Source organism: Aristolochia californica, unplaced genomic scaffold (assembly GCF_029961685.1).
Source record: "Aristolochia californica isolate CCGP_79_NKW_82.1479 unplaced genomic scaffold, dmAriCali1.0.hap1 SCAF_1, whole genome shotgun sequence".
Lineage (NCBI taxonomy): Eukaryota > Viridiplantae > Streptophyta > Magnoliopsida > Piperales > Aristolochiaceae > Aristolochia > Aristolochia californica.
In genome coordinates this window covers 40952403-41022688 of record NW_027181770.1, presented here as the reverse complement: position 1 = coordinate 41022688, position 70286 = coordinate 40952403, and the positions used below count along the sequence as shown (strand labels likewise).

The window sequence follows — 70286 nt, the reverse complement described above, 5'->3', positions numbered from 1 at the left end:
TTTACACTTCCTGGTGGAAAATGAAGGGGAAGCCTTTCATTCACGGTCCTTTGATCTACTTTAGTGATGAAGTTCGAATTGGGGGGGTGTGCAGGGAAAGTGATTCACCTCGTCACTCGAACGATAGAAAGTGAAATATGGTCTTTATTCCATTGTTTACCATGCGATTCCACTTTCCATCGCGCTACATAGCTCACCCATCGTTCGACTCTACTCCCTTGCCCTCTCACTCTCCCTCGACGCCTATCGCTCTACTTCTTGATCAACTTCTAACTAGTCACTCTGAAGCCCTCTCCCTCTCGTTCGTCTCTCAATATCTTCTGCAAAGCTCGATTTTTCTCTCATCTCTCAAGGTATTTCTTATCCCTTCAAAATATGGAATAATCGTTGATAGATATACATAATGGTTGACATATCAGTGGTTGTCAATCTCTCGTTTCCTTTATGTTTCCCTCCAAGTACGTAGGGTTGCCTTGAGGTGTCAGTGCATGCGTTTCTTCTTGAAACTTTAGAGACTATGGTGTTGTCATTATTATGTAGCTCTAGCTTTTCACAAAAAACGAAAAAGGATGCCTTTTCTAAAGGATTTATTCAGCTTCATATATTCTCATTTAATCTGTTAAGCCGGTTATGTTTGCCAAAAAATCAATATTTGTATCTTCTTTAAATTGTGTCTGTTGTTCATGAGGGATTTTGTGTATGTTTGTATGTTTTTGTTCTTTTTGTTCAAGCTAGTTACAAAATTTTGATTTCTGCTGTAGAAAGTTTCAATCTTATAATCAGCGAGGTTGTTGTAGAATAAACTAAGAGACACACCCCAAGTAAACAAAATAGTACAATTAATAAAGGAAAATCAACAGAACATACCACAAATAATAACTACTAAAAAAAAAAAAAGAAGTTTGCAATCTTACTTGATAATAATGAATCAACAATGGAGTAGCTCAGAAGACGCTTATGACATGATCAGATGTAGACCTCCCCAACTTGTTTGTTGCAGTGAGTGGAAGACAAGCAAGGGAGTCGTATCATCCGAAAGAAACGATGGAGATAGGTTTACAAGCAGCTTGGAGATCAACGGTAATGGTGAATACTATCATGCGTGAAGACACGAAGCCATGGGAGTTCACAACGTCTTGCATACGCTATGGTCTGGTCGACTAGTAGGGTCAAACTAGATATGGGAAAATGATTTCCGATTAAATTGACAAATCAGAAAATAAAATTTTCAAATTCCGATAGGATTGACTAAAAAAATGACAAATCTAAATACGATGAATTTTTACAAATCGGTACACCAAATAAAATAAAATGACATCCAAAAATGGTGATCAAAGGTCACTTGAATTTTCTCATTCTCTGTTTAGCCACCATACCTTCCAAGAGAACTTGGGCCTGCCACCATGGCCACGTTCAAGCGACTGGCCTACAATATCGTGACATGAAGAGTTCTGTGTGGCAGAATATGTGCGATACTAACCTCTACGAAGAGAGATCTCTCACAAGCATCCAAATTAGGAAAACACTAAAAAATTCAAAGTATATTAAAGTAAACAACTTCAAACAATTTGACTTGAAGAGAAGTAAAAACCAAAGATCCAAGGAATCAGACCTCAAAATTGAAGACTGATTGAAAAAATTATTCCATAGAAGAGAAACTCGATAAAATTAACTTTAATAGTAAGAGAACAAAATCAATTTCGAGGAGGGTCAAGAACTAAAGAAAGCATCTAAACCGAACTGTCATGAGGATCGATAAGGTATCTTGAGAGGATATTTGACAATCCAAGTGAAGGAATGTGTAGGATTTAAGATCCCATGAGAAGGACTTTAGATCAATTAAGAAGAAGAAGAAGATGAAGAGAAAAAGAGAGGAGAAGAAGAAGGGCACAGATGGAGAGAGTTTGGATTAAGGGGAGAAGAGATGGCGCCGATCAAGGATGAGGGAGGTTGGAAGAATTTCTGGAAAAAGAGGGGAGAGCTTCAATGCTCTACCTCTTAGCCAATGAATATATTTATAGCTTTACAATGCCCTTAGGGCTACAACTTGATAGAAAAAAATACATAAAAGGAACACATATTTACATCTTTATGTAAAACATCATATTTTACCCATATGCCACCACTTTGACGTGTGGGCTTCTAACCTTGAGCTTGCTTGAGCCCATCTTCCAACACTCCCCTTAAGTTGGAGGAGAAAAGACATCATAGATACCCAACTTGCCACATATAAAGGATAGGATTTTAGATGTAATTGGTTTAGTAAGAATATCAACTACTTACTCTTGAGATGAAACATATTTGAGGGAGGTTATTCCTGCTTGAAACTTCTCCTGTATAAAGTGACAATCCACCTCAATGTGTTTAATCCTTTCATGGAAGACTAGATTTGAAGTAATATGAATGTCTGTTTAGTTATCACAATATAGACCCATGGGACTTCCTTTATAAAATCCTAATTTGGTAAGAAGAGTCCTGATCCATAAGAGTTCACTAATCGTGTGGGCCATAGCTTTGTATTCTTCTTCGGCGCTAGATCTTGCAACCACATTTTGCTTCTTACTTTTCCATGTTACCAAGTTTCCTCCAACAAGAGTGCAATATCCAGATGTAGATTTCCTATCATCAGGTGATCCAGCCCAATCTACATCTCAGATAACTTCTATGTTGAAGTCCCCATGTTTTTTATAAAGCAATCCTCTTCCCGGAGCTCCTTTTAGATATCGTCTAAGGCCTGCCAATGGATAATTTGTGGTTTTCACACAAGTCTTTGATATTTGCCAATATCAATATATTCTCCAGTTGTTGCACACAATTTTACATTTGTATCCATAGGTGTCAACTGGTCGACACCCCTTCATTCTTGTTTCTTCAAGGAGGTCCAAGATATATTTTCACTGAGACAATATTATCCCATGTTTGGATTGAAGAACTTCTATGCCCAAAAAATATTTAAGCAGAACCAGATCTTTAGTCTTGAATTCCTGATATATCATATTCTTCACTTCCTATATGCTATGAGCATCATCACCGGTTAAGATAATATCATCAACATATAAAGCCAAAAATATTTTTCCTTTGACATTATCTTTAAAATATACTGAATGATCGACCGAGCACCGATGAAAACCAAACTATAGAAGTGCTTGGCTAAATTGATCAAACCAAGCCCAAGGGGAACATTTAAGCCTATATAAAGATTTTTTTTTTTAACTAGCATACTGACTCCCCCTCAACCACATAGCCTGGTGGTTGAACCATATAAATTTCCTCTCGTATATCACCATTTAAGAAGGCATTCTTTACATCGAGTTTATATACAGGCCAGGATGAGTTAGCAGCAAGAGATAAAATGATACAAATAGAATTCAATTTTGCTACAGGAGATAAGGTTTCCTCATAATTTATCCCATAGCACTGAGTGTAACCTTTAGCGATGAGTCAGGCTTTAAGATGAGCAATGGACCCATTCAGGTTATGTTTTACCTAAAAACCCCATTTACAATCGACCGATCTTTTTTCTTTTGGGAGCGATGCTAAGGAACAAGTTTGATTCTCGTATGAGGCATGCATTTCTTCATCCATAGCTGCCCTCCATCCTGGCCTTCCATCCTGGATGCTTCAGGGCCTCATGATAGGACCGTGGAATGGAAGAAGAGGAAAGTGATGCAAGGAACTGAGAGCACTTGGAAGACAAGTAATGGTAAGACATAAAATTTGAGATAGGGTGAGAAGTAGTACAAGAACGACATTCATTTCTTAAAGCAATAGGCCGAGTATCAAATTTAGGCCCAAACATAGGTGGAGAAGGACTTACCTCTAGTGGATCCGACAACTCCACAGGTGAGGGGACGACTGATGCTTCAAGGAGTTGAGTAATATCAACATTGAAAGGCACAAGTGGACAAGGAGTGGTAGGAGGAAATGTCAATCCTAGAGGAGCATCTTGTGAGGAATAAAAGGAAGTGTCCTCAAAGAAAGTCACATCCCAAGATACAAGCATCCTCCGAAGGGTAGGATTGTAATAGACCTATCTTTTTTGGGTGCGAGAGTACCCCAAAAAAATACACCTTATAGAACGAGGATCAAGTTTACTCTTTTGTGGTGAAGTGACATGAAAAAAACATGTACATCCAAAAACTTTAAGAGGAAGAGAAAAAGGATCTTCACCATGAAATAAAAAAGAGTAAGGAGTTTTACTACTAAGAACAAATGAAGGTAACCTATTGATAAGAAAATAGGACGTAAGTATAGCATGAGGCCAATAAAAGCAAGGTACCTTCATGGAGTAGAGGAGGCCTTGAGTAACTTCAAGAATGTGACAATTCTTTCTTTCATGAACACAATTTTATTGAGGGGTATAAGCACACGATGTTTGATGGATAAACCCATTGCCCTCAAAAAATGATTTACACTCATTAGATAAATATTCCATAACATTATCAGAACTAAGGTTTTGAATTGTCTTTCCAAATTGAGTCAACACTATAGCATGAAAGGCTTTAAAGATAGGAAGGATTTTTTATTGTTCTTTAAATAAATATAACCAAGTCACTCGGGTAAAGTCTTCAACAAAATTAACAAAGTATTTAACTTGAGAAATATTAGAGACACATAAATGTCCCCATACATCAGAGTGTATTAAAGCACCATGAGCAGCACTTGTAGTTGTAAGGCGAGGAGAATATGTACTCCTAATATGTTTACTCAATTGACAAACCTCACAATTGAAAGTAGAAAGTGATTTTAAAGAAGGAAGTAAATAACAAAATGAAGAGGTTGATGGATGGCCAAGCCGGTTGTGCCAAAGTTGGGCTTGGATGTCGTGGATGAGAGCGCACCTAATGGTGTAAGAGTGAAGTAGTACAAACTCCCCTTTTCATTGTTGCCACCAATCACATGCTTAGTAGTTAGATCCTGAAACGTACAAGAAGAAGGTGAGAAGGTGACAGAGCATTTCAATTTTTTTGTTATTGGATTAACCGAAAGAAAATTTAAAGGAAATTGAGGGACAACTAATACATATTGAAGAGGAATAGAAGATGTAAGAGAGGGGGAACCCTTGTGAAGTACCATGGTTTGGGTACCATTAGTAATAGTAACAATTTCTGAGGAAGACATGAAGATAATGAATGAAGCTTGTGTTTGTTACCTGACAGATATTCAAAGGCCCCAGAGTCGATGATCCAAGAGGAAGAGGATGAAGAGGAAGAAAGCATACCTAATGCAATGTTGGTAGTAGTAGTAGGTAATGGAGGGATGGAAGACTCCATGAAAGACTGCATCTTCTAAAATGCGGCATAGTCTTCAGCTATGAGAGTCACATTCCCAGAGTGGGAGTCGGCCTTTTCTTCCCGTTTCTCAACATTAACGAAAATTGGGTTACTCGTGGGTCAATCAGGTTTGCCATGAAGTTTCCAGCATGTTTCCACAAGGTGGTTCTGACCACCACAATAAGTGCAAAGACGAGGCTCAGTGCGAGAAAGAGTTGGACCAGTTCGACCACTTCTATTGTGACCCCCCTCATATTTTTGCTGCATCCTCGGTTTGAGGACGATGTACCCCTATTACCGGAGTACATATCAGATGGAATATCAATGGGGGAAGTAGGAGATGGATCAGGGATCCATAGCAACGTGGCACTGATGTCATCGAAGGATGGTAGAGAGGAGGAGCTAAGAAGTTGGGTCTTAGCAACCTCAAGGTAAGGCTTGATATTTGTCAAGCAAATAGTTGCTGCCAAGGCCTCTAGTTGCCTTTCTTGTACTGCAATGTCTATGAAGTATGGCTAAGTTATTTTTCATTCTTGGAGAAGGCCCCGAAACTGGGCCAAAAACTCATGAATGTGATCTCCTTGTTTATTATTCAACATACTTTGTAAGACATCGAATTATTTTTGTAAGGAGGTAATACTGGAGTATAGCTTATCACATGTGTCCCAAATGTCCTTGGCTGTTTCCAAGTGGACCACATTATTAGCTATGTGCTCCTCCATGCTATTGATGAGCCAACTAATAACCTTTTTATCATTTTTAACTGACTTGTGGTAGGCTGCATCTTCTTCATCAATCGGAGGAGGGAATTTTATAACGTGACTGGGAAGGTCACGAGTAATGAGAACCTACTGTACCGATTGTGACCAACTAAGGTAATTGGAGAGACCTCTTAGTGGAATTGTAGTAATGAGGAGCATGTCACTCTTATTACTTGTATGTCCCCTCTCCATGATGAAGCAAATCAAATGTTGAGGTCAATGCAAGGGCCTTCTTCTAATAACAATTACTTAATGTAATTTGAAGAAACCGTGGACCAAATCAGTCACCAACAATTGAGGGAATATAAATTTTTCATGAGAGAAAGCACCAAATCATTAAGGAATTTGTGCTTTTGTCAAGTGAGAACAAGATCCAACCATCACTCATTTCCTCTTATATTCTTATAGGAAAAGAAAGAGGAAAACAAGTAGGAGAGTATAGATGCAAACTCTTATATCTTAATCCAAACTCCAATACAAAATGAGAGCAAACTATTTAGAGAAAACTTAGAGGTAAATCAGGACTCTCAGAAACAAATTTTTCTTCAGCTCATTGGAACAATCCAACGTAAAAAAAAATGGCAATTGTTTAAGTTCAAGAGCAGCAAAGTAATAGAGATAAGTAAGTGCTGAAATTTTAACTGTATAACAGTCATCCAACAACACAACAAAATCCCATGAGTAACGTCGAGTTAGAGAATTTACAGCAACATGTGCTGGAATTCCATCTCAAAGAAAATTGATCCAAGTTACATAAAAGTAACTGAATATCAAATCATCAATTTATCAATCTTGATATGACACTAGCAGCAACTAATCTTGATTAAGCTTGTAATTTAGCTACAAGAAGATCAAGACTATAACATCATCTTAGTCATAAGAGACAAATCTTCACAACCTCTCATATGAAGATTATCTTGACTTGATGTGATTCGGAAATCAAGAGTTCAAAAATTAAAGAAAAAGTATATAAATAAAGGCCATAATTGACTTATCTCTTCATGGCTGAACTCCTTCTTTCATGGAAAAATTCTTGGACAAATTTCATAAATACTTTATCAAGAGGGATCCTAAACTCCTTGTTCTAATACCATGTAGAATTTAGGATCCCATGAGAAGGACTTTAGATCAACGAAGAAGAAGAAGAAGAAGAAGAGAAAAAAGAGGAGAAGAAGAAGGACGTAGATGGAGAGAGTTTGGATTAAGGGGAGAAGAGATGGCGCCGACCAAGGATGAGGGAGGCTGGAAGAATTTCTGAAAATAGAGTGGAGAACTTCAGTGCTCTACCTCTTAGCCAATGCCTTTATTTATAGCTTTACAATGCGCTTAGGGCTACAACTTAAAAGGAACAAATATTTACATCTTTATGCCATTTTTATGGAAAACATCATATTTTACCCATATGCCACAACTTTGACGTGTGGGATTGAGCCCATCTTCCAACAAAATGAAAAGTAGACAGAGTTACAGAAGATCCGAGACATGGGAAGTGAAAATTGTGCTTCTCATTCAACTTTCTTTGTTTAATCTATCAGACCAAGCTCTATGCAAAGAGAGAAATTGAAAAAAGAGGAATCAGAAAGAAGAGAACTCATTGTGGTTAGAGATAAAATTGGTAAGGTTGATACCATTCAGTTCCGTGACTTCTGTCGACAACTCCGAAGTTGTCAGCAATGCCCAAATCTGCTAAAGCGGGGAAGAAATTGCAGATGCCGAAAGAAAGTGCAGACGCCTAAGTTCCAAAACTTTCACAATTCACTTTTGGGTAGAGAATAATGTTGAAGGAAATCAAAATTACATGTGACTTCTGTTGGCAATGGCCAAATATACTAAAGCAACAAAAAAATTGTGGACGCTAGAAGACATATGGCAGGAGGAATCAATTTTCTATAGCCAGAGAGAAGTTGTGGCCTGGCTGCCCTTCCTTCCATCGAAATTTGAAATACCTCATTTGCTCTTGATATGTCAAAATGTAAGACGCCGAACTCCCCGAATGAATCACCATTCCTACTCCCACTTGTTTATGTAAACTAGCTGGCTCAAGAGCTTGCGAATCTAACCATTGCTCATTTGAGTTTTGGTCGTTTACTTAAACAAACCCAAAACCCGATTTCAAATTCGATTCAAGATTGGGTTTATTTGAACCGAACCGAGCCAGCACCGAGCCAAGCTCGAGCTATACATGAACTGGCCCGGTTAGATGCCACCCCTATCTACATATAAGGTCCAATAGCTGATTAGATTACAACAAGGAGGCACTTGTGCTACCACTAGGCTAAAAGAGGAAAGAAGCAAAGGTAAGAAGGTAGGAATAGTTTGTTAATTCAAGAAACCAAACCAAACTCTATTTTCAAGCTTCAAGAAGTTCAATCTTTTTGACTAATAAGTTAGGTGTGGCCTGTTTTATTATAATGAGTTAGACTGTAAGCTTGAACAAGAAGGCCACTTAGCTCAGAGATCTTCCACTCTCCCGGTACACATGCTCTTGCTTCCGTTCCCAAATTCTACTGTCTTCTCCCCCGGATGGTTACGTAACTCACTTTGTTGACCCGTACTTTGCCTCAGTCATCTCAGTTTATAGGGTTATAATCATATCGGAGACGGAATCAAACGGGTTGGATAGGGTACCCAATTAAGGGTCTGAATATTTAATAAGACTGGGCTATGGGGGATTTAGATATCCAGAAAATACCTCTCTGGAAGAGGTTAGCAAGAGAGGAAAATGGGGTGCGGGGACCTGTTCTACACATTGTTCATCACACTTTCAGCTGCTATAATCACTTACAACGTTATTATCTCTACATATGCTCCTCTCACCCAACATTTCATGCTCCTAAGGACTCTGCTTCTACTAAGTTTTCATCCATCGATGCTTTCATCAGAAACATCTATTGTTAAGTCGAGAACATCTAATACAAAAAAGCAGTGTAGGATCATGTATTATTGCTTCAAAGAGTTATGAAGGATCATAATTCTGAGATGGCCTTTTCAAGAATCAGCCTCGTCGCCAATGTGCTTGAGTGTTTAGTTTATCCTTAGCTACAGACAGTGATTTGGGGATTCTTTAATTGGCCGTTCTCAGGGCTGGCTATCTAATTTCATTCTGGATTCTTCGTTTGCCTGTATTAGGATTTTAACTTTTTAATCTTGTTTGAGCTTGAATTTCATTCTATACTTTGAATCTAGCTCCACTATCCACTCGTCTTTTGTTATCTCATGAATATTTTTCATATAACATAGTGAAAATTACAGATATAAGAATGTCTACCTTTTCATCTCCATTCTTTCCTTTATTCATTTTCCTATCCAACTCCAAATCAAAGTACATCTGGCAAGGTTGACCTTCGAATACATAAACGATTCTTTTGCTGAAAAAAATAATTTGTCCAAAGCTACTCAAGATTACAAATATGACCAATGAAAGGAAAGTTGAGGGTTGGATATCCATTCTGTTTTAACCCTTCTTAGTCCAAATTCTGTTTTCAACTTAGTAGGATAGCCATGTTTTTTTTTTTTTTTATCTTACACAAATAGGTTCACACAGTGAGGGCAGGCAATGCTGAATACACTTTCATCCTTTTTTTTCAATGTGAATTTCATTCACAACTCTTTATAAACTAATGAAGCCAAATATCTATTCTAGCACTCAAAAATATCGACACTATTCAATTTTTGTATAATATAAAGTTTCAAAAAATTTAAAAAGTTTTGCAATCTAATCTAAAGCTTAACACATGACACCTCCTAGAATAAAAATAATAATAAATTGGTGCAAGAACAACTTTTTCTTGGTAATTTGATCCTTTTGTGCCATTTTTGGTGATTGTTCCTTTCATGCCTTACATTATACAAACTGATGAGAAGAATGCTTTACTTACAAACAGAATTCCTAACATATTAGAAACAACAATCATTACAAGAGCCAAAGCTGAGTTCCCTCTGACAAGTTGCAATCATGAACTCTCTATCCGATTAAATAGTGATTTCCTATCTATGAAGAAAAAGAACATTGCTTGCAGAACCATTGTCAGCATTGCTTGCATAGAGTAACATTAACATTCTGTGGACCAGTGCAAACCAAGAACCACACTATGCTAGGGATGGAGATAATCCTACGATATTAGTAGGGATGGGTTAATGTTCTCACCATTTTGTGTCATGGATGAATCTCATGCAAAGAAATGCTTTGAGCCCTTGTATACCCAGTTGTATGTTTGATCTTTGTAGATTAATGTTGACCCTTAAGTTGTTGTGGTGCTTTTCTTTCTGGTTACATGTTCATTAACGTAAAATATGAGGGACTATTATAACATGCAGGATTTAGCTCATGGAAAAAACGATAGATGACATATTGGGAGAAAACGGGAGGAAAAAAAAGGTTATAGATTCGTGTTCTAACCTTCCCTTGAAGCTCAATTTATATATTAATAATCATATAATATTATAATTATGCCCCTGAAACTTAAATTAATTACATCAGTGTTATCTTTATGAGATAAATTTTTATTTACCATTATGCCATCACTTGTAGGCATGTGGGCCTCTCCTTGGTTTGTGGGCCTTGAGCCCATCTTCCAATACACTTGGATGTGTGGATTTTCCTTTGTCGTGTGGGCTTGGGCCCATCCTCCATCCCTTCCTCTCCTGATTGGTTGAGAGAACATCATGAATACCCACCTTGCTGCAAATGGTGTATAAGATCTTCCTGTATAAAGCAGTCCACCAAAGCTCCCAACACTCTCCCTCTAGCAGGTGGTCTCTTTGTTGTTTTCATAGATACCCAACTGGCATAATATAAGAAAGAGTAAAATCACTCATAACGAGAAGACATTATTCTATACTTCAGTTAAATGGTCATAGTCAAAAATACTTTTTGCTCAATTTCATCGGCAAAAAAGTAGCTCTATTGTGGGCTAAAAAACTCCTTTTGGGTGAATAATAAATCTGACTCATGCTAGTTGTTGGGCAGAATCCTATCCTTTGTGGGTAGTGGGCTTATTGGTATTGCTCCGAAGTGTAGTAATAAACTCCTCCATCACGGTGTCCCTCCACAGAGCACCGATTCTCAAATAGTAAGAGTAAAAAAACCAAATAAGGGGTATAGGATAATCGATAAGATAATATTGTGGGGCTACCATGTGCTTTCTTCATCATCGAAATAATCATTGCTAACAACAATCAGCAACTGCTTAAATGGGCCTGGGCCCAAATAACACATACCAAATAAAGAAGTTGCACCAAATAGTATGTTGGAACCGAGTAAACTGCTATCAATACTTCAAGAAAATAATCCAACAAAATACTAGGACTGAACCGAGCCGAGTCAGGTATGAGACCAATATAGCTGAGTCACGAAAGAAATAAGTATAGAACTCGGGACCTGGACTCGTATAACAGAGGCAATAAGCAAGTGGGCCGAGTCAGATTGACCCGAATAGAGTTGACTCGGACCGAGGTAACTGGTCCGAGTCTCGGTAGAACAATAGGAATTAGTTTGCTAAGGTAACTCACTGAATTAAAATCAACCAGCCTCCGAACTTAGGCAAGATTTTAATTTCGAAATAGTGTCTTCTTCCTTGACTAGAGTGGGAGAGCAGTCAACCTCTAGAAATGGAAACAATTGTAGCGCAACACTAGTTTACAATGAAGCAACGCTGTTTGTATTGGGGACAGATAACTTAGTGTTACCATATTTCGGAATTAATATAAGTTAGAAGTTATATTAATGTTAGTTGTTTAGATATTTACAGGTGTATAGGTTAATAAGCAAGCATTAATGGGCTGGGTTGGATTATAATTAAGCCCATGGGTTGTCTTGTACTTAACCTAACCCTATGTTAAATAGAAGATAAAGGAAGGGGAGAGGGCTCCCGATTTTTCAATTTCTCTTGTGTGTTGGTGTGGTCATCACTCTTAGAGCTTGGATCTCTCGGTTGTAGCTATTCCAGGAGCCTATTGGGTAGATTTTCTTGGTCGTTGTTGCTTCTTCTAGCAACTAGGTTTTTCTCGGTAGATTTAGAGCTTGGACCTCTTTATTTTGGCTGCTCACGACAGCTCCTCTTGGTGGAAATCCTTGGTCGTTGCTGCTCTCTTCAGCAACTCGGTTTGGCTGTTACAGCAGCCACTCTTGGGCTAGAAAACATTGACATGGTATCAAAGTTATTATTATTATTATTATTATTTCCATGGTGCTGCAATTATTTTTCTTGGCGTCCTTGTGCTATTGGGTGACACTGAGTTTGGACTCTGAGTTGGAGTTCTGAGTTTGGACTATGGGTTGGCATTTTCAGTGAAGGGGTTTCAACATTTGTTCCCGAAAAAACAATTTCAGCAAAGGGGGTTTCAGTTTCTTTTCAGAAAGTTTGGTGACTTATGGGGATTTAAGCCAATTTCAGCAATTTTCAGCAATTTTCGGAAAGTGGGTTTCAACATTTTTTGGTGACTCAAGGCTTGCATTTCAGCAAGGTTTGCCCTCAAATTGCTATGTCTCTGCATGTCTTATTGTATTTCATCATCTCATCTAACAAGTTAGATTTTTTACCTATTCGTTTCACGGGTAAGAACTACACTACATGGGCGTTTCAATTCTGTTTATTTGTTATGGGAAAAGAGTTATGGGGTCATATAGATGGAAGTGATCCAGCACCTCGAGAGGACGCAACTTTGTCAAAGTGGACAACCATGGATGCTAGGGTAATGACCTGGATACTTGGCTCTGTTGAGCCACACTTTGTTCTTAATCTGCGGCCCTATAGAAATGCAACTGGTACGTGGAATTACCTCCACAAGATTTACAACCAAAATAGCACGACTCGAATGTTTCAATTGGAGTATGAGATGGCTAATTTTACACAGGGAAGCCTCTCCATTGAAAAATGCTATTATGGGTTTCAAAACCTTTGGGCCAACTATGCCGAGATTGTTTATGAGAATGTTCCATTTCCTACTCTCTTTGTTGTTTAAACCGTGCATGAGACAAGCAAGAGAGATCAATTCTTGATGAAACTCCATTCCGAGTTTGAAATTGCATGTTCCAATCTGATGAATCGTCATCCTGTACTGTCTCTAGATATTTGTTTGAGTGGGCTTCTGAGGGAGGAACGGTGTATTGCCACTCAGGCCGACATGGAACATTGGGCTAATACTGATGCCCCTGTTATTGTGGTCTATGTAGCATAGGGGAGAAATCAGGGTAGGGACATGAAGTCTGTCCAATGCTTTAATTGTAAAGAATTTTGTCATTTTGCTTGGGATTGCTCTAAGAATTTTTGTAGGTACTACGAGCAAATGGGTCATCTCCTTGCCGCTCATCCTATTCACCCGGAAAGGAAGAAGGGTACTGCTTATCATGCCTCCACAGGTGCTTCTAGTTCTACTACATTGCCTCCTGTTGTGCTGGTTACTCTGACTACTGTTCCTATAACACTAAAAAATCCGAGTACACTCACTCCTGAAATGGTACAACAGATGATCGTTTCTGCTCTTTCTACTTTTGGGCTCTCAGTAAGAATAAAGTCTCTACTCGGCCATGGTATGTTGACTTTGGAGCTTCTAACCATATGACCAACATTGCTATTTCTCTTTCCAATGTTAGAAAGTATGTTGGAAATTTGAAAATTAACACTGCTGATGACAGCTCTCTGCCTATCAGTGTTGTTGGTGATCTTTCTCCTACCTTAGCTGATATTTTTGTGTCCCCTGATCTCTCCACAAATCTAATTTCTATTGGTCAGTTGGTTGATAATAATTGTAATATTTTGTTCTCGCGACCTGGTTGTGTTGTGCAGGATCAAGCGTCAGGGAAGATGATTGTGAAGGGGCCTAAAGTGGGATGACTCTTTCCCATTCAAGTTTTTCTCTCTACTAGTATTCCTCGTGCTCCTTTACTTTCCTTTGCATGTAATATTGTTAGTTATGGTGGCATAAACGTCTCGGGCACTCAAACTTTGTTGTAATTTATACCATGTTTAATTCTGGTTTATTAAAAAGTACTACATGTTCTTCTCTTGATCTTTCATTTGATTGTACATCATGAAAACTTGGCAAAAGTAAAGTTCTACCTTTTTCTCATCATGCATCTCATGACTCACACTGTTTTGATATTATTCATAATGATTTTTGGGGAATTTCTCCTATTGTTTCTCATGCGCATTATAAGTACTTTGTTACTTTTATCGATGACTTTAGTCATTTTACTTGGGTTTACTTCCTATAGGCTAAGTTTGAAGTTTTTTCGTAGTTAAACGCTTTCTTGTGCTTCTTGAGAATCAATTTTTTGCCAACATCAAGGAATTGCACTCTGATTCTGGTGGCAAATACATGTCTAATGAGTTTCAGGATTTTCTTCAAAACAAATATATTATCTCTCAGCGTTCATGTCCTTCAACACTGCAACAAAATGGAGTTGCTGAGAGGAAAAATTGTCATCTTCTTGATGTGGGACGAACTCTTTTACTTGATTTATCTGTTCCTTCTTGTTTTCTGTGTGAAGCACTGTCTACTTCGGTTCACTTAATCAGCCGCTTGCCTTGTCCTATATTGCATCATGTTTCTCTATTTTTAAGTTATTTATGTCTTCTCCTCAGCATCTTCATCTTGTTGCAGTCCGACGCATTATCCGCTATCTTCGAGGTTCTCCTACTCATGGGTTATTCTTTCCTACCGGCTCATCTCTTCAACTTGTTACATACAGTGATGTTGATTGGGCTGGGTGCCCCAATACCTGTCGCTCTACAACAGGTTGGTGTATGTTTTTAGGGGATGCCTTAATTTTCTGGTTGGCAAATTGTTGCTGGTTGACTTACCAACATATATTTGAGGAGGGATGTTACCATATTTTGGAATTCATATAAGTAAGAAGTTATATTAATGTTAGTTGTTTAGATATTTACATGTATATAGGTTAATAAGCAAGGATTAATAGGGTGGGTTGGATTGTAATTAAGCCCATGGGCTGTCTTTTACTTAACCTAACCCTATGTTTAAATAGAAGAAAAAGGAAAGGAAGAGGGCTCCCGATTTTTTCATCTTCTATTGTGTGTTGGTGTGGTCGTCAGCCTTAGAGCTTGGAACTCTCGGTTGTGGCTGTTCCAGGACCATATTGGGTAGATTTTTTTGGTCGTTGCTGCTTCCTCCAACAACTAGGTTTCTCTTGGTAGATTCAGAGCTTGGAGCTCTTTATTTTGGCTGCTCACGACAACTCCTCTTGGCGAACATCGTTGGCAATTGTTGCTCTCTTCAGCAACTCAGTTTGGCTGTTCTAGCAGCCACTCTTGGGCTAGAAAATATTGACACTCAAAAATCGATAGAGTTGTTGCCCTCCAAAAGTAGCTTCAACAAATTGTTCTCTCAGAATCAATCAAAGCAAAAAGAGGAACAAAGCTTCCAAAGATGGAAAAATCTTTTGAACATGTAGCTTAGTGGGTAGATTTTCCATGATTCAAGCTAATCAAGTTACGTGATTATCAACTTCGACGATAACTAACACCTAGAAAGATTATCAAGAAATCAACATAATTACTTATATATTAATTTAAAATGACAAAACACTAATTGTTATATCTTTTGGAGATTAATCAGCATGTATCAAGCGTTACACAAGATGGATTTACAGAGACTTTTTTTGGATTACAAAACATGGAAGGGGCAGAGAAGATTTTGGCCTGCGGTAGATTTTGGCATTCATGGGCTTTGGTCGAATTACAACAATGGGTCATGGTTGTCCAATCGCTACTCAGACAACCCTTTCGATGCCTCTACCAAGATGAAAAGAAATTGGCCAACACTGGCTTGCTGATCTCTGATGGGTTCCAATTCTATGATGACAAATGGGAGAAGCACAATACCTGTTTTGAGTCTATTCTGAGCCTGCTTTGCTCTTTCCGAAGTTGCGCCATTTCTGAGCTCGCATGCCGGTTGGCTGGGTGGACTTTGCACTCTCGTTCGAAGAATGGGATATCCCATTAGTGAAAGGAGACATCAGTTGAAGGAGACAAACATAAACATCGGAAGGTGGTCCGAGTTGGCCTGACTTGCTAGGTTAACTCAATGGCTCCGAGTTTTATGTAGGAGAGCTTTTTGGTTCGATTGCCAATTATCTGATTTTTAAGCTCTTGCAATGCTTTCAGGGTGATGCCACTATCAATGGTGGTGATCCTCTCGATAAACTCCTTCATGCGGTTGCCTCCGGGCACACTGGCATGGTGACAGTTGCTAGCAACAAGGAATGCAAAAACAAAGGCACGATAAAGAGAAAAAATAAAAAAAAGTTTGGAATTTTAAAATATCATAGCTACTAGTCTAGAAAAATCAAAGCTCTTATATCATGTTGATTTTTTAGGACTCCATGGATTTATCTCATGGAGAAAAGGTGAGACAACTTATTGGGAGAAAATAGAAGGAAGAAAAATGTTATGGATTTGTGTCCTAACCCTTCTCCTCTAGCTCAATTTATAGATTAATAATCCTATAATATTACAACATGCCCCTAATTTCAACTTAACAGGATCACTATTTTTTTTTATCTTACATGAATAGGTTCACCCAGTGAGGGCAGGCAATGTTTGTTACACTTTCATGCTTTCACAACCCATCATCTTTGAACAAAATTTGAATATTTTTACCCTCATGACCCCTAATTGAAATTGTTATCATCTTTTATTGTGTAACCTCTTAATTAAAAAAAAATAAGCAAAGGGTTGTTCCTTCTAGTTGTGAAATTGAGGGCAAAATCCCTTCAAACAACCCCAGCTCACCACTTGGCTTATACCTAAACATAATGGAGATTGAACCACTAGAGAAGTCTGATAAAGATAGATGCTCTGTAGCTGGTACAAGCGCCTAATTCTGCAAGGATCTGGCCAAAAAGAAAAAGAGTTGTATAGATCGCTTCTTCAATGGGTCTAGACCACTCGGTGGAAACCCAGACATGCTGGTCTGTTCAAAGCCTAATAACGACATGACATAATTACTACAATTCCGAATCTCCATTAGAAAGGCACCCACAACTTTCTTGTTTCCAACAGCTCTGAGCATCTCCTTACTCAAGTTCCTCCATGGCGAGAGGAAGAGGCAGTTCTTCCATCCTCATTTCTTTTGCAGAGGAGGGAGGGGGTGGCTTTTTGGCTCCGCCATGCAAAAGTGGAGGAGGGACAGCCCCTCCCTTGTTCGGTTGTGTAAAAGTAGAGGGGAAAGAAGACCCTCCCTCTCTTTTTTTCTCTTGCACACCAAGGAGCGGAGAGTTTTTTTTAAGGTGAAATATTAAAAATAAACAGATTTTTTTTAAAAAAAGAGAGAATTAAATAATCTTATTGTTACAATGTAGGGCCCACCATGGTGTTCGAGCTGGTGGGGCCCACCATGAGGACGTAGGTCATCAAGAAGAATCCTAGAGGACTTGGGACACCAAGAAGAGTCCTCTCCCAAAGCAAGCTCGAGTAAAGGAGTCAAGAAGCGCAAGCTGATTTGATTTAGAAGACTTGAAGAGCAAGTGGGGCCCACAAGATCTCATGAGCTGGCACAATTATCAAGGTGCACTAGAGAATCATGAGGGGCCCACTAGGATAAGGCCACATGCTGGCTTATCCCTTATATTCACGTGGATAATAAAGAACTCCTAGTTCTACTCCAATTAGTCTTCTAGGAGTTCTAGTTTGAATAGACTTACTTATATTGAAGAGTTAGAGGTAGAATGTAATTAGGATTGAATGACAACTTGTATGAGGACTCTACCACGCAACTCATTCTTTCCCCTTTAATTTTTTCTGCTCTACCCAAGAGCTCTTCTCCCATATTCTCTCTTTTTATTTCTTCTTTCTTTTGCTCGTGATTATGGAAAAGGATCCTGAATTCAACGTGGTATCAGAGCAACATATTTAGATCCCTCGACAAAAGATTGCTTTAGAAAAGTGAGATCAACACCACTCAAATAAGGCTCTTGTGAAGGAAGACTCACAGAGTTTTTCATATTGAAAAATATATATTGGCGGAAACATATTTGAGTCTACTTTCCAAAGAAGATTTATTTGTTCCAATCGGAGTTATCTACAGAGAGATATCGATATTTGAATGAGGGAAGGTCAGATTGCCAAAAGGTTCGACACAGCAACAACAATCTTCAGATTCCGAGGTATTTTTTGCTATCAAGAACTAGACTTTATATGAAGAAATATATATCAAAAGAAAGATCTGTAAGTCTATTTTCTGACCTAATCAACCAATTCTTGGTATTATTTTTTTATAAGGAGATATTGATCTTGGGAGAGTCTAAGGTCGTTCTGGAAAAAACAGGTGAAACAGAACTTAGTTCGGCCAGATGACAGAGACCGAAACCTATTAGATTATTTATGTTCTGATAATTATATTTTATGAAGATATTTTATAATTTGATGAAATTTATTTAAGTCTACTTTCATAAGGAAAAAAATTCATGTAAATCTGATCTATATTGAAAGATATATTCGAATTGGAAGAATCAAAGGTCATGCTGGTATTCTATTGTATTGAAAAATCCGAATTTATGCCAATTATTTTCCATCACCAATTTTTTTTTTTTGTGGGATAAATTTCCCTGATATTAAAGATTGATATTGAGCCTCTTATGAGTGGTTTTATGAAAATATATATATATAGTTAGCATTGATGCTATAATTACATATACCAAGTTGATTGAAGAAATGCTACTTGGTGAAAGTATTTGAAGTTTTTTTTTTTAAAAAAGAAGAGCCTATCATGGTTGATGAGAATATGAGAAAAAGAAGAGGTTATAGTGCTGGCTGAACGGATGATATTAAATGTACTCATTGTAAATTTCGGGGCCACACTAGAGACCAGTGCCGTTTTATGCCATGCACTGACTGTGGTAGATATGGCCACAATAAAGAAATATGCTACAAAGATAATTAAAAGTCAGAATCAACAAGGGCTAATCAAGCCCTCATAAGTAATGCACAAGAAAACAATCTCCTAGCTGCACAAAAAAGTATTACTGATGAAGAGTATGAATTATTCCAGAAGATAAAGACCATGCTAGGGTCTTCTCCTTGCCCCTCTGTCACTACTGCTTCAGGTATGCTATCTGCCTCTTCTTCATCCTAGATAATTAATTCAGGAGCCTCCGAGCATCTTACAGGTAACAAAACTTTATTACATTCTTTTTCTCCGAGTCTTTCACACAAGTTTGTTACCATAGCTAACGGTTCTCAAACCAAAGTCCAAAGAAAAGGTTTAACTCCTGTCACCCTATCACTTCCGTTCAACGATATTCTTTTTGTTCCTTCCTTTCCTTTAAACTTGCTCTCTGTGAGTCAGCTCACAAAATATTTTAATTGCTCAGTTACCTTCACACCTACTTCATGTCTTTTTTAGGATCTTATAACGAAGCAGGTGATTGGTGGAGGCCATGAACAAGGGAGGCTCTACTACTTGGATGTGCCAAAGGTCAATATGGTGTCTACTACTGAGAATGAGACACGATAATGGCATAATCGGTTGGGACATCCTTCCATACAATCTCTTCATCATATGTTTCTATCTCTTAAGATAAGGTCAGAATTCAGTTGTAAGGTATGTCAGTTAAGTAAACATCAAAGGAGTACATACTCTCCTCGTCCAGAAGTCAAAAGTAACATTCCTTTTTCATTGATTCATATTGATGTTAGGGGGCCTTTGAGTGTCTCTAATATTTCTCAATCCAAATATTTTATCACTTTTATTGATGATTTCACTCGCACAACATGGTTGTTTATTTTCAAAGAGCGTTTTGAGATACCATCTATTTTTAAATCTTTTTATGCGATGGTACTCACAAAATTTGGTCAGAAGATAAAAATCCTCCAGTCTGATAATGCCAAAGAGTATATTTCAAAAGACCTTGATTCCTTTTGTCAAGAGAATGTCATTATCCATTAGACATCATGTGCCTACACTTCTCAACAAAAAGGTGTAGCCGAATGAAAAAATCATCATATTCTTGAGGTAACTCGAGGTCTTTTATATGCCATGAAAGTTCCATATTTTTATTGGCCCCATGCTATCCTTACAACATGTTTTCTTATAAATCGTCTATCTTCTACTGTTCTAGGGAATAAATCCCCCTACTCTAAACTTTTACCACATGATGATCCATTTTCACTACCATTGAAAGTCTTTGGTTGTCAATGTTTTGTTCATAATACTTTACCTAGACATAGCAAACTTGACCCTAAATCTATAAAGTGTATCTTTTTGGGATACTCTCGAACACAAAAGGGTTATGTTTGTTATAGTTCCTCTTTGCAACGTTTATTTGTGTCCAGGGATGTAACATTCTTTGAAGACTCCTCATATTATTCTGATAGCGCTCCACCTGGTATGTCATCAGTACCAAGTTCTCCTCGACCGGTTGTGCCTCGTGATACAGAGATTGTTCAGCCCCCTGAGACAGTGGCCGATACCGCACCTGCCGAGTTGTCGGATCCACCAGAGGTAAGTCCTTCATCACCAGTCATTTTTGGTCCTCAATTTGATACTCATCCTATTGCTATAAGAAAAGAACCTCGTTCATGCACTCAACCTTCTACTTCTCATTCTATCTCCAATTTTGTGTCTCATCATCTCCCCTCACCACTATGTTGTCAGTTTCTTTCTTCTATTTCCTCCATATCTGTTCCACAGTCATATCAGGAGGCTATACAACATCCAGGGTGGAAGGCAGCAATGGATGAAGAAATGAAGGCACTCAATGAGAATCATACATGGTCACTGGTTCCTCTACCTACAGACAAAATACCCGTTGGTTGCAAGTGGGTTTATACAATTAAACATAATCCGGATGGGACTATTGCATGACTGAAAGCTCGACTGGTTGTTAAAGGATACACTCAATGCTATGGCATTTATTATGATGAGACATTCTCTCCAGTGGCAAAAATGACCTCGGTACGTATATTATTATCCTTGGCAGCTAATTCATCATGGCCAATATATCAACTGGATGTCAAATTTTTTTTTCTCAATGGCGATATAAAAGAAGAAATTTTTATGCAACAACCACCAGGATATGTGGTTGAGGGGGAGTCTGTATGTCGCCTTAAAAAATTTCTATATGGGATAAAGCAATCCCCATAGGCATGGTTTGAAAATTTTAGTCAAGCCATCATACGGGTAGGTTTTTACAGATGCTCTGCAGACCACTCAATATTTATTGAGAACATAGCAAGAGGTAAGGTGATTCTAGCTGTTTATGTTGATGATATCATTTTAACTAGAAGTGACTCTGAGGGCATTCAAAAAATAAAATAAAAAATATGTGCTGAATTCAAGACAAAGATCTTGGATTATTGAAATATATTTGGGTATTGAAGTATTACAATCCAGACATGGGATTATTCTATCCCAAAGAAAATATGCCATTGATCTACTAGAAGAAACATGTATGTTGGGATGCAAACCGGTAGACACTCCTATGGATGCAAATACAAAGTTATGTGGAGGCACTGGAGAAGACGTGGATATTGGAAAATATCAAAGGTTAGTAGGTCATCTTATTTACCTATATGTAATGAGGCCAGATATTTCATATGCAGTAAGTGTGGTCAGTTAGTACATGCACAAGCCACAACTTAGTCATTTGTAAGCACTTGTGAGGATACTACGTTATCAGAAAGGGGCTCCTGGAAGGGGGCTTCTCTATAAAAAACATGGACACTTCAACATTGAGGGATTTGTGGATGCAGACTAGGCTGGATCCCCAGACGATAGAAAATCTTCTTCTAGGTTTTGCACGATGGTTGGAGGAAATCTGGTTACATGGAAAAGCAAAAAACAGAATGTGGTAGCATGGTCCAATGCAGAAGCAGAATACAGAGCCATGGCACACACTGTAAGTAAACTTTTATGGATAAGGTCCCTTCTCACTGAATTGGGATTTTATAAAGAAGCTCCAATGGATCTATATTGTGACAACCAAACAGCAATACATATTGCATCGAATCCAATCTTCCATGAGAGGACAAAGCACATTCAAGTTGATTGCCACTTTATACGAGAAAAATTCCAAGCTGGTCTCTTATCCCTGAAGCACATCTCCTCACAAAATCAAGTTGCAGACATCCTCACCAAACCAGTCACTCACAAGATCATGTCTACCATATGCAGCAAGCTGGGTGTTTATGATGTCCTCTCATCCCCAGCTTGAGAGGGAGTGTTATAATGTGGGGCCCACCATGGTGCTCGAGCTGGTGGGGCCCACCATGAGGACGTAGGTCATCAAGAAGAATCCTAGAGGACTTGGGACACTAAGAAGAGTCCTCTCCCAGAGCAAGCTCGAGTAAAGGAATCAAGAAGCACAAACTGAGTTGATTTAGAAGACTTGAAGATCAAGTGGGGCCCACAAGATATCATGAGCTGGCATAATTATCAAGGTGCTATGGAGAATCATGAAGGGCCCACTAGGATAAGGCCACGAGCTGGCTTATCCCTTACATTCACGTGGATAATAAAGAACTCCTAGTTGTACTCCAATTAGTCTTCTAGGAGTTCTAGTTTGAATAGACTTACTTACATTGAAGAGTTAGAGTTAGAATGTAATTAGGATTGAATGGCAACTTGTATGAGGACTCCACCTCATCCTCTCCTACAAATAGAGAGGTTGTAATTCGGAATTAAACAAGCAACACATTCAATCCTGAGTTTGGTTCTCTCTCTCCCTCTCCTTGCTTGGCGCAACTCACCCTTTCCCCTTTAATTTTTTATGCTCTACCGAAGAACTCTTCTCCCCTTTTCTCTCTTTTTCTTTATTCTTTCTTTTGCTCGTGATTGTAGAAAAGGGGTCCTAAATTTAACACTTATAACTTCCATTAAAATCTAAATTATAAGGGTGTATACGAAATTACTGGCCATATCCAGAAATTACAAACTTATGTGCATTTAATTTTTATTTTTACCATTGAAATTAAAGTGAATGATTAAAAATAATTTTTTTAATTTTATATTTATTAATCATTCCTTGTATATATGGTGACAGTATATTGAGATTTTTTATTTTTTATCTATTTTTAATAATAAATTAAGATAGTATTTACTATTGAAAATCTACTAAGCTTGCGCACGGTACGTGGAAACTGTAAGCCCCACCGGGCACTTGAAAATCTATTGAGCTTGTGCAAGGAATGCGAAGTGGAAGCTATGCCCTTAGCCTTTTTTCTTTGTCTTCGTCAGCTTCACCATCCAGTTCCGCTGAGCTGCCGTTCTTGCGTTCATTTGGAATCTCCTCAGGAAGACGTTGATGGGTGCTGAGAACGAGCGACGTAAAAGAATTGGGTGGAGGGGATGACGAAGATCAAGAAAATGAAGGCTGTGGTGGGAAGACTGCAGTCCACCAGAGACAGAGCAGGGTCTGAATGCCCAATAATTTTGTTATAGAGGTTGTTCTAAAACAAAATGTAATTGCTTCTTTCTTTATTTCTACTAGTTTCCCCTTCTTCAATTACCATTCCCTTTTCTTTGTTCTGTATTTGTTATGGAGAGTTTCATTATCTTCTTTCTTTTTATGTTTTCGCGGCGGGGAGTGCCTTCGTAACTATCTCTCCTTCTTCGTCTTCATCACCTTCATCATCCAGTTCCGTTGCGCTACCGTTCTTGAGTTCATTTTGAATCCACTCAGGAAGACGCTGATTGGTACTGAGAACGAGCGTCGTCAAAGAATTGGATGGTGGGGATGACGAAGATCAAGAAGAGGAAAGTCCACCGGAGACAACACTGAGTCTATGGCCCATAATTTCATTGCAAAGGTTGTTCTAAAACAAAATGTAATTGTTTCTTTCTTTATTTCTTATCGTTTCTCCTTCTTCAGTTACCATTCCCTTTTCTTTGCTCTGTATTTGTTATGGAGAGTTTCATTATCTTCTTTCTTTTTATGTTTTCACAGCGGGGAGACTGTAAGACTTAAATATGAATTTCTTACTTCATGAATTCATAAGATAAATATAAACGGAAGCAAAGATCATACCTCCCTCCATACGATCAGATTCTATAAGAAAAAGGTCTCTATTCTCTCTGTTTGGCGCTTCCAATCTCTGAACACTCTCTGCGATGGCCAAACTGAAAAGGGGATTGAGTGACGAGACAAGGGACACAAAAACAATGATATGAAGCCAACCTCCCATCAAGGTTCTTCATGGCTTCATGTTTCAGAGGGAGTTGCAATTGCCAGAAGTTGAGACCACGATTATGAGAAACCGTTTCTCATGATAAAACGATTAACATTCTCCCACTTAGTCCAAACTTCTAATATAATCTTAATCCCATCGATAATCTGAATTTAAGTAATAAATATATGAATCATGGCGATAGGTCCTCTAATGAAAAGTATTATCTTCCATGTATTACTATGTATTTATTTCTTATACTTTATGAATATACCCTATGTTTACTCTTGGTCTAACACAAATGAATTTTCTCAAAATTAAAGTGCACATAAATATGAGAAAAAAACATCACATTAATTAAGAATTTCACTGAAATAACATTGTTCATACAATAAAAATTTTACATAATGGAACCAAGTCCCATATTCACTACATGATCCTTGAATTAAAATGGTGGCATGCCCTTAGTCAAAGGATCTACTATCATTAATTCAGTGCTTACGTGCTCAATGACCACTTTATTTTCTTTAACACGTTCTCTTATGGCTAAATACTATATGTCGATGTGTTTACTTCAACTTCCACTTTTGTTGTTCTTGGCCATAAAAACAACAGCTGAATTATCACAATATATTCTTAATGGCCTAGAGATAGAATCCATAATTCTAAGCCCAGCAATGAAACTCTTAAGCCATACACCATGTGAAGTAGCCTCAAAACAGGAAACTAATTCGGCTTGCATAGTGGATATGGTAGTCAAAGTATGTTTGGCACTCCATGATATAGCTCCACTGGCCATCAAGAAAATGTATCCTGATGTTGATTTACATGAATCAATACACCCAACAAAGTCAGAATATGAGTAGCCAATTACTTCTAAATTGTTCGTTCATCTATACATCAACATGTAGTCCTTAGTTCCTTAAAGGTACCTCATTACTTTCTTTGCAGCTCTCCAGTGGTCTAACCCTGGATTACTCTGATATCGTCCCAACATTCCTATAGCAAATGCAATGTCAGGCCTTGTGCAGACTTGAACATACATTAGGCTTTCGATAGCAGAAGCATATGGAATGTCCTTCATTTGTTCCCTTTCAAGGTCGTTCATCGGGCATTGGTTCAAATTGAACCTATCACCCTTCACAATGGGAGCTACACTTGGTGAACAAACCTTCATCCGAAATCTCTCTAAAACTTTATTAATACAGGTTTCCTGAGATAGACCTAAGATACCTCAAAATATATCTCTATGAATCTTAATGCCAATGACATAAGATGCCTCACCCATATCCTTCATATCAAAATTTTTAGAGAGAGATTGTTTCACCTCATGTAGAAAACCCTTATCATTGGTTGCTAGCAAAATGTCATCCTCATATAAAACAAGAAAACATATTTTACTCCCACTGACCTTCTGGTATATACATTGATTCATAATGTTTTCTATAAAATCGAATGAAGAAATTACATTATGGAATTTCAAATACCATTGGCGGGATGCTTGTTTTAATCCATATATTGACTTTTTAGCTTGCAAACGAATTGCTCACCAGCACTAGAGAGGAATCCTTCAATTTGTTTCATGTAAACTTCCTCCTCTAGATCTCCATTGAGAAATGCCATTTTCACATCCATTTGTTGCAACTCTAAGTCAAAATGGGCTAATAATGCCAAATTTAGATGCAAGGAATCTTTCTTAGATACAGGAGAAAAAATTTCCTTGTAATTGATTCCTTCTTTCTGAGTGAATCCCTTAGCAATGAGTCTTGCCTTGTATCGCTCAATGTTGCCTAATGAGTTTTTCTTTGTTTTAAAGATCCATTTACATCCAATTGCTTTAAATCCACTAGTCAACTCAACAAGATCCCAGAATCCGTTACTCTTCATAGAATTCATCTCTTCCTTCATGGCATTTTACCATAATTCTGATTCTTTGCAACTCATGGCTTCTGGAAAATACTTGGGATCATTTGCGGCTCCAATGTCAAATTCTTGTAGATATAGGAATTTCTGAGCTCCTGAGTCTACTAGATCTTCTTAATGTTGAACCATCATTTTCCTGAGAAGTTTGTGGTTCAACTAGTTGTTCAAAAGTGCTTGGCAACTCTTGAAGTACCTGATCAACTGGAATGTCATCAGCATTTTATGGAACATCAATGACTGGTTGTTCAACACCAGTTTGTACTTGAGGGGTGCTGTGAACAATAACCAATCTATCACTTGAAGTGGAAGGTTGAGATTCTGAATGATCCTTCTCAAAAACTATGTTCCAAGTTGGATTCTTCCCACTAATCAAGTCATTTTCAAGAAATTTTGCATTTCTTGATTCTAGAATCCTAGTGTTGTGAGATGGACAGTAAAATCTGTAACCTTTAGACCTTTCAACATATCCAATGAAATACCCACTAATGGTCGTTGCGTCCAACTTCTTCTCTTGTGGATTATAAATTCTCACTTCAAACGGGAATCCCCAAACGCGCATATGTCGCAAACTCGGTTTTCATCCTTTCCATAATTCAAATAGCATTTTTGGAACAGCCTTGGTTGGAACTCAGTTTAATATATACATTGTCGTCTTAAGTGCTTCAAGCCACAAGGATCTAGGAAGATTGGAGAGTTTAAGCATACTCCGCACCATGCCTAATAATGTTCGGTTTCTTCTTTCTGCTACACCATTTTGGTCCGGAGAACCAGGCATGGTATATTGGGCAACAATCCCATGTTCTTGAAGAAAATTTGCAAATGGCCCAGGTGCTTATCCATTCTCTGTGTATCTACCATAGTATTCTCCACCTCTATCTGATCTCATGATCTTAATTTGCTTACCGTATTGTGTCTCTACTTCAGCCTTAAAGATCTTAAAGGCATCTAATGCTTCATTCTTGTTATAAAGCATGTAGAGATACATGTATCGTGAGTACTCATCTATAAAAGAGATGAAGTATTTCTAACCATGTGAGTCCATGTCTAAACTACATATATCAATATGTATGATCTCTAATATGGTTGAACTCCTATTGGCACCTTTCTATGACTTGTTAGTCTGCTTTCCCTTAATGCAGTCTACACAAGTCTCAAAATCAGTAAAATCCAAAGTATTAAGTACCCTTCATTCACTAATCTTTTAATTCTATCTATGGAGATATGACCTAATCTCCAGTGCCATAATGCAGATGAATCCTCATTAATAACATCTCTTTTATTACCAGTGTGAACATGCATTGAATCGTAAGTGGCATTGTTTTGTAAATTAATGCTATAACGACCATCAGACAATGTACCATTCCCAACACAATCAGACTTATAATATAAACTGAAAGATGAGTCTGAAAAGTTAAAGGAATATTCATAAGATACAAGCCTTGAAATTGAAATCAAGTTTCGGGAGAAACTTGGAACATAAAAGGTTTTTTCTAATTTTAAAACAAAGCCACTACTTAAATTTAAATAGCAAGTTCCTATAGCTTCCACACGTGAGCTCATCTTGTCTCCTGAGAAAATGTGATGCTCACTTCCCACTGGTTTCCTTAGGTTTTGCAAACCCTACAAGGAATTCGAGATGTGGATTACTGATCCAGAATCAATCAACCAAGTGTAATTATTGACATTAACCATATTAGATTCATAAAAAACAAATGAGGTTGGTGTACCTTTGTCAGCAAACTATTTTTGAAACTTGGCACATTCCTTCTTCATGTGTTCTTCATGATTAAGGTGCTTGCTAATGCCTTATCTGAAGTGACAAATTGTGCATCAATGGCAATCAACAAGTCTTTGACATTTTCATATAGCTCAACATAACCACGAATACCAGTAGCAATTTTAGTCTTAATGAACATTACACTGAGGCTATTAGATTGCTCCCATCATTCATAAAGTGTAATTTTAGCTGCAGTGCAGGTATCAGTAATTACTAGTGGTTCGTCTTTCCTAATAGTATAGTCTATGTCCATCCACCCTAAATGAAGAAGTATTCTCTCTTTCCAGACCTTATAGTTATCTCCATCTCCCTTAAGATCAGGGATATCACAACGAATATTAGAGAAATGTGCAATTTGTACAACTGCATAAAATTACAAATTACATGCTTATGTTAAAATTGAGGTTTGAATAAAATATCATGCTTTACAAATATAAATCATGCTTAAAAATTAAATCAATTGACATAAAAAACATTGCCTGTGGGCTAAATATTTTTTAATTCAAGCAGATTCAATATTCTTTATGAGTAAACGTGATGATAAAACTATCAAATTATTTATGAATTCATAATTCCTGTGGGTAAATTATGAATAATTTGATATTTTATCCTAATTAATATACTCAAATATAATAAAAATTCTTGTGGGATAAAATTTATTATATTAAGTATAATTAATTAAAATTAATATCTACATTTTATTTATGATAAAACTATCAAATTATTTATGAATTCATAATTCCTGTGGGTAAATTATGAATAACTTGATATTTTATCCTAATTAATAAACTCAAATATAATAAAAATTCATGTGGGATAAAATTTATTATATCAAGTAAAATTAATTACAATTAATGGCTAATATTCTTTATGTGATCCTAATCATAATATATAATTTTTATTAAATTAAAGATTTTGTGGCTACTCTCTAATTAATAAAAATTATATGGATCACTAGATATTAAATCTCATAAATGTATGAGAATAGCATGAATTGCATAATTTTAACTTACACTAACATGTTGTCATTATGCACAAAATATTATCATAATATATGCATAATTAAAAACTATAATATTATGCATAACTTTAATTTTATGCATTTAAATATATGCCAAAAAATGCATAAAAACTGTAACAGGAAAGAAATCTAAAAATTCCAATATGCATAACAGGCGACAGCTAGTGGCCTAATGGTCACTGGTGCAAAAGATTTTGCCAACACACGGGTTCGAATCCTGCTGGTGCAAAATCAAATATAAGTACCGAGTCGGCTCGGTCCTCGGTCGGGCGATTCGCTTTAGTGAGTTGGAACTATGAGCCAACTCAACCCGTCCAAGTCAACCCAATTTTTTTTTCACAAAGTCACACTAGCCTTAGACGCGGTTGCCGAGTTGGAACGCCACTCGTAGAAGACTCATCCCGAGCCAACACGCCGGTATTTACAAAAATACCTTATGAATTTAATTTCATATCTGCGCGTTAGAGGTCGTCTTCAACCTCCAGCCATCCGCAGAGAAAAAGGTTTGCCGACATTCCTTAAAGTTGTCAATTCCGGGAAACCTGTCGGAATAGTTGTCGGCGTCAGCGCTGCGGCTCTGACGCTTTAAGGATAAGCGAGAGAGCCGCCGACAGTCCCGCATAGAGAGCGGACAGAGACTGTCGGCACCAGTTGTTTTTTATACAATGCCTTGATGAAGTTTGGACTAAGTGGAAGAATGTCATAAAAAACAACTGGTGCCGATAGTCTCTGTCTGCTCTCTGTGCGGGACTATCGGCGCCTCTCTCGCATATACTTAAAGCATCAAAGCCGCAATGCTGACGTCAACGACCATTCTGACAGGTTTGCCGGCGTCAACGACTTTAAGGAACGCCGACAAACCTTTGTCTCTGTGGACGGCTGGAGGTTGAAGACAACCTCCAACACACAGATATGAAATTAAATTCATAAGGTATTTTTGTAAATACCGGTGGGTTGGCTCTGGATGAGTCTTCTGCGACTCGTGTTCCAACTCGGCAACCATGTCTAAGGCCAGTGCGACTCGGTGAAAAATAATTTGGGTTGACTCAAACGGATTGTGTTGGCTCATCGTTCCAACCCGCTAAAGTGAATCGCCCAATCGAGGACCGAGCCGACTCGGTACTTATATTTGATTTTGTGCTTGCGGGATTCGAACCCGCACACTAGAAAAATCTTCTACGCCAGTGACCATTAGGCCACTAGCCATCGCCTGTTATGCATATTGGAATTTTTAGATTTATTTCGTGGTACAGTTTTTGTGCATTTTTTTGGCATATATATAAATCCAAGAAATTAAAGTTATGCATAATATTATATTTTTTAATTATGTATATGTTATAAGAATATTTTGTGCACAATGATAACATGTTAGTGTAAGTTAAAATTATGCAATTCATGTTATCCTCATACATTTATGAGATTTAATGTCTAGTGATCCATATAATTTTTATTAATTAGAGAGTAGCCACAATATCTTTAATTTAATAAAAATTATATATTATGATTAGGATCACATAAACAATATTAGACATTAATTGTAACTAATTTTACTTGATATAATAAATTTTATCCCACAGGAATTTTTATTATATTTGAGTTTATTAGTTATGATAAAATAAAAAGTTATTCATAATTTACCCACAGGAATTATGAATTCATAAACAATTTGATAGTTTTATCATAAAGAAAAAGTAGATATTAATAGTAATTAATTATACTTAATATAATAAATTTTATCCCAGATGAATTTTTATTATATTTGAGTATATTAATTAGGATAAAATATCAAATTATTCATAATTTACCCATTAGAATTATGAATTCATAAATAATTTGATAGTTTTATCATCAAGTTTACTAATAAAGAATATTGAATCTACTTGAATTAAAAAACATTTAGCCCATAGGCAATGTTTTTTATGTCAATTGATTTAATTTTTAAGCATGATTTACATTGGTAAAACATGATATTTTATTCAGACCTCAGTTTTAACATAAACATGTAATTTGTAATTTTATACAGTTGTACAACCTGCACATTTCTCTGATATTCATTGTGATATCCCTGATCTTAAGGGAGATAACTATAAGGTCTGGAAAGAGAGAATACTTCTTCATTTAGGGTGGATGGAGTACTTCTTCATTTAGGGTGGATGGACATAGACTATGTTATTAGGAAAGACGAACCACCAGTAATTACTGATACCAGCACTGCAGCTGAAATTACACTTTATGAACGATGGGAGCGATCTAATCGCCTCAGTGTAATGTTCATTAAGACTAAAATTGCCGCTGGTATTCATGGTTATGTTGAACAGTATGAAAATGTCAAAGACTTGTTGAAAGCCATTGATGCACAATTTGTCACTTCAAATAAGGCATTAGCAAGCACCCTATTCATGAAGTTCTCATCCCTAAAGCACACCAATATGAGAGGTGTGCGTGAGCACATCATGCAAATGAGGGATACTGCAGCTCAATTAAAAAATCTTGAGGTCAAAATGTCAGAATCTTTCGTGGTGCATTACATCCTGAATTCCCTTCCGCACCAATATTGATCCTTTAAAATCTCGTACAGTACACATAAAGATAAATGGTCAGTTAATGAACTTTTGACCATGTGTTTTCACGAGGAAGGGAGACTAGTGATAGAACAAGGAGAAAGTATCATGCTGGCAAAACATAGAAAGGGCAAGTATCAAGCCAAACAAAAAGGGAAGGGTAATATACCCTCCCAAGCTGGTATTAAGAAAGATTCTAAGTGTTTCTTCTGTAAAAAGAGGGGACACATGAAGAAGGAATGCGCCAAGTTTCAGAAATGGCTTGCTGACAAAGGTACACCAACCTCAATTATTTGTTATGAATCTAATATGGAGATTAGGTCATATTTCCATAGATAGAATTAAAAGATTAGTCAATGAAGGGGTGCTTAATACTCTCGATTTTACTAATTTTTGAGACTTGTGTAGATTGCATTAAAGGAAAGCAGACTAACAAGTCAAAGAAAGGTGCCAATAGGAGTTCAACCATATTATAGATCATACATACTGATATATGTAGTCTAGACATGGACTCACATGGTCAGAAATACTTCATCTCTTTTATAGAGGATTACTCACGATACATGTATCTCTACATGCTTTATAACAAGAATGAAGCTTTAGATGCCTTTAAGATCTTTAAGGCTGAAGTAGAGACACAATGCGGTAAGCAAATTAAGATCGTGAGATCAGATAGAGGTGGAGAATACTATGGTTGAAACACACAGAATAAATAAGCACCTGGGCCATTTGCAAAGTTTCTTCAAGAACATGGAATTGTTGCCCAATATACCATGCCTGGTTCTCGGGACCAAACTGGTGTAGCAGAAAGAAGAAATCGAACATTATTAGGCATAGTGCGGAGTATTTTTAGCAACTCCAATCTTCCTAGATCCTTGTGGCCTGAAGCACTTAAGACGGCTGTGTATATATTAAACCAAGTTCCAACCAAGGCTGTTCCAAAAACGCCATTTGAATTATGGAATGGTTGGAAACCGAGTTTGCGACATATGCGCGTTTGGGGATGCCCGTTTGAAGTGAGAATTTATAATCCAAAAGAGAAGAAGTTGGACCCAAGGACCATTAGTTGGTATTTCATTGGATATGCTGAAAGGTCTAAAGGTTACAAATTTTATTGTCCATCTCACAACACTAGGATTGTGGAATCAAGAAATGCAAAAATTCTTGAAAATGACTTGATCAGTGGGAAGAATCCAACTCAGAACATAGTTTTTTAGAATGATCATTCATAATCTCAACCTTCCACCTCAAGTGATAGATTGGTTATTGTTCACAGCACCCCTCAAGTACAAACTGGTGTTGAACAACCAATCATTGAAGTTCCACAAAATACTGACGACATTCCAGTAGATCAGGTACTTCAAGAGTAGCCAAGCACTTTTGAACAACTAGTTGAACCACATACTTCTCAGGAAAATGATGGTTCAACATTAAGAAGATCTACTAGACTCAGGATATCAACAATTCCTGATGATTATATTGTGTATCTGCAAGAATCTGACATTGAAGCCACAAATGATCCCAAATATTTTTCAAAAGCCAAGAGTTGCAAAGAATCAGAATTATGGTACAATGCCATGAAGGAAGAGATGAATTCTATGAAGAGTAACAGAGTCTGAGATCTTGTTGAGTTGCCTAGTGGATTTAATGCCATTGGATGTAATTGGGTCTTTAAAACAAAGAAAGACTCATTAGGTAACATTGAGTGATACAAGGCAATACTCGTTGCTAAGGGATTCACTCAGAAAGAAGGAATCGATTACAAGGAAATTTTTTCTCTTGTATCTAGGAAAGATTCCTTGCGTATAATTTTGGCATTAGTAGCCCATTTTGACTTAGAGTTGCAACAAATGGATGTGAAAACGACATTTCTCAATGGAGATCTAGAGGAGGAAGTTTACATGAAACGACCTGAAGGATTCTCCTCTAGTGCTGGTGAGCAATTAGTTTGCAAGCTAAAAAAGTTAATATATGGATTAAAACAAGCATCCCGCCCATGGTATTTGAAATTCCATAATGTAATTTCTTCATTTGGTTTTTTAGAAAACATTATGGATCAATGTATATACCAGAAGGTCAGTGGGAGTAAAATGTGTTTTCTTGTTTGATATGTGGATGACATTTTGCTAGCAACCAATGATAAGGGTTTTCTACATAAGGTGAAACAATTTCTCTCTAAAAAATTCGATATGAAGGATATGGGTGAGGCATCTTATGTCATTGGCATTAAGATTCATAGAGACAGATTTCAAGGTATCTTAGGTCTATCTCAGGAAACCTGTATTAATAAAGTTTTAGAGAGATTTCAGATGAAAGATTATTTACCAAGTGTAGCTCCTATTTTGAAGGATGATAGATTCAATTTGAACCAATGCCCGAAGAATGACCTTGGAAGGTAACAAATGAAGGACATTCCATATGCTTCTGCTGTCGGAAGCCTAATGTATGTTCAAGTCTGCACAAGACCTGACATTGCTTTTGCTGTAGGAATGTTGGGACGATATCAGAGTAATCCAGGCTTAGACCATTGGAGAGCTGCAAAGAAAGTAATGAGATACCTTCAAGGAACCAAGGACTACATGCTGATGTATAGACGAACGGACAATTTAGAAGTAATTGGCTACTCAAATTTTGACTTTGCTGGGTGTATTGATTCATGTAAATCAACATCATGATACATTTTCTTGATGGCTAGTGGATCCATATCATCGAGGAGTGCCAAACAGACTTTGACTGCCACGTCCACTATGGAAGCCGAATTAGTTTCCTGTTTTGAGGCTACTTCACATGGTGTATGGCTTAAGAGTTTCATTTCTGGACTTAGAATTATGGATTCTATCTCTAGGCCATTAATAATATATTTTGATAATTCACTTGCTGCTTTTATGGCCAAGAACAACAAAAGTGGAAGTCGAAGTAAACACATCGACATAAAGTATTTGGCCATAAGAGAATGTGTTAAAGAAAACAAAGTGGTCATTGAGCACATAAGCACTGAATTAATGATAGCATATCCTTTGAGTAAGGGCATGCCACCATTTTAATTCAAGGATCATGTAGTGAATATGGGACTTGGTTCCAATATGTAAATTTTTCATTGTATGAATTATGTTATTTTAGTGAAATTCTTAATTAATGTGATGTTTTTTTCTCATATTTATGTGCACTTTAATTTTGAGAAAATTCATCTGTGTTGGACCAAGAGTTAACATAAGAAATAAAAAATAGTAAAACATGGAAGATAATACTTGTCAGTAGAGGACCTATTGCCATGATTCATGTATTTATTACTTAAATTCAAATTATCGATGGGTTTAAGATTATATTAGAAGTTTGCACCAAGTGGGTGAATGCTAACCGTTTTATCATGATAAACCATTTCTCATAACCGTGGTCTCAACTTTTGGCAATTGCAACTCCCTCTATAACATGAAGAACCTTGATGGGAGGTTGACTTCAGATCGTTGTTTTTTGGTCCCCTGTCTCGTCACTCAATCCCCTTTTCAGTTTAGCCATCGCTGAGAGTGTTCAGAGATTGGAAGTGCCAAACAAAGAGAACAAAGACCTTTTTCTTACAGAATCTGATCGTATGGAGGGAGGTATGATCTTTACTTCCATTTATATTTATCTTATGAATTCATGAAGTAAGAAATTCATATTTAAGCCTTACAGAGCCTTCTCAATTATCATGGCGGTTTCTTGGTCCGTATCTCTCCTTCTTTACCCTCTGAGACTTTCTTGATTCTCCAAATGCACCTCCATGTGCTCAAGAAGCCCCCACGAATATTTGGTTTTAGAGTAATCTTGAAACTAATATTTCAGAGGAATCTTTGTATTTTTCTTATTTTGTGTTCTACATAGACCAAGAAGATGAAGGCATCCGACCACCCTAAGTCTGAATGACAGATAATTTCTGGGAAGATTTTCTTGTTAAAGATACCGAAAGGTAATTGCCTTGTTTTTTTCTATTCTCCGTCATCTTTTCTTCTTCAATTGGCATTCCTTTTTCTTTCCTGCAAATTTTTTATCTTCATTATCTTTGAATTATTGGTACTGATTCTCTGTCTCTCTCTCTTTCTTTACCCTCTTGAGATTTTCTCAATTCCCGATGCACCTCCTATTAAGATAATTCTGACCAGATTAACTAGGAAGCAAACATAATAAGACATTATTTTAACGTGGTTCACCCAACTCTAGCTACGTTCATAGGCTGCTGCAGATATATTATTACAGGAAGAAAATATACAGAGTGTTTTCAACACTTACAAGTCACTATTAGGAGATAGGACCCAAGCCCACACAACCAAGGATGTCACACATATTCAAGTGTATTAGAATATGGGCCCATGCCCATAAGACCAAGGAAGACCCATGTATTCAAGAGATATAGAAGACGGGCTCAAGGCCCATATATCAAGAAGAAGGCTCATAGTCCCACATACAATGATGGAAGGATGGTAAATAAAGAGTCATCTCATAGACATGGTATTGATGTACTTAAGTTAAAGTTCTAGGGTAAAAACCCTAAACCCTAAACCATAAATTCAGGGGTATTATTGTAATACAGTAGTTTCATAAATTTATAAATAGAGCATCAGGGGGAGGGTTAGGGATCAAGTCCATAACCTCTTCTCCTCCAGTTTTCTCCCAATGTCTATCTCATTTTTCTCCGTGACCTAAATTCATGGAGTCCTGAAAATCAACATGGTATCAGAGCTTTGATTTTCAGGACTCCGACTATGGTTTTACAAGTTTCATTCTCGTCCATTGTTAGAAAAAAAATTTCCTTTATTTCTTAGTCTCGTGCATTATTTTTTTTCTTTCTTATTTTTATTAAATCATATTTCCTTGGAGTCTTTAGTTTAGTATCCTTGCTTGTCATTAGTTTTTGTCCGTCGTCTCAGTCGCTATCTAGTCCATCCTGCTCTATTGTTGTTTATCTAACTGTCTGATCGCTACTGATTTATCATCCCTCCTGATCATCCAGTAGCTTCATCGACTTCTAAGCTAATAGTCCCTACCAACACCGTCAAGAAAATTGCTCCACCGAAGTGCATGGAGATTTTCCGTCCAAACTTCTTAGTCACCAATGAGGCGATGAGAGCGGCGAGATAGAGAGACGACGTGAAAGTTGTCAAAAACTGACTGTCGAACGCCGCGCCACCAAAATACCCATAGCTGCAGTGCCGCCGCGTCTGGTAGCCGATAGGAGAAGTCGGACGCAGGGAGATTGATTGCCGCTCGTCGATGGGGATGGGAGAGGCGAACACTGGAGGTCTGGGCCGCGTGCAGAGAACCTCGCTTAACATCACCGACTGTTTCCTTCCACTCAGCCTAGAAAAACGATTGCTGTTGTCTCTGTTTCAGCTCTGTTCGGCTGAGAGGCCGAAGACGACGACATCTTGCAGAAAAAACTTCTCTGCCCGAGCCTCTTACTCCGTCTAGAATACTGTTTTCGGCGAGTTGTCTTTGTCACCAAATCCATTACAGCGTCGGCGTCCGGGAAGAAGATGTACTACTGCTGCATTTTTTTCGTTGTTCTCTGTTCGGCCGAAGGGAAAGACGACCCACCGTCGCCGAAGAAGACGACTCTACCGTCCCTACCGTCCCGAGCTGTTCGGCGCCGTGGGGAAGAAGGAGATACTGCCGAGATTAGGTTCTGCATATATTTTTCTATTGTCCCAAGTTATTCGGCGCCATGAGGAAGACGAAGGTATTCTAAGTTGTTCAACGTCGTGGGGAAGAAGGAGACGTTTTCCCGATTCTTGCCGATGATATTGGGAAAGAGTCCAGAATCCGAAAAAAAATTTAGAAGCCGCGTGACGAAGAAGACACTGTTTAAAAATTAAACATTTCCTAACTTTAGGGAACTGGTTTAATTGAGCGCTAGGCCAACCCGGACGAGCCCGTGTTCACCCAGCGACGGTTTTGCTAACCCGAGGATGCTCATGTTCTATTGAGCGAACTCGGACCGAGTCAACCAGGTCCAGGTCAACTTGACTCGGGCCACTTATGTTTTCTACCTCGGTATTCGTGTCTAGACCAAAATTTATACATATTTTTGCCATGACTCGGATATATTGATCTACTATTTGACTCGGTGTGACTCGGTAAATTTTTTGTCTGGCTGGATTATTAATTTTGAAGAATTTATAGATTATTTCTTGGTCAATATATTATTTGGTACAAATATCTGTATTGGATTATTTCATGGATCATTTTACAAGGATTATTTTGGGTTGTGTTAAATGGGCCCAAGCCCATTTCAGCTGTTGCTATTGAGTCCCTTTTGATGAGACATTATTATTGAAGAAGAGGTGGCCTCAATATATGTTACATCAAAGTGACAAAGGAGCTTATTACTACATCCACTACCCGTAAGGACATCTATGTTATTTCACCGTGATGGAAGAGTTTATTACTAGCTCTATATTATACCCCCATGAATTGGCATTTATTACTCTTACCACTTGAGAGTCGTTGTCCAGTGGAGGGATACGGTGATGAAGGAGTTTTTTTATTATTACACTTCTGAACGACGTATAGACCCACTACCTATAGAAGATAGAAGTTAATTGACTGGATTAAAGAGCAATGTCATATGACTTGAAGTAATTTTACTCTCACTTTTCTTATGCCAACTGGGCCTCATGAACGAGAGCACCAGTGTGAGGGGGAGTTTTGGAAGATCTCCACATTATATACAAAAATGATTCTATATATCATTTGCACCAAGCTGGGAGTTCTTGTTATTCTCTCACCCCCAACTTGAGGGGGAGTGTTGGAAGATAGGGCCCAAGCCCACACGACCAAGGACGGCTCACATATTCAAGTGTATTAGAAGATGGGCTCATACCCATAAGACCAAAGAAGACTCATGCATCCAAGAGATATAGAAGACAGGCTCAAGGCCCATATATCAAGGAGAAGGCTCATAGGCCCACATACAATGATGGAAGGATGGTAAATAAAGAGTCATCTCATAGACATGGCATAGATGTAATTAAGTTAAAGTTCTAGGGTTAAAACCCTAAACCCTAAGTTCACGGGTATTATTGTAATATAATTGTTTCATAAATCTATAAATAGAGCATTAGGGGGAGGGTTAGGGATCAAGTCCATAACCTCTTCTACTCCAGTTTTCTCCCAATGTCTTTCTCATTTTCTCCGTGACCTAAATTCATGGAGTCCTAAAAATCAACGGTCACAACTCCTCTGCCTCCAATGAGCACTTCTACTTCATATTTTGGTTCCCTGGCGAGCGGGAAGGAAATTTTCGAAGCTTGCATGTACACTGCAGGGGATGGCTTTGGCAAGAAGGGAATCTTCCTCCTCCCCAAGAGTGAAGAACTCAAGAGTACCCTGCTGCTTTTGCTCTGAGTTTCCTCTCCTCCCCATGTCGGAAGAACTCAAGAGTGCCCTGCTGCTTTCGCTCTCCCTCTTCCAGACTTCTTCGCATGCTGAAAGTTGCTACTACCGTCGAGCACAAAGAGATATTAAGCCTGCAACAAATCTCTCAACAGTACCCATGCCTCCTCTAGCACTTATAAAGAAGGAAGGAAGGTTAACAGCTTGCCTCCTGACCCGTTCTTGTAGAAGCCAAACCGACGTGAACTGTATTCTACTCAGTCACCGTCTTCATTCTTCGCCCTTCTTAGAATCCTATTAGGAAAGCTCGAGCAGACAGTGGATGAGGCGAGGTTTTCACCAACAAATCCTTTCACAGTCTCAAGTTCTACAAAGAAGGGTTCCCACCATATGAAGACTCATACCCCGAGACTGGAAAAGCCACGAGACCCATCAGCCTAGCAATGACGCTCGACACCCTTCTTTCTCCCGTCGCCCATGACTCTCTGACACTGCCCATTCCTCTCTAACAATCTCCCACTTGAAGATTGATATCAATCTATCTTCACACATATCAATGCAACAACTCTTTTTTGGTCTCATCATTCTTGTGGGCCAACTGAAGCTGAACATAGCTTCAGTTTATCAATAGTCACTGTTTTTGTTAGCATATCAATAGGATTTCTGTTACCTTGGATCTTCTGTATCTGCGACATCCAACTAACAATTGTTGTGCCTAAGGTAAACACATAACCAGTGATACTTCTCCGATGATCAACCTCTCCTGCAAAATTTGCATTTACGTACCCTTTTACTTTCAATTCACCTTTACCATAGTACAAACACTTATCTGTGGTACCTTGTAGATATCTCAAGATCTACTTTACTGCTTTCCAGTGGGACTCTCTTGGGTTTGACATAAACTTGCTAGCAGCTCCTACTGCATGGCCAATATCTTGTCTCATACACACCATTGCATACATAGCAAGATCCCACTTGCTAGCATCTTCAGTCTGATATGCCTCTTCATAGCATTCAAGTTCTCCTCCACCATTCAACAGTAGATAATTCATGTATTTCCTGTTAGGCACATGAGGTCGAGAAGATCTTCTCAATATAGAATTTGGAGCAAGAGATTGTGATGTGTCAGAATGTTGTGCACTATTATGTTCAACAAATTCCTCTAGTCGAGGGCTTGCTATATAATCATTTGGGACATCATCCACATCAACATATATTGGCTCACTCTCTACTGAGTTACTGGCGTCTACTGTATGTTTGTCCTTATACATCACTCTTTTAATGAAAATCACATCTCTACTGTGGATAAACTTTTTGTTTTTATCATCCCATATGAGGTATCCAAACTCATCCTCGCCATAACCGATGAGGGTACTTTTCATGGATTTTGGATTAAGCTTATTCCTGCCTTGATCACTGATATGCACATACGCCACACAACCGAAAACTTTAAGGTGTGAGAGTTTTACTTCCTTTCCGCTCCATACCTCTTCTAGTAGTACTCCAGTGGAATTGATAGACCTCGGTTGATCAAATAAGCTGCTATGTTGACTGCTTCTGACATAGAAATGCTTTGGTAGGCTTGACTGCATACGCATACTTCTGGCTCTCGTAGTCAAAGTTCCGTTCATATGCTCAGCTACACCATTGTGTTGAAGCGTATCTTGCATGGTTTTCTCCATTCGGATCCCATGGTCATAACAGAACTTCTTGAATCTGGTGTCTTCATATTCACCCCCATTATCAGTCCTAAGTTTTTTTATCTTAAGACCTATCTCATTTTAAACCATGGCTTTCCATCTTCTGAAAGTATCAAACACTTTAGATTTGTGACTTAGAAAGTAAACCCATACATTTTCAGAGTGATCATCAATGAATGCCACGTAGTGTTTTTCACCAATGGCTGAAACAGTTGTTGGCCCCTAAACATCAGAATGAACAATCTCCAGTCTTTTCTTCTTCAGAGTTCTGCACATGTCTGAAAGCTAACTCCTTTCTACTTTCCAAGTATGCAATCATCGCACATGTCAATTTCTACTGATTGTAAACCTGATAGTTTCCCCATGGAATGCATAATCTTCATTCCTTTCTCACTCATGTGGCCAAGTATTCGGTGCCATGGGTTGGAATTTGGTTGATTGCTGCAATGGCAATTATACAACATGCCTTTGCTGTCATGTAAGAGTATCACTCTTCTTTCCTCGTGCAAACATCAATGCACCCTTTGAAATCTTCCAATCATCACCATGGAAGGTAGTGGTGTAACCTTCACTGGCTAACTAACCTACTGAGATTAAGTTCTTTCTCAGGTTGGGAATATGCCTAACATTTTTCAGCTCCCATACAGACCCATTCAACTTAATCTCCACTACACCTTTGCCAACAATATCACAAGGTTGCTCATCACCAAGATATACCTTACCAAGGTTTTTGGACACATATTTATCAAAGAGTTCTTTCTACGAGGTAGCATGGAATGATGTTCCAGAATCTAACACCCAAGACTCCTCCTTGCTCTCTAAAGAACATATCAATGCATCATCATTCCCTAAGGTGGAATAAACATTTGCTTCTACTTTTGCCTCCTGATCCTTCAGTGCACTGTTGCACTGATTTTTGTAGTGCCCGGTCTTCCTGCAATTCCAACACTTGACAATCTTTGAGTTTTGAGAATATTTGGCATTTCTAGATTGATACCTCCTATTCTGATATTTGCCTCGATGGATTGACTTGCTAGGTCTATTTCCTCTAGTTCTTCCTCTTGCCTCTATAGAGAATGTTGAAGAAGTCAATGCTTCACCTGATGATTTTCTTCTGATTTCTTTGCTGAGAACTAGATCACAAACATCATTGAATTTTAACTTATTGTTTCCTGACAAACTACTCACTGTTGTAACAGTGACATTCCAACTTTCTGGTAGGGAAGGCAAAAGTATCAATGCATGTACTTCGTCGTCGAATTCAATTTCAATTGAACTCAATTGGGTTGTAATTGTATTGAGTTCGTTGATATGTTGAGCTATTGATACTCTTTCCGTTATCAACAAACTGAACAATTGCCTCATCAGATGTACTTTATTTGAGGTCGTCGGCTTAGCGTACATACTGGCTAGAGTCTTCATGAGACCTACTGTGGTCTTCTCCTATGCTATGTTGAAAGCAACATTGCGGGATAACATTAATCGAATAACTCCAAGAGCTTTTCTGTCAAGGAGTTTCCACTCTTCATCCTTCATAGTGTCTGGCTTCACTCCTTCAAGTGGTAGATATAAATTTTACTGATACAGATAATCCTCTATCTGTATTTTCCAGAAACCAAAGTCTGCACCATCGAAATATTCAATTTTCACCTTCCCCTCATTTGCGGCCATTGCTCCCACTCAAATTTGATTATCTTTTGGATCGCTCTGATACCAGTTGTTGAGATAATTCTGACTAGATTAACTAGGAAGAAAATATAACAAGACACTATTTTAACGTGGTTCGCCCAACTCTGGCTACATCCACAGGCTACTGCAGATATATTATTATAGGAAGAAAATACACAGTGTTTACAACACTTACAAGTCACAACTCCTCTGCCTCCGATGAGCTCTTTTGCTTCATATTCTGGTTCTGTAGTAGGACCTGGCGAGTGGAAAGGAAATTTTCGAAGCAACACGTATACGCTGCAGGGATGGCTTTGGCAAGAAGGGAAGCTTCCTCCTCCCTAGTCTCCTCTCGTCCCCCACTGGAAGAACTCAAGAGTACCCTGCTGCTTTCGCTCTCAGTCTCCTCTCCTCCCCACGCTAGAAGAATTCTAGAGTGCCCTACTGCTTTTGCTCTCCCTCTTCTAGACTTCTTTGCATGCTAAAAGCCACTGCTACCGGCGAGCACGAAAAGATACCGAGCCCGCAACAAATCTCTCAACAGTGCCCATGCCTCCTCTAGGAGTTACTAAGAAGGAAGGTTAACAACTTGCCTCCTGACCCGTTTTGGTAAAAGTTGAACCAACATGAACCATATTTTACTCGGTCACCATCTTCTTTCTTCGCCCCTCTCATAATCCTATTTGGAAAGCTCGAGCGGACAGCGGAAGAGGAGAGGTTTCACCAGCAAATCCTTTCAAGGTCTCAAGTTCTCCAAAGAAGGTTCCTACTATGAAGACTCATACCCTGAGACTGGCAAAGCCACGAGACCCATCAGCTAAGCAATGACGTTGGGCGCCCATCTCTGTCCCGTTGCTCATGGACTTTGACTCAGCCACCTCCCTAAAGTAATGCCAATGGCAGACACAATATTGCATGACTATATCATATGAATGCACTTGGTCAACATTACTATAATCCAAATAGGATGAGAAAGAAGACCGGATAGAAAAGACCTCAGCCAGTCCGGTCTTGGTTACTTTTTTCTGATCCCCTGTATCTCTTGGTTATTTCTCTTCTATTTCTCCTTGTCTTGTTCGTTCACATCTTGTACCCGGATGTCGAAGGCTTTCAGAACTGATTTTTGTGAACTATTTGTCTTCCACGCGAACAAGAAGGCCACTTAGCTGGGAGATCTTCCACTCTCCAAGGTACATAGGCTCTTGCTCCCGTTCCCAAATTTTACTGTCTTCACCCCTGGATGGTAACGTAACTCGCCGTGTCGACCCGTACTTTGCCTGGGTCATCTCAGTTTATAGAGTTAGAATCATATCGAAGACGAAATCAAATGGGTCGGATAGGGTACCCAATTAAGGGTCCGAATCTTTAATAAGACTAGGCTATGGGGGATTTAGATATCCAGAAAACACCTCTCTAGAAGAGGTTAGCAAGAGAGGAAAATGGGGTGCGGGGGCCTGTTCTACACGCTGTTCATCACACTTTCGACTCCTATAATCGTTTGCAATGTTATTATCTCTACAAATGCTCCTCTCACCCAGCATTTCATGCTCCGAACAACTCTGCTTCTACTAGGTTTTCGTCCATCGATGCTATCATCAGAAACACCTGTTGGTAAGTCGAGAACATCAAATATAGATAAGCAGTGTAGGATCATGTATTACTACTTCAAAGAGTTCCGAAGGATCATAATTCTGAGATGGTCTCTTCAAGCATCAGCCTCGTCACCAATTCCGAATTAACATCTTAGGTTCACTCTCGTTGTACAAGAATTTGGTGGTGAGAGATCACTTCCACAGTAGTGAGTTTCAATTTTTCCCACTTAATGACCCCTTGTGTATTTTTATATATGTTGCTTATGACTGACTCACCTGGTTCACTTAGTCCAGAGTGCACATTTGGTTTGCTCCTGTCAACAACTTCCCACCCATCCTAGGATTACTCTCATGCAGGCTCACTTAACTTCAGAGTTCTTAGTCAGATACCTAGCCAATACAACCCGAAAAGACTAGCCGTTTAAAGTACGGAAAGCCAAGTACCTAACCCATCAGTGGATCATGGGCAAACGGAACCTAACCAGGTGGACCGAAACCACCTAGCTCTGACACCCACCCCGCCTATTCTGGAGCCGTCTCTCACGGGATTCGAACGGCGGACCTGGCATGCCCAGCTCTGATACCATGTCAAACGCCTAGCAACTTGCGGACCTGGCCTGCCTAGCTCTGATACCATAGCAACTTCCCAGGAGGTCACCCATCCTAGGATTACTCTCGCCCAGGCTAGCTTAACTTCAGAGTTCGTAGTCAAATACCTAGCCAATACAACCCGAAAAGACTAGCCGTTTAAAGTACGAAAAGCCAAGTACCTAACCCATCAGTGGACAGGGGCGGACGGAACCTAACCCAAGTGGACCGGAACCACCTAGCTCTGACAGCTCCTAGCTTCCTTCTATTACGGTCCCGAGTCATGGATCGAGTAACACGGCGTGGGATTTGTGAATCCAGCACTGGTACTGAGTTGCTGGACTCCGTATGAGTGTAAACAAAAATCTTCCTTGCTGGTTTTCTCTCACGTGGACAAGACTTGATGGATACAATATTTTGATTGCTAAATATATGAAGTTAAGTCATCAATGTTGACCAGAATAAAGAAGGAGAATACCTTTTTTTCTTCTCACGAAAATCAGGGTTTCATCCCTTGACTTGGTTATAGCAAGGCAAACTATGTACACCTAGCTTGTAGCAAGCCTTGGCCCACGTGCATGAATGATTATCCTCTCTTTCCTTGCTGGCTCCAAGCTTAGGAACAACAATTAATCTCCTTCACGTGAATGACCAGAAAACTCTCCACTTGCTGCTCGTCAAGAGGGTTAGACCCCTTGATGGTGGTTGACGTGATGAAGAGGGAGAACCCTCTCTTTGGGCTTGGAAAAGGGGCAGGAAGCTCCTTTTCTTAGTATGGATGATGGAGGATGAATTTGGGTGAAGATGGATGGCAATGGGGGGTGAAGGATAGGTTGAATTTTTGGAGTAAACCCTAAACTCGAGATCAAGAGGTGATCTCAACCTGTTTAGACTAGGTTATTCTAAAATCTCAAAGCTTCCCTTTTTCATTCATACCTATCCCTTAAATAGGGAGTTTTAGGGTTAGGGTTACAATAATTCCCCATAATGGCCTTACATATAAAGTAATTAGAAATAACTCCTACTTAAAACAATATAAGAAATAAATCCTACTTAAAACAATATAAGAAATAAATCCTACTCAAAGAAATATAAGAATTAAATCCTATTGAGTGAGTTGTTGTTGTCTTCTTCGTTGTGTGACTCAGTGTGCTATTGAGTCCACAACATCTGCCTCCCCATGGAGAAAGAGCTTGTCCTCAAGCTCAAAAGTTGGGTAGACTTGTTTGAAGATGTCCACACGTTCCCATGTTGCAGCGTCGGGGTCAGTGTCCGTCCACTGAATGAGAATCTCCCAATGATCATTGGTCAGTCGTGCACGTAACATCGCAACTGGGTTAAGAATAACCTCGCCATGATCAACCGGTGGTAGGAATGGAGTGGATGTAGGCTGTGCTCCGGAATGCGGCTTCAAAAGAGAGACATGAAACACATCGTGGATTCTGGCTGTGTTCGGTAATTTGAGTTGATAGGCGACTGGTCCCATGCGTCGAAGAATGGGAAACGACCCAAAAAATCTGGGTGAGAGCTTATGACGTGGAGGTCCCGCTAGAGACTGCTGACGGTAGGGCTAGAGCCGTAGCCACAGATACTTTCCAACCTCAAAAGAGACCTCACGGTGGCCTTTGTCGTATACATCCTTCATCCGAGCTTGGGCGCGTCGTAGCCGTTCTGTGATATTCTGTAGCAGCAGATCCCTGTCTATGAGTGCCTGATCAATCGTGTCCACGCAGGTGGACCCTGGGTTGTACGAGAGGAGGCGAGGTGGATCCCGACCATATATAACCAGAAAAGGAGTGGATTGCAATGCAGAGTGGAACGAAGTGTTGTAAAAGTATTCGGCCCACGAAAGCCATTGAACCCATTGCCGTGGACGATCCCCCACTAAGCATCGTAGATACATCTCGATGGTGCGGTTCACCACCTCAGTCTGCCGGTCTGTCTGTGGATGATAGGAGGAGGAGAACTTCAATTTCGTCCCACTCAAGCGAAATAGTTCCCGCCAAAAGGTGCTCGTGAAAACTACATCTCTGTCACTCACAATGGATTCTGGAATGCCATGTAAGCGGACTATCTGCTCCCAGAAAGTTTGAGCAACCCGTATTGTTGTATACGGATGAGCCATCGGTATAAAATGCCCGTACTTGGAGAATCGATCAACCACTACAAAAAGTACGGATTTGCCGGCTGACAGGGGTAGGCCTTCCACAAAATCCATTGAAATGTCGGCCCAAACCTGCGTAGGAAGGGCCAGAGGCTGGAGAAGACCAGCTGGACTCAAGTGCTCAGCTTTGTTGCGCTGGCATACCGGACAGTCGCCCACATAAGTCACAATAGAGGGTTTCATGGCTTGCCAGTAAAAATCAGCTCGAATTCTGTGCAAGGTCTTCTGGATCCCCTCGTGTGTACTGTCGTGGTAGGCCGAGAGAATAGCTGGAATCAACTCGGACTCAGGTGGAAGGAAAATCCGTTGCTTGTAATAAATAAGTGAATCCTGGATGGACCACTTCACATTCATTGTCCCTTCTGAGATGTGCTGATGCAGTTCCTGCAGTGCAGTGTTTGTAGCATGTGCTTCTCGCACCAAGTCCATAATGAGAAATCTCGGCTGGCTGATAGAATAGACCGACTGCTGATCTTCAAAACACCGTGACAAGGCATCTGCCGCCTTATTTAATCTCCCCACACGATACTCCACCGAGAAGTCAAACCCCAACAACTTACTGATCCAGTGCTGCTGTGGTGACGTCGTCAAACGCTGTTCTAGTAGGAATTTAAGGTTGTAGTGATCCGTGCGAATGAGAAAAGCCCGGCCCCAGAGATAAGGCCTCCAATATTGGACCGTTTTGGCCAACCCAATCAATTCGCGCTCATAGGCTGCCAGTTTGTGATGGCGGACTGCCAACTGTCTGCTAAAATACGCAATAGGATGGCCCAGCTGTTGTAAAACGGCCCCCATGCCCACGCCCGAAGCGTCGCGCTCTACCACGAATAATTCATCAAAGTTGGAAAGTTGTAATACTGGCGCGGATGCGAGGGCAGCTTTGAGTGCCACAAATGACGTGGTGGCCCCCTCATTCCAAATAAAGGAATTTTTTCTTGAGTAAACTCATCAATGGTGCTGCCACTGGCCCATAGTTCTGAATAAATTTGTGGTAGTAGCCCGCAAGACCCAGAAAACCCCGTGATGCAGAACACGACTGTGGTTGCGGCCACTCATGAATAGCTCGGATCTTCTCGGGATCCATCGTAACCCCCTCATGTGAGATAATGTGTCCCAGATATCCCACATGTGAAGCCGCAAAAGAACACTTGGAGTGTTTCAAATAGAGCTGATGTGCTCTTAACAAGTCGAAAACAATCCTCAAGTGTGCCAAGTGCTCCTCAACCGACTTGCTATATATCAAAATATCATCGAAAAATACAATAACAAATTTGCGAAGATAGGGGCTAAATACCTCGTTCATCAAAGCGTGAAAAGTAGAGGGTGCATTGGATAACCTAAACGGCATGACGACAAACTCAAAGTGGCCATGGTGCGTGCGGAACGCCATCTTCTCGATATCAGAGGGGTGCATCTGGACCTGATGGTATGCTAAACGGAGGTCGAGTTTAGTGAATAACCACGACCCATGTAATTCATCCAGAAGTTCATCCACTACCGGAATCGGGAACTTGTCTTTTACTGTCTGCACATTCAACTCCTGATAATCCACGCAGAACCTCCATGTCCCATCATGTTTCTTCACAAGTAAGATGGGTGATGAGAACGGGGAGCGGCTGGGACGAATAAGACCCTGTTTCAACATCTCATGGCACTGACGCTCTATCTCGTCCTTTTGAAGGTGTGGGTAACGGTATGGTCGCACGACCACTACCTCAGAACCTGGTTTCAGACAGATCCTATGGTCACAGTGCCTCATGGGAGGCAACCCCGAAGGCTCCTGGAAGAGGTCATAGAACTCCTCAACCAGACCATCACTAGTACTGTCAGGCTGATCCTGTGTCTATAAAGTGTGTATGCGGTGGGCCCTGTCCACCTGACAGCCTTGTAAGAGCACCCGACTTTCGGCCAAATCAAAGCTCATGGTTAAAGCCGAAAAGTCCCATAGAATGAGCCCCAACGTTTGTAACCATTTAATGCCTAAAACCATATCAAATCCCGCTAGGGGAATAACAAAAAATTCCGCATTAAATGAAGAAAATCCAATGGAAAAAGTCACCGCCTTACTAATCCCATAGCTAGGGACCTTCTCACCATTGGCCACTGAGACGGTGGCTGTCGGATGAGTGTGTATCCGGAGCTGGAGATGTTGTGTGGCTGTCAAACTCAGAAAATTGTGTGTACTCCCTGAGTCGACTAGTCCCACCAGTTCTCGGTCGATCACATGAGCTCGGACTTGCATTGTAGTAGGCAATTTCTGCCTAGTAATAGCATGCAAGGATATCTCTGGTGGTTCCTCCTCGATAATATCCTCGGGTTCCTCTGGAGCCTCTGAATCCTCCATCTCGAGCCAAAATAATCGTTTACATTAGTGTTCGACCCGATACTGCTCATCGCAGTTATAACAGAGATTTTTGGACCGCCTTTCTGCCATCTCCGCACTCGTCAATTTTTTTATAAAGCTCGGTAGGGAATTACTAGGGCGGGGATTGGCTACCCGAGTCGTAGTCAGAGTGTGTTTGGATGGTGCTGTTGTAGATGCTCCCTGAGATGAATTATAGCGGCGCCCTTGCCACGTGGAGGAAGTGTTCCTCTCACTCGACCAACCCGGCTTACGTTGCTGCAACTGTTGTCGTTGTTCCATTGCTCGGGCCATATTCATGGCATGAGCTAGATCCGTGGGCATAAGGAGTTCTACCTCTAGCCATAAATACTCATTGAGACCTGTTGTGAATAAGGAGACCTGCTGGTCAACCAATACCCTCTCTCCATTATGAGCCAACTTTTCTTGGAATAGTTTTTGATATTGTTCCACCGAACCCGTTTGTCTCAATAAGACTAACTCTCCCAAGGGGTTGCTGTTGGCGGGAGGCCCAAATCTAACTGTGCATAGATTTTTAAATTCTCCCCAAGTCATTCCCAGTCTCTCTTTCTCTACTTGAGTCACCCATAACATGGCTTCATCTGTCATATGGAAAGAGGCTAGTTGCACCTTATCCCATTCAGTAGTCCCTTGGTTCAAATTTTTTTTTTTACATCTATGCAACCAAATTATGGGATCCACATAACCATTGAAAGAGGGAAACTCTAACTTGGTGTACCTTGGGATTGTGCCTCCATGCTGAGGTGCTTGGACAGCAGTGCGCCCAGGCCACTGCTTCCCTCTTCTGTGATATGGTTGAGCAACCTCTCTCACCTCTGGACTCTGATGTCTCTCTGTCCTCAACTCCTGTACCATGCTAATGATTCGGCTCATCTCTTCTTTCAACCACAAACCTTTCCCAACACTGGTTGTGCTGTTTCAAGGCTATCTTCTATCTTTTGTATCCTGATTTGGATTTCTTCATTGCTAATATTATCCCCCATGTTACCCTGCTCTGATACAAATTGTTACAGTCCCGAGTCATGGATCGAGTAACATGGCGTGGGATTTGTGAATCCAGCACTGGTACTGAGTTGCTGGACTCGGTATGAGTGTAAACAAAAATCTTCTTTGCTGGTTTTCTCTCACGTGGACAAGACTTGATGGATACAATATTTTGATTGCTAAATATATGAAGTTAAGCCATCAATGTTGACCAGAATAAAGAAGGAGAATACCTTTTTTTCTTCTCACGGAAATCAGGGTTTCATCCCTTGATTTGGTAGTAGCAAGCCTTGGCCCACGTGCATGAATGATTATCCTCTCTTTCCTTGTTGGCTCCAAGCTTAGGAACAACAATTAATCTCCTTCACGTGAATGACCAGAAAACTCTCCACTTGCTGCTCGTCAAGAGGGTTAGACCCCTTGATGGTGGCTGACGTTGATGAAGAGGGAAAACCCTCTCTTTGGGCTTGGAAAAGGGGCAGGAAGCTCCTTTTCTTAGTATGGATGATGGAGGATGAATTTGGGTGAAGATGGATGGCAATGGGGGGTGAAGGATAGGTTGGATTTTTGGAGTAAACCCTAAACTCGAGATCAAGAGGTGATCTCAACCTGTTTAGACTAGGTTATTCTAAAATCTTAAAGCTTCCCTATTTCATTCATACCTATCCCTTAAATAGGGAGTTTTAGGGTTAGGGTTACAATAATTCCCCATAATGGCCTTACATATAAAGTAATTAGAAATAACTCCTACTTAAAACAATATAAGAAATAAATCCTACTTAAAACAATATAAGAAATAAATCATACTCAAAGAAATATAAGAATTAAATCCTATTGAGTGAGTTGTTGTTGTCTTCTTCGTTGTGTGACTCGGTGTGCTATTGAGTCCACAACACCTTCCTGGTTGTTTGAGATCTTTGTCAGGTTTTCTTTTTCTGTTTGGATGACACTCTTGTATTTCCTTTTCATTTCGTGGTGTATTTATATCCAATGAGCTTGAGTGTTTAGTTTTCCCCTTAGTTGTAGACAGTGATTTGGGGATTCTTTAAATGGCCATTCTCTGGGCTGGCTGTCTAATTTCATTCCGGATTCTTCATTTGCATGTATTAGGATTTTAACTTTTGAATCTTCTTTGAGATTGAGTTTCATTCTATAGTTTGAATCTAGCTCCACTATCCACTCGTCTTTTGCTATCTCACGAATATTTTTCGTATAACGTAGAAAATTAAAAATATAAAAACGTCTACCATTTCATCCCCATTCTTTCCTATATTTATTTTCCTATCCAATTCCAAATCAAAGTACATCTGGCATGGTTGACCTCAAATACATAAAAGATTCTTTTGCTGAGAAAAAGAATTTGGCCAAACCTACTCAAGCTCACAAATATGACCAATGAAAGGAAAGTTGAGGGTTGGATATCCATTTTGTTTAAACCTTCTTAGTCCTCATTCTGATTTCAACTAAATAGGAAAGCCATGTTTTTTTTTATCTTACATGAATAGGTTCACACAGTGAGGGAGGCAATGTTGCATACACTTTCATCCTTTTTTCTTTCATGTGAATTTTATTCAAAACTCTTTATAAACTAATGAAGCCAAAGATCTATTTTAGTACTCAAAAATATCAAACTCCAATAATTATTATGGTGCTCGAGCCCAATAATTTTAACCGAGTTCGAGCTCGAGTTCGAACCAAGTTTGAGCTTCCACCTATATTTAAAACTTTGCATAAAATACATGTCAAATAAATTGAATATAAAAGTAATAAAAGGCTTGATGTTTGTAACTCTATAGAATATTCTAGCAAGCAACCACCCGAACTCATATTCAGTGGCCACTTATTGACCGAAATCCAACTCCACTAACAAATGTTTCCCCAATTTTACTTGTACAAGGTAAAATCCTCTGTGATGTAACTTGCAAAATTTTGGATCTATGGCTTTGACGAAATTCTCTCAACTCAGATGGAAGAAAAAGTAATAAAACAAAACAGGCCCAGAGGTTTGTTCCAAACAAGCTGCTGTCTATTCATCCAAAGGTGAAAGACCAGGTAAAACGGTGGCTCAAAGCACCAAAATAGATACCACATTAACTTTACAATGGCCTTCACTACTCAAATAGTACCAAAAGCATCTCATCCTTACACGCCAAAAGCCAAGACCCATCAATGGCGTCCAAAGAATACAATTTAATTTTATAAACAAAAAAATCGATCAAAGCAGAGCAACTACAAAATGTGCACTCAGCGGGGAACATCTCCAATTGAGGGGAAAAAAAAAAGATAAATCTCACAAAAACAAGCGGTTTCAATGATATGATGAAATGTGTCAATAGAAATCCAAATTTAGTTGTAGATCAAGGGATTGATCATTAGAAAAAAAAAAAAGATTATTGCAATAGCAGAACTAAAAATTCTTATAATAAATGCCAAGAGATTCAAGCTCCCAATGACGCATTATGTTTCCTCAACTACTACTCTAAATTCCAGAACTTTAAAATTGCAGAAATGCCCCAAATATAGTTTTAAACATGAAAAATTTGGAAAAATACTTATTAAAACATTAATTAAGAAAAAATCAATATTTAAAATGTATTCTTCAAAATACCCAATTTTCACAGGGTGAAAATACCTAATTTTTTCTTCTGGTTTTCTAACTTCTCTCTCTGAAAACTTGACACTGACGAGAAATCTATAAAAAAAAAAAAAAAGGGAGATTGAGTTCTATTGTGGCGAACTGGGTGTTCTTGTTGACAAAATCGAGCGATTTCTGGGTGACTTCGAAACCAAAGGGTGTGTAGATTGGGCTGAGGAGTAGAGGTAGAAGAAGGTGTCTGTCACTCCCGTCGACGAGGAAGAAGTTCGGAGGAAGAAATCGAAAAGGATAACGAAGAATAAGAATATGAAATTGAATAAAAAAACAAGCTTACCTAACGGAGCAGATTGAAGTCGACTTCCTTCCACATTCAACCCCCCCCGCCTTGATTTTATGACTTTCGAAAAGTGAAAAATGAAAACCCTCTATCCGCGCTCGGGCCCTCGTTAAGTAAACGAGTCAGCTCGCAAGTTTTCACACCAAACAATTGTTCAATCCAGTTTAGCTCGTTAACTCAAACGAGCCTGGATCTCGAACTCAGTTCGTGATGTAGATAACTCAAATCAAACCGAGCCGACCTCAAGCCGCTCGCAAACCGGCTCAGTTCGGTGCCACTACTACTCCTAGCCAAAAAAAAAAAAAAAAGAAATGGTGCAGGAATAACTCTTTCCTAGTAATTTGATCATTTCATGCCATTTTGGTGATTGATTTTTTTCATATGAAGGTAGGTTCCTTATATAATACAAACTGATGAGAGGAATGCTTTACTTACAAACAGAATGCCTAACATGTTAGAAATAACATTACAAGAGCCAAAGTAGACTTCCCTCTGATAAGTTGCATCCATGAACTCTCTATCCGATTAAATAGTGATTTCCTATCTATGAAGAAAAAGAACATTGCTTGCAGAACCATTGTCAGCATTGCTTGCATAGAGTAACATTAGCATTCTGTGGACCAGCGCAAACCAAGAACCTCACTATGCCAGGGATGGAGATAATCCTACAATATTAGCAGGGATGTGTTAATGTTCTCACCATGTTGTGTCATGGATGACTACAAGCAACTTGAACCCATGGAACCTGATTCCTGAAAGATGTGCTATTTGAGTGAACCTCATGCAAAGTTATGCTTTGAGCCCTTGTATACCTTGTTGTATGTTTGATCTTTGTAGATTAATGTTGACCCTCGTTGTGGTGCTTTTCTTTCTGGTTGTATGTTCATTAATTTAAAATATGAGGGACTATTATGGTATGCATGAGGGAAACACATGAAGTGAGCAAATATATAGAATCTTGTGTCCATCGTTTGGTCATTGAGGATCCCGTATACCCTACTTGTTGCTTTCTTTGTATGCAAAGCAAGTACTATTTATTGCTTTTAATTTGCCAACCTCTTCGTAATGTGTTCACCTTTAAACTTGCAAGGAACTGATAGTTTAATTTGCCAACCCCTTCCTAATTTTGTTGTCTGGCTACAAAATTTGGCATAGGTGGACTTTGACCAAAATTTCTACTGTCTCATGAAGGCACTTGTGCTTCCAAAGGGCTACAAGCAGTCTTTTGAGGAAATAATCAAAGGGAAGAAGGCATTTGGGGTGCTCAGGAATAGTTTGTTATTTCAAGAAACCAAACCAAACTTCTTACAGACTTTGTACATTTTTATACAAATAGTTAGTTTGCCTATCCTTGGATACACTTGCATAGATTGAACCTACTTTACCTTAATTTAATCCTATAATTGGCTTTCTATTTTATAACGAATGTGCAAACATTTGATTGGATTGACTATTAATTTAACTATTCAACACCAAACTATCATGCTAAAATAAGTAGTTCAAAGAAAATATTCGGTTCAACTATTAATTCAATCCGGCCATTATTAAAGTCAGTTGTTCCTCATAATTGAATTAAATTTAATAATTTTAATTGATTACTAAGTCCATTATTAGATCCATAAGTTTAATTAATGTCCATTAGATGTACGAGATTGACTAATAGTTTTTATTTATTGCCTTGGAAAATGTATTAATAGGTATAAGATTATTTAAAACTTTTAGTGTAGTTTCTTTGTAAAGTATTAATAGGATTTTATATTTTTAGAATTATATATCCTTAGAAAAATATTTTTTACTTTTTCTATAATGAATTTTTATTTACCATTATGCCATCACTAGTGGGCCTGTGGGCCTTTCTCCTTGGTTTGTGGGCCTTTAGCCCATCTTCCAACACACTTGGACGTGTGGGTCTTCCTTTGTTGTGCAGGCTTGGGTTGTTATGAGAGAACATCACGGATGCCCAACTTGTTGTAAATAGTGTATAAGATCTTCCTGTATAAAATGGTGGTCCACCAAATCTCCCAACACTCCTCTAGCCGATGGTCTCTTTTTTCTTTTCTAAGAGACCCAACTGGCATAATATAGGAGACAATAAAATCACTCATAACCGAAAGACATCGCTCTATACTCCAGTCATATGGTCATAGACAAAAATACTTTTCACTCAATTTCACCAAACCCTAAAAGTAAACTGTGGGGCATAAAGTATACCAACTTTCCCAGGGTAGCTAAAAAAAATACCTTTTGGGTGAATAATAGACTTGACTCACGCAGGATGTTGGGCACACTCCTATCCTCTGTGGGTAGTGGGTTTATAGGCATTACGTCGAAGTGTAGTAATAAACTCCTCCATCACGGTGTCCCTCCACATAGCATTGACTCTCAAATGGTAAGAGTAAAAATACCAAATAAGGGGGTACAAGATAATTGAGAAGATAATATTGTGGGGCAACTATGTGCTTTCCTCTTCATCGAACTAATCAATGCTGACAACAATCAGCAATAGAGAAATCCTTCTTCAATAATAATGTCTCAATCAGAGAGACACAATAGCAACAACTTAAATAGGTTTGGGCCCAAATAACACATACCAAATAATGAAAATCCTTAAAAAAGACCTACAAAAAAATCCACAGATAGTCCATCACAAAATAAGGAAGTTGCACCATTTAGTATGTTGGAACCGAGTAATCTGCTATCAATACTTCAAGAAAATAATCCAGCCAAAGACTAGGACTGAGTCGAGCTGAGTCAGGTATCAGACCAATATAGCTGAGTCACGAAAGAAATAAGTATAGAACTTGCAACCCAGACCCGTATAACATAGGCAATAAGTAGGTGGGCCGAGTCAGAGTGACCCGAATCGTGTTGACCCAGACTCAGTCTGAGTCTCAGTAGAACAATAAGACATTGGTTCCCTGGGATAACTCTCTGAATTTAAATCAACCAGCCTCCGAACTTAGGAAAGATTTTAATTTCAAAATAGTGTCTTCTTCCCTAAACAGCGCGAGAGTGCAATCATCTTCAACCTCCAGAAATGGAAACAATTCTAGTGCTACGTTGGCTTACAACAAAGCAACGTTGCCTGTAACGCAAACATATAACTCAAAAACCAGCAGAGTTGTCGTCCTCCCGAAGTGGCAACCAAGCTTCCGCAAATTGTGCTCTCTAAATTAATTAGAGCAAAAATAGGAACAAAGCTTCCGAAGATGGAAAAATCTTTTCTACATGTAGCTTAGTGGGTAGATTTTCTATGATTCAAGCTAAGCAAGTAACGTGATTATCAACTTCATCGATATCCAACATCAAGAAAGATTATCAAGAAATCAACGTAATTACTTATGGGTATTAATCTAGAATGACATAATACTAATCGATATATCTTTTGGAGATTAATCAGCGCGTATCAAGCGTTAAACGAGATGGATTTGCAGACACTTCCACTGGATGACAAAACACGGAATAGGTAGAGAAGATAATCTTGCCTGCGGCAGATTTTGGCATTCATGGGCTTTGGTTGAATTACAGCAATGGATCATGGTCGACCAATTGCGACCTAGACAACCCTTTTGATGCCTCTACTAAGATGAAAAGAAATTGGCCAACACTGGCTTGCCGAGCTCTAAAAAGTTCCAATTATATGAATACTAATGAGAGAAGCACAATACCTGTTTTGAGTATATTCTAATCCCGCTTTGCTCTTTCTAGAGTGGCACCAATTCTGAGCCCGCATGTCGGTCAGCCGGGTGGACTTTGCACTCTCGTTCAAAGAATGGGATATCCTATTAGCGGAAGGAGACATCGGTTGAAGGAGACAAAACAGAAACATTGAAAGATGGTCCGAGTTGGTGTGACTCGCTGGGTTAACTCGATAGCTCTGAGTTTTATGTAGGAAAGCTTTTTGGTTCGATCGCCACTGATCTGATTTTTAATCTTTTGCAGTGCTTTCAGAGGTGACGCCACTATCAATGGTGACAATCCTCTCAATAAACTCCTTCATGTATTTGCCTCCGGGCATACTGGCATGGTGATAATTACTAGCAACATGGAACTCAAAAACAAGGGCACTATAAAGAGAAAAAATAAAAAAGTTTGGAATTTTAAAATATCATAGCTACTAGTCCTGAAAAACAAAAAGCTCTTACATCATGTTGATTTTCAGGACTCCATGGATTTAGCTCATGGAGAAAAGGAGAGACAAATTATTGGGAGAAAACAGAAGGAAGAAAAAGGTTATGGACTTGTGTCCTAATACTTCCCCCGAAGCTCAATTTATAGATTAATAATCCTATAATTTTACAACATGCCCCTTAAACTTAAACTAATTACATCAACACCATCATTATGAGATGGCTCTTTATGTACCATCATGCCATCACTTGTGGTCCTTTCTCCCAATTATGTGGGCTTGAGCCTATCTTCCACTTCTCTTAGATATGTGGGTCTTCTTTGCTATGTGGGCTTGAGCCATCTTCCGATACACTTGGACTAGTAGACCTTCTTTGTGGGGCTTGGGCCCATCTTCAAACAATTAGAATAATAATATTACAATTTTAACATAGAATTATTTTTTAGTAAGGATATATTGGTAAATCAAAACAATAAAATTATAATTTCCAAATAGGGTTATTTTAGTAAGGGTATTTTGCTAAATTAGAATAATAAATGTGTAATTTCAACGTAGAGTTTTTTTTTCGTAAGGTTATTTTGGTATAATGAAATAATAAAATTATAATTTCAACATATGGTTATTTATTTGTTTTAAGTATATTTAAATAAATATAAATCTATAGTTTAAATTTTTATTATTTATTAAGTTAAAAAGGTATAATCTATCTTTTAGTTTAAAATATTTATTAATAAATTGTTTTTGAACTTTCCATTGAACTTTAAAGGTCTTTAACTGCCAATTGGCTTGTGAGAGCCTCAAAATTCCACAAACAAAGTAGAATGGGAACAGTGATGGGGACACGCCTTACGCCAAAATTCATGTATCAAATATTACATCATGGGCCTCCCCAAGATGTCCCCTACACGTAATTTATTATTAATATCTACCTTTCACTGCCATCATCTTTGAACAAAATGCGAATATTTTTACCCTCATAATCCCTAATTGAAATTGCTACCATCTTTATTATGTAACCTCTTAATTAATAAAATAAAACAACCAAAGAAAGGTTTTTTTTCCTTCCAAATTTGTGAAATTGAGCATACATGTACAAGATATATGATACATATAAGAGCATACATGTTATTTTCTTATTTACGATTTAGAATCTTTTTATAAACCACATCTCCTGAAAGATTTTAAAACACCTAAGAGAGTACTAAAAATTATAGTCATCTCAAAGGATTTATAGATTACGTATATCCCTCACGTCAACTAGTAATTGATATGTAAAAAATAATAATTTTGGCATTATAATTTTTTATTTTTACTAATTATCCTTATACCTGACTGTCAATGGAACCTGACTTCATGTATAAGACTCATTCATTTTGGTCAAGTGACTAATCGAACATTGAATCTTTTCCCTATATATTAGAGAAATAGGTTAATTTTATGGAATTATTCTTATATAGAATTGGGTAATTGGGTAATTGGTTAATTCGATGTGGAATTACGCATGTCATAAAGGGGAAGCCTTTTCATTCACAGTCTTCTGATCTACTTCAGCGATGAAGTTCGAATTGGGGGGTTAGTGTGCAGAGAAAGTGATGGGGCAAGGGAATTTTCCTAGAAAAAGTCATTCAAAAAGTGTAAGTGGGTAAGGACAGTGATTCACATGGAGAAAGTGAATCACCTCGTTACTCGAACGATAGAAAGTGAAATATGGCCCCTATTCCATCATTTACCCTGCGATTTTACTTTCCAACATGCTACGCAGCACATCCATCCTTTGACTCTACTCCATTGCCCTCTCACTCAGTTATGGTCCCTGATTTCACACGGTGATTCGAAGGGAGGAAGAAGAGAAAGATGAATTAAGCCGAAGGGAAGCTTAAAAACCCTAGGTTCATTAAGGGAAATGCACACCCCTGAGCTCGTTTAGGAGAACTCATAACCCTTGTTTACTCTATATCAAGACTTACCCTTTCTCATTTCTTTCACCCCTTAAGTAGGGTTCACTCTAACAAGTTCAAGATAAAATATTACAATAATGCCCCTATGGCATATTAACTCTTCAACCGAAATAAAAATAAAGTTAAAATAAATTGAAAGAAAAGAAATTAAATTAATACTTAATGACTCAGCCACTGCACCTCTGCATGACTCGGCCTGCTACTGAGGTCATAATGTTACACCCTTCCTAGAGAAAGAGATTGTCCTCAAGCTCGAAGGTAGGGAAGCGTGCCAAAATGTTGCCACATCTCCCCAAGTTGCATATGTGGCATCCACGGTAACCCACTGGATGACACACGCGGTGTAAGAGCTACAATGTAACACCCCGGATGGAGAGATTGTGGTATTGAAACCCTACACTGGTTCCCCCTATTGGCAGAAAGTTTCCTCTGAAAATTTAATTATTTTTTTATTCTACTCTTCCTCGGAGTCTATGTTTTGCTCCTACTCTTTTGTCTTCAGCCTCATTGTCATGTGATTTCCAGCTCTTACATGCATGGTCATCTGTTTGTAGCTCATGCTGGCAGATCGGGCACGAAGTATGCTCATCCAGCCATGGCTTGAGGTAATTTGGGTGAAATAAATGCTTGCAAGGCAACTCCTACATCTTGTCATCTATAACCAAGTGCTCCCTGCAAACTGCACATTTTGTCTCTCTCCCTCGCTTCACTAAGATTTCATGTGTGATTGTGATGACTGGAAGCCTGGCACCCACCTCTATTGAGGCTAGAGGTGTCTTCTTTGGGCCAACACCATTGTCCTGTAGTGAAGTTTCAATGACAGAATCAAGGTGTTGCAAACCACTGATTTCTTGCATAGTATTTACCAACTCTGCCAGCATTGCAGAAGCAACATCAGGACCAAATTTCTTTGGCTCAGTTCCAACTGTTAATTGTCCTTCAAACAGAAATAGAGAATCTCGATGCTGAGTATTTGGGGTGAACGGGTCAGTATAAATATTTGGGGTGGGAAAACTGTGTTGGTTGTTGCACCCCCATGCTATCAAGGTACTTAGATAAATATGTGCACCACACAGGTTCACAATTTCATACTCTGCCAGAATTGAATGTATGGGCAGCACTGTTTTGTAGACAGCAGTCAAAAGGACAATATCCCACAACTTCAAAATTTGCAAGTCTTCCTCAAATCCATAAATTGCATCACTATGAAACAAAGAAGTAAATCTAGCAACCCAACCACTCTCTATGTTAGCAGCACCATAAGAAATCTGTGTAGTTATTGGGTCAGCATGTTGTTCATATGTGGTGTGCATAGAGTTCCGTGTTACCGGATCTTTGGTTTGTTGGAAGAGTTTGAAGTGAACTGGTCACTAAGATCAAGTGCGTCATGGAATTGACATGCTCGACTGAGAACAGCCACCATGCAGGCATAGTTTTCAGTTTTTGGAACCAGACCATGTTCAGAAAATTGCCCAACATTCTTTACTAAAATATTCTGAGCGTAAGCACTGAACAGACCCAAGTAAGTTACCTCATCTAGTCCAACGTCATGAGTTTGCATTTTATGAAACAATTCAAGTGAATCGCTGGTGAACCCATGTGTTGCAAAACGAACAGCTTCCTCTATGGATCCACACGTAGGATACATGTCAAGCTTGGACTTTCTCAAGGCCAAACACAACTCCAAGACATTGTGGACAGCCTTGAACTTACCCTGTCTCATCTCCACATCCATAGGTGAAGTCAATGCAATGCCACCAACAGTCCCTTGTTCAACTGGAGGACCCAAGTTTGCCACCGATGAAATTAAGTCAGTCTTTCCAAAATGAAGAAGGGCACCTACTGCAAAACCTAATGCATAGAAATAGGTGGAATTAAAATTTGTAGGCAATCCACATCTTCCTTTGTGACCAAAGAAATGAGATAGTTCATTGAGATATCCTAAATATTGACCTATCAACTTTCTTTTCTCCAAATTGTGCTCACAGATCTTAACAACAGTCTTCACTTCAGCATTTACAGGAGTCTCATGATCTATGGATGCACCCTGTGATTCCACTTTATTCTCTACATATTCCATGTTTTGTTCAGCTACATCAAAATCTTTATTATCACTTTTCATCTTTTGCTGTTGTGCACCTTTCTTCACTACAACAACATCAGCAAATTTAAAATTCGTCATCATCTCAGTCTCAAGAGCTCCAAGAATGGCACATGCAGCAAGAACACAAATGACATATGTTGTTGTCCCTATGCGGCAAGAATCAGTAACATCATGTACAGGACTGTATTCCTTGGCCACAAGAACATCATCATCCATTTCATAATTGTCCACAATATAATTTCCAGAATCACACCTAGTTGAAGAATTTCAACGAACCATGTCCAAGCTGAATACATGTGACCCAAAAAAATCATCATTAACTTTTGAGATTGAATTTTACTGCTGGATATATGATATTGACCAGACGCACTGATTATGTTCTCATCAACAACAATATAATTCATCAGATTCCCCTTTTCAATAAAACCTCTTAGCATAGTAATCCAGTACTCCACCTCTTTTGTAGGCATTTCATCTAGTATAAGATTAGCCCATTGCAAGATATTGGTTATCTCAACTTTGGGCAGATTGACCTTCAATACTGCTGGAATAGATTGACCATCAATACTGCTGAAACAATGTGCAGTGCTAAACAAAAAATTGACTGTAGCCATAGCTAAGGCCCTCTATAGCTTGAAATTTAATATGGCAATGATTCCATGAAGACAAATTATTCTATTTGATTGGCTATAACCCCATAGCATTGCCTACCAAGCAACCACATCTCGTGTATGCATTAATTCGAACAACTCCCAAGCATTAAGAGCCACATTGGAGCATGGAGCATTAGGTTCATAGCCAGAGAGAATTGCACACTCCACTAGAGTAAAGTTTTGATTGAAAATTTCATACCTGATTATATTCCCAACAACCACAAAGGGAATTCCGTCTACATCACCATTATCAGGGGCCTCATCTTGTTGAAGCAGTTTCAGATCGAAACCCTCAGGGCAACGATTTCTACTTCGAAATCGATGTCTTTGGATTTTTTTTCTTTTGGTTTGCATAACCCATCAATGGTGAAAAAAAGAAGTTGCTAGAGAAGTCAAGCTTGAATTGTTGCCGACAACGAATAACAGCCACATGGTGCTTCTCCACTTAGAGAAGCTTGGAGAAGTTAGGTAAAAAAATTTCTGAGATAGAGGTAGCTAGGAATTTTTTCGTCTCCTGTTCTGGGAGACGTTTTGGTTGCCATGAGAAGGGGTTTCCTTATGTCAAACCCAAATCAGCCAGTTCTAATGAGGTTTTTGCAGAATAACCCTCCGATTTTGGATTTCCAGGGTCCACGGTTTTGGATTTCCATGCTCGGGACTTTTGTACTGGATTTCCTTGCTCGGAGATTTGAGGTCGAACGACCTTCCTCTCTGCGGCCTTAGTAAAATGTCTCTCGATTGCAGCCCATTCCTCAAACATTTTAATGGAATATTCACGTGTCCCATCACGCAATCCAAAAACCTTTGAGCGTATTTCTCCCAATGCTAAAACCTTTGTGTGTATTTCTCCCAATAGATCGAGTATGGCAAACCATTTTTCTCAAGATGAAGAATCGTTCATTGTGTTCCCGCATGGATACTAGTTGTTACGGTCCCTAATCTCACACGGTGATTTGTAGGGAAGAAGAAGAGAAATAAGAATCAAGCCGAAGCGAAGCTTGAAAACCCCAGGTTCTTTAAGGAGAATGCACACCCCTAAGCTCGTTTAGGAGAACTCAAAACCCTTGTTCTTCTTAATCAAGACTTACCCTTTCTCATTTCTTTCACTAGAGTTCACGCTAGCAAGGTTCAAGATAAAATATTACAATAATGCACCTATGGCATATTAACTCTTTAACTGAAATAAAATAAAAGTAAAAGTAAATTGAAAGAAAATAAATTAACTTAATAATAAATGACTCAGCCATTGCACCTCTACATGACTCGGCCTACTCCCTTGCCCTCTCACTCTCCCTCAACGCCTGTCGCTCTACTTCGCTATCATCTTCTAGCTCGTCGCTCTGAAGCCCTCTCCCTCTCGTTCGTCTCTCAACATCTTCTGCAAAGCCTGATTTCTTGCTCGTCTCTCAAGGTATTTTCTTATCCCTTTAGAATCTGCAATAATCTTTGATAGATATAGATAATGGTCAACGTATCGATGGTTGTCAATCTCTCGTTTCCTCTGTCTTTCCCTCCAACTTCAAAATCCTTCCAATTACATAGGGTTACCTTGAGGTGTCTGTGCTTGCGTTTCTTCTCGAAAATTTTGAGACAATGGTGTTGACGTTACTACGGAGCTCTAGCTTTTCACAAAAATGAAAAATATGCCTTTTCTGAAGGATTTTTCAGCTTCATGTATTCTCATTTAATATGTTAAGCCTGTTATGTTTGGCAAAAAATCAATATGTGTATCTTCTTTAAATTGTGTTTGTTGTTCATGAGGGCTTTTGTGTATGTTTGTATGTTTTTGTTCTTTTTGTTCAAGCTAGTTACAAAATTTTGACTTCTGCAGTAGAGAGTTTCAATGTTATAATCGATGAGGTTGCTGCAGAATAAACTAAGAAACATACACCACTAGTAAACAAAATAGTACAATTAATAAAGGAAAATTAATAGAACATACCAAAAAGAATTACTACTGAAAAAAGAAATAAAAGCAATTTGCAAGCTTACTTGATAATAATGAATCAATGATGGAGTCGCTAGAAGACACTTATGACATGATCAGACGTAGACCTCCCCAACTTGTTTGCGTAAGTGGAAGACAAGAAAGGGAGTCATATCATGCAAAGAAAATGACAGAGATAGGCTTACAAGCAGCTTGGAGATCAATGATAATGGTGAATACTAGCATGCGTGAAGACACGAAGCCATGGGAGTTCACAACGTCGTGCATATGCCACGGTCCGGTCAACTTGTCAGGTCAAACCAGATATGGGAAAATAATTTCTGATTAAATTGAAAATTCAGAAAAGTTAGTTTTCAAATTCCGATAGGATTGACTACAAAATGAAAAATCTGAATACGATGCATTTTAAAAAATCGGTACACCAAAGAAAATAAAATGACATCCAAAAATGGAGATCAAAGGTCACTTGAATTTCCTCATTCTCTTTTTGTACACCATACCTTCAGAGAGAACTTGGGTCTGCCACCATGGTCATGTTCAATCGACTGGCCTACAATATCGTGACATGAAGAGTTCTGTGTGGCAGAATGTGTGCCATACTCACCTCTACGAAGAGAGATTTCTCACAAGCACCCAATTTAGGAAAACACTAAAAAAGTAAAAGTATATTAAAGTAAACAACTTCAAACGATCTGACCTGAAGATAAGTAAAAATCAGAGATCCAAAGACTTAACAAGGAATCAGACCGCAAAATTGAAGACTGGTTGAAAACATTATTCCATAGAAGAGAAACTTGATAAAATGAACTTTAATAGTAAGAGAACTAAATCAATTTCGAGGAGGATCAAGAACTAAAGAAAGTGTCTGAACCGAACAGAAAAGTCACAGGGATCGATAAGGTATCTTGAGAGGATATTTGACAAGCCAAGTGAAGGAATGTGTAGAATTTAGGATCCCATGAGAAGGACTTTAGATCAACGAAGAGGAAGAAAAAGAGAAAAAGAGAAGAGAAGAAGAAGGACGTAGATGGAGAGAGTTTGGATAAAGGGGAGAAGAGATGGCGCCAACCAAGGATGAGGGAGGCTGGAAGAATTTTTGGAAAAAGTGGAGAGAGCTTCAATGCTCTACCTCTTAGCAAATGCCTTTATTTATAGCTTTACAATGTCCTTAGGGCTACAACTTGATAAAAGAAAAGACATAAAAGGAACACGTATTTATGTCTTTATGCCATCTTTATGGAAAGAATCATATTTTACCCATATGGTCTTATAGCCTAGAGCTTGAGGGCTTGAGCCCATCTTCCAACACTCCCCCTCAAGCTGGAGGAAAAAAGACATAATAGATACCCAACTTGCCACATACAAAGGATATGATTTTAGATGTAATGGTTTAGTGAGAATAGCAGCTACTTGCTCTTGAGATAAAATATGTTTGAGGGAGGTTATTCATACTTAAAACTTCACCCGTATAAAGTGAAAAACCACCTCAATGTGTTTAGTCCTTTCATTGGAGACTAGATTTGAAGTAATATGAATGGCTGCTTGGTTATCACAATGTAGACCCATGGGACCTCCTTTAGAAAATCCTAATTCGGTAAGAAGGGTCTTGATCCATAAGAGTTCAATAATTTTGTGGGCCATAGCTCTGTATTATGCTTTGGCGCTAGATCTTGCAACCACATTTTACTTCTTACTTTTTCATGTAACTAAGTTCCCTCCAAAAAAAGTGAAATATCTAGATGTAGATTTCCTATCATCAGGTGATCCAACCCAATATGCATATGAGAAACCTTCTATGTTTAAGTGCCCATGTTTTTTATAAAGTGATCCTCAACCCAGAGCTCCTTTTAGATATCGTAATATTCTCTCTAAGGCCTGCTAGTGGGTAATTTGTGGTTTGTGCAAGAATTGACTCACCACTCTTATAGCATATGATAAGTCTGGCCTAGTTACCATGAGATAGATGAGTTTTCCACAAGCCTTTGATATTTGTCAATATCAATATCTTCTCCAGTCGTTGCACACAATTTTACATTTGTATCCATAGGTGTGTCAACTAGCCGACACCCCTTCATTCATGTTTCTTTGAGGACGTCCACGATATATTTCCGTTGAGACAATATTATCCCATGTTTGGATTGAAGAACTTCTGTGCCCAAACAATACTTAAGCAAACCCAGATATTTAGTATTGAATTCCTGACATATCATATTCTTCACGTCTTGTATGCTATGAGCGTCATCACCGGTTAAGATAATATTAGCAACATATACAGCCAATAATATTTTTCCTTCGATAGTATCTTTAAAATATATTGAATGATCAACAGAGCACCGATGAAAACCAAACTGTAGAACCACTTGTCTAAATTTATCAAACCAAGCCTAAGGGGACAGTTTAAGCCCATATAAATATTTTTTTAACCGACATACTGACTCCCCCTCAGCCACATAACCTGGTGGTTGAATAATATAAATTTCCTCGCGTATATCACCATTTAAGAAGGCATTGTTTACATTAAGTTGATATATGGGCTAGGATGATTTAGCAGCAAGAGAAAAGATGATATGTACCAAATTAAATTTTGCAACAAGAGAAAAGGTTTCCTCATAATCTATCCCATAGCACTGAGTGTAACCTTTAGCAATGAATCAGGCTTTAAGAAAAGCAATGGACCCATCTGGGTTATGTTTTACCAAAAAAACATCATTTACAACCGATTGGGTTTGATTCTCATATAAGGAGGGCATTTTTGTTGAATTTAGGATCCCTTTTCCATAATTCTGAGCAAGAAAAAGAAGAAAGAAAAAAGAGAAAAAGGAAGAAGAGCTCTCGGGTAGAGAGAAGAAAAAATAAAAGAGCAAAGAGAGGTTGCGCCGAGCAAAGAGAGGTTGCGCCAAGCAAAGAGAGAGAGAGAGAGAGAGAGAGTAACTCGAGAATGAGATGTGTAACTTGATTAATTCTGAATTACAATACTTCTATTTGTAGTAGAGGAGGAGGTAGAGTCCTTATACAATTAGCTTTTCAATCCTAATTACATTCCAACTCTAACTCTCTAAGATAAGTCTATTCAAACCAATCTACTAGAAGACTAACATGAGTTGAACTAGGACTCTTTCTTCATTCACGTGAATATAAGGGAGAAGGCTAGTTCATAGCCTTATCCTTGTGGGTCCCTCATGATCTTCCAGCTCATCTTGATAAGGTTGATAGCTCGTGAGATATTTGTGGGTCCCACTTGATCTTCAAATCTTCTAACTCAATTCAGCTTGTACTTCTTGATTCATTAACTCGTGTTCACTTGGGTGAGGATACTTCTTGGTGTCCCACGTGCTCATGGTGGGTCCCACCAGCTCGAGCACCATGGTGGATCCCACATTGTAACACTCCCCCTCAAGTTGGGGGTGAGAAGTGATCATAAATGCCAGCTTGCTGCATATGGTAGACATAATCTTGTGTGTGACCGGCTTGCTGAGAATATCTGCAACTTGATTTTGTGATGATATATGCATCAGAGATAAGAAACTGGCTTGAAACTTTTCTCGTATAAAATGGCAATCTACTTCAATATGCTTTGTTCTTTCATGGAAGATTGGATTCGATGTAATGTGTATTGCTGGTTGATTCTCACATTATAGATCTATTGGAGCTTCTTTGTAGAATCCCAATTCAGTGAGAAGTGCTCTTATCCATATGAGTTCACTAACAGTGTGTGCCATGGTCCTATACTCTGCTTCTGCACTAGACCGTGCTACTACATTTTGCTTTTTTCTTTTCCATGTAACCATATTCCCACCAACCATCGTACAAAATCCCGAAGTAAATTTTCTGTCATCCAGGGATTTGGCCCAGTATGCATATGAGAATCCTTTGATGTTGAAGTGACCATGGTTTTTATAGAGAAGCCCCCTTCTTGGAGCTCCTTTCAGATATCGTAGTATTCTTTCAAGTGCTTGCCAATGACTAAGTTGTGGCTTGTGCATGTATTGACTTACCACACTTACTGCATATGAAATATCCGGCCTTGTTACGCACAGGTAAATAAGTCATCCCACTAGTCTTTGATATTTTCCAATATCTACATCTTCTCCAGTGCCTCCACATAATTTTGTATTTACATCTATAGAAGTATCTGTTGGTTTGCATCCCATCATTCATGTCTCTTCTAGTAGATCAAGGGCATACTTCCTTTGGGATAGCACAATCCCATGTCTGGATTATAATACTTCAATACCCAAAAAATATTTGAGTAATCCAAGATCCTTTGTCTTGAATTCAGCACATATTTTCTCCTTTGTTTTTTGAATACCCTCGAAATCACTCCCAGTTAAAATAATATCATCAACACATACAGCCAGAATCACCTTACCTTTTGGTGTATTTTCAATAAATAATGAGTGTTCTGCAGAGCATCTATGAAAGCCAGTCCGTATGATGGCTTGACTAAATTTCTCAAACCATGCCCGAGGGGACTACTTTCGACCATATAGAGATTTCATAAGGCGGCATATGGACTCCCCCTCAACCACATACCCAGGTGGTTGTTCCATGTAAATTTATTCTTTAATATCACCATTAAGAAATACATTTTTTACATCAAGTTGATATATCGGCCATGATGAATTGGCCGCACGAGATAATAATATATGTACCGAGTTCATTTTTACCACTAGAGAAAAGGTTTCTTCATAATCAATTCCATAGTACTGAGTATAACCTTTGGCAACTAGTCAAGCCTTTAGTCGTGCAATTGACCCATTCAGATTATGTTTGATAGTATTAACCCACTTGCAACCAACGGGTTTTTTACCTGTGGGAAGAGGAACCAGTGACCATGTATGGTTGTCATCAAGAGCCTTCATTTCTTCATCCATTGCTGCCTTCCACGTTGGATGTTGTAGAGCCTCCTGATATGACTGTGGAACAGATATGGAGGAAATAGAAGAAAGAAACTGACAACATAAAGGTGAGAGGCGATGATGAGACTTAAAATTTAAAATGGGATGAGAAGTAGAAGGTCTAGTGCATGATCGAGGTTCTTTCCTTATAGCAATAGGACGAGTATCATATTGAGGACCAAAAATAACTTGTGATGAAGGACTTACCTCTGGTGGATCTTTTAACTCAACAGGTGTGGTGTTGACCACTTGCTCTGGGGGTTGAATAATCTCTGTATCTCGAGGCACAACCGATCTAGGGGAACCTGGTATTGAGGATAGACTAGGAGGAGCGCTATCAAAATAAAAGGAGTCTTCAAAAAATGTTACATCCCTGGACAAATAAATGTTGAAGAGTGAGACTATAACAAACATAACCCTTTTGTGTGTGAGAGTATCCCAAAAATATACACTTGATAGATTTAGGATCAAGTTTACTGTGTCTAGGTAATGAATTATGAACAAAACATTGACATCCGAAGACTTTCAAAGGTAATGAAAATGGATCATCATTCGGTAATAATCTAGAGTAAGGAGATTTATTACCAAGAACTGTAGATGGTAGACGATTTATAAGAAAACAAGCCGTAAGGACGGCATGAGGCCAATAAAAGTATTGAACTTTAATGGCATATAATAAACCTCGTGCAACCTTAAGAATATGATGATTTTTCCGTTCGGCTACACCATTTTGTTGAGGAGTGTAGGTGTATCATGTTTGATGGATAATGCCATTTTCTTGACAAAATGAGTCAAGGTCTTTGGAAAAATATTCTTTGGCATTATCAGACAGAAGAATATTTTTTCTAACCAAATTGTGTCAGTACCATAGCATGAAATGACTTAAAAATGAATTGTATCTTAGAACGCTCCTTCAAGATAAACAACCAAGTTGTGCGAGTGAAATCATCAATAATGTAATAAAATATTTTGCTTGGAAAATATTAGAGACACTCAAGGGCCCTCAAACATCAGTATGAATTAATGAAAATGGAGTGACACTTTTGACTTCTGGAAGAGGAGAGTATGTCCTCCTTTGATGTTTACTCAATTGACAAACCTCACAATGAAATTTTGACCTTACTTTAAGAGATGGAAACATATAATGAAGAGACTGTGTAGATGGATGTCCCAACTGATTGTGCCATAACCTTGTCTCATTTTCATTAGTAGAAACCATATTTATTTTTGGCACGTCCAAGTAGTAAAGCCCCCCTTGTTCATGGCCTCCACCAATCACCTACTTCGTTATAAGATCCTGAAAGACACATGAAGTGGGTGAGAAGGTAACTGAGCAATTAAAATATTTTGTCAGCTGACTAACAGATAATAGATTCAAAGGGAAAGTAGGAACGAAAAAGAATATTAGTGAGCAGAAGTGGAACCTTTCCCTTGGACTTTGGTTTGAGAACCGTCAGCTATGGTAACAAATTTGTGTGAAAGACTCGAAGATAGAGAATGTAATAAATTTTTGTTACCTGTAAGATGCTCAGAGGCTCTTGAGTCAATTATCTAGGATGAAGATGAGGCATATAGCATACCTGAAGCAGTAGTGGCAGCAATAATTGCGGAGGAACTAGAAGAAGAACCCAACATTGTCTTCATTTTATGAAATAGCTCATACTCTTCATCGGTAATATTTTTCTATGCTGCTGATTTTGTGAGATTTTCATCTTTTGTATCACTTACAAAGGGTTGATTATCACTTGACAATTCTGACTGTTCATTGGCTTTAT

General features: G+C 38.7%; 1 protein-coding gene and 1 pseudogene across 1 annotated transcript; one reads left to right on the top strand and one right to left on the bottom strand.

Moving 5' to 3' along the window:
- Nucleotides 1-33843: 33843 nt before the first annotated feature.
- Nucleotides 33844-34485, top strand: LOC137947761 (secreted RxLR effector protein 161-like). Its single transcript, XM_068793532.1, has 2 exons — nucleotides 33844-34085; nucleotides 34137-34485. The coding sequence occupies exons 1-2, from the start codon at nucleotides 33844-33846 to the stop codon at nucleotides 34483-34485; spliced, it is 591 nt and encodes a 196-aa protein (XP_068649633.1).
- Nucleotides 34486-66867: 32382 nt separating this feature from the next.
- Nucleotides 66868-70286, bottom strand: part of LOC137947740 (uncharacterized) — a 6846-nt pseudogene continuing 3427 nt past the window's right edge.

Bases quoted from the DNA above. Each gene is read 5' to 3' on its own strand.
- LOC137947761 (XM_068793532.1), top strand. From the start codon at position 33,844: ATGAAGGACATTCCATATGCTTCTGCTGTCGGAAGCCTAATGTATGTT. The intron at 34,086-34,136 runs GTGTATTGATTC...CTTGATGGCTAG, and splicing joins TCAAATTTTGACTTTGCTGG to TGGATCCATATCATCGAGGA.